This window comes from Hyla sarda, chromosome 2 (genome assembly GCF_029499605.1).
Source record: "Hyla sarda isolate aHylSar1 chromosome 2, aHylSar1.hap1, whole genome shotgun sequence".
NCBI lineage: Eukaryota > Metazoa > Chordata > Amphibia > Anura > Hylidae > Hyla > Hyla sarda.
In genome coordinates, this window is record NC_079190.1 from 363,250,243 (window position 1) to 363,322,331 (window position 72,089).

Genomic DNA, 72,089 nt, shown 5'->3' on the forward strand with positions numbered 1-72,089 from the left:
ATTCATCAATTTCCTTGTAGCTATTTCTCAATATAAACCAGTGTTTATTCAATATTTTTGCAATCTGTCCGCTCATGTCATGATAGGTAGAGGTAAATGGAATACGTTTGTTCTCAGTTCTTGGTTTTTTCAACAATACAGATTCTCTATCTAGAGTCTCCACCGTTTGTCTATGTTGATCCACCACCCTCTTCGGGTATCCTCTCACTAGAAAATTATTTGTCATGGTTTCAAGAGATTGTTTTAAAGCATCTTCATTATCCACCACCCTTCTAGCCCTCAGCATTTGGCTGTAGGGCAATGATTTTATCATGCTCCTGGGGTGGTGGCTATTGAAGTGTAGCAATGTGTTTTTATCTGTTGGTTTTGTATATAGTTGTGTTGTTAATTTGCCATTTACCTTCCTCACTAATACATCCAAAAAACTCACTTCAGAGGTAGAATGTGTCATCGTAAATTTAATATTTGGGTCCATATTATTCAAGAATTCGTAAAATAGCTGTAACTCATCCACTGACCCTTCCCATAGGAGGAAGATGTCGTCAATGAACCGCCACCATCCCAGACAGTGTCTGAAATGGTGGGATCCATAGACGACATCCTCCTCCAGGGTAGCCACAAATAGATTCGCATACATTGGCGCCACGTTCGTCCCCATGGCGGTTCCGGTTAACTGTAAATAATATTTGTTATCAAAAACAAAATAATTGTTATTCAAAATAAGGTTCAAAAGCTGTAAAAGAAAATCCTGAACCGCCATGGGGAAGTCTGAGGTCGCCAGTGTCTTTTTTACTGCCATCAAGCCCCTTTCATTACAAATTGAGGTGTATAAACTTGATATATCCAAAGAAACCAAAATTGTGTGATCTGTGATTTGTATAGGTTTAATTTTCGACAAAAAATCATTGGTATCCTGGATATATGAAGCTGACCGGAAAACAAAGGGTCTCAAGACCCTGTCCAAAAGAATGGATGCTTTACTCAATACAGCATCCCGACCCGATACTATCGGTCTTCCCGGGGGATCGCGCAGGGATTTATGGATCTTTGGTAAGATATATAACCTCGGTGTAATGGGGTATCTAATTATCAAAAATTCTTTCAGGTCTTTGTCAATGAGTCCATCTGCGAATGCCCCCTCTACTATATTGGTAAGTCTACCCATGATCTCTCTCATGGGATCCCCTCTCAACTCTCTGTATGTCTGTATGTCCGCCAGTTGTCTATAAATCTCTTTTTTGTAGTCAACAGTATTCATAACCACGACCCCACCACCTTTATCCGCTGGTTTGATGGTGAGGTCGTGGTTAGAAGCCAGTCCATCCAGTGCTTGCTTCTCTGCAAAGGATAAATTGTACTTTCTAATGCCGCTATCTTCGTCTTTTAATTTCTGAATATCTTGTTTAACTAAGGACATAAATGTCTCTAAAGGATGAGAAGCAATCACTGGATTGAATGTACTGGTATTGTATAATTCAAAATCTTTCAATTTCAACATTTGTCTCATAGAATCAATAGATGTGGTTAAGTTACCTCTATCTTGTGTGTTAAACCAAATTTTTAATTTCAATCTTCTAAAGAATGTTTGTAAATCACACTCTAAATTAAACCAATCCATTTTAGTAGTAGGACAATATGAGAGACCCTTTGATAATACAGACAATTCAGTATCTGACAGATCATGTGATGATATATTTACCACAGTTCTATTTATGTCTTTTTCTTGGGACCCTGGTTCCTGTTGTTTCCTTGTCTCTGGGGGCGGTGGCTTTGTGATCTTGTTTTTCCGGTTTCTTCTTCTGCCACCTCTTCTGGTTGGCTTCCTGTGGGGGTACTCCGGTTCCCCCCTTGACCTAAAAAACCTTTTTCAAAAAATGCAGAAGTGTTAGATCCATCTGTTGGCATTTTAGGTTTTACTCCTTTACGGTTTATATCCTGTCTTGTATAATTAAATGCATTTTGATTCCAATTATATACTCGATCCTTTGAATAGTCACTTAAATCTCTAAACCACTTCTTCTTTTTAGTTTCCATAATATCAGTCCTGAATTTATCAAGGAAGGTTTTTGTTTTCTCCTTGTATATCCCAAGATCATCTGAGGACAGCATAGAGGTTAAATCAGTCTCTAAAGATTCCAGTTTCCAGCTTCATGCACTGAAGATCTATGATATATACACAAGGGACGATATATGTATACACTGTTTACAAAATTTTAATGTTTTTATGTAATGAGCACTTAATTGAAATTTGTATGATGTTTGATGCACATGGGTATTTAAACCCCCTATTGATGTGTGACACTAAGCTTGAAAATGGCTCCATAGGAGCAGAAACGTTGCTTGTACTGATGTGACAGGAATAAACCAACACTTTTTTTCACCGTTCTTTGGAGTGCTGCGTTATTGTTGGATCCTATCTAAACTGAGGACTTTTGGTCAAGAAGTCTTTTGGACGCTGGCACCCACACACTGAGGCTGAGTAGTGCTGCAATACTTTTTTGGTTTTTGTATACTTTGATGCTATTGCTTGCACACACATAATGGATGAATATCTCGAAGCTTCACCTGTCTCATCATATGCTGAGGAGGAGGTGAACAGAATTCTGGGTGGACTGAATGGGGATGCAGCTTTTTTGGCCACACCAACTATCAATGATGTTAAGCGTAACTATGAAAATGAGTCTAGGAGATACATTGTCTTGGATTTACACCTTATTACATTGGGGGAATACTACAAATGTAAACGCATACCACGTGGGATGAGATCACGATTGAGACCTTCTGTACATACTGAGAATCCAATGTTTAAGAAGAGATTTGAGGAGATATCAGATAGATACGCCCTTGATATTATCTTATTGAACTTGGACTTTTTACAACAAGAACTGTTGGTAGTGAAAGGGAAACTGGAATCTTTAGAGACTGATTTAACCTCTATGCTGTCCTCAGATGATCTTGGGATATACAAGGAGAAAACAAAAACCTTCCTTGATAAATTCAGGACTGATATTATGGAAACTAAAAAGAAGAAGTGGTTTAGAGATTTAAGTGACTATTCAAAGGATCGAGTATATAATTGGAATCAAAATGCATTTAATTATACAAGACAGGATATAAACCGTAAAGGAGTAAAACCTAAAATGCCAACAGATGGATCTAACACTTCTGCATTTTTTGAAAAAGGTTTTTTAGGTCAAGGGGGGAACCGGAGTACCCCCACAGGAAGCCAACCAGAAGAGGTGGCAGAAGAAGAAACCGGAAAAACAAGATCACAAAGCCACCGCCCCCAGAGACAAGGAAACAACAGGAACCAGGGTCCCAAGAAAAAGACATAAATAGAACTGTGGTAAATATATCATCACATGATCTGTCAGATACTGAATTGTCTGTATTATCAAAGGGTCTCTCATATTGTCCTACTACTAAAATGGATTGGTTTAATTTAGAGTGTGATTTACAAACATTCTTTAGAAGATTGAAATTAAAAATTTGGTTTAACACACAAGATAGAGGTAACTTAACCACATCTATTGATTCTATGAGACAAATGTTGAAATTGAAAGATTTTGAATTATACAATACCAGTACATTCAATCCAGTGATTGCTTCTCATCCTTTAGAGACATTTATGTCCTTAGTTAAACAAGATATTCAGAAATTAAAAGACGAAGATAGCGGCATTAGAAAGTACAATTTATCCTTTGCAGAGAAGCAAGCACTGGATGGACTGGCTTCTAACCACGACCTCACCATCAAACCAGCGGATAAAGGTGGTGGGGTCGTGGTTATGAATACTGTTGACTACAAAAAAGAGATTTATAGACAACTGGCGGACATACAGACATACAGAGAGTTGAGAGGGGATCCCATGAGAGAGATCATGGGTAGACTTACCAATATAGTAGAGGGGGCATTCGCAGATGGACTCATTGACAAAGACCTGAAAGAATTTTTGATAATTAGATACCCCATTACACCGAGGTTATATATCTTACCAAAGATCCATAAATCCCTGCGCGATCCCCCGGGAAGACCGATAGTATCGGGTCGGGATGCTGTATTGAGTAAAGCATCCATTCTTTTGGACAGGGTCTTGAGACCCTTTGTTTTCCGGTCAGCTTCATATATCCAGGATACCAATGATTTTTTGTCGAAAATTAAACCTATACAAATCACAGATCACACAATTTTGGTTTCTTTGGATATATCAAGTTTATACACCTCAATTTGTAATGAAAGGGGCTTGATGGCAGTAAAAAAGACACTGGCGACCTCAGACTTCCCCATGGCGGTTCAGGATTTTCTTTTACAGCTTTTGAACCTTATTTTGAATAACAATTATTTTGTTTTTGATAACAAATATTATTTACAGTTAACCGGAACCGCCATGGGGACGAACGTGGCGCCAATGTATGCGAATCTATTTGTGGCTACCCTGGAGGAGGATGTCGTCTATGGATCCCACCATTTCAGACACTGTCTGGGATGGTGGCGGTTCATTGACGACATCTTCCTCCTATGGGAAGGGTCAGTGGATGAGTTACAGCTATTTTACGAATTCTTGAATAATATGGACCCAAATATTAAATTTACGATGACACATTCTACCTCTGAAGTGAGTTTTTTGGATGTATTAGTGAGGAAGGTAAATGGCAAATTAACAACACAACTATATACAAAACCAACAGATAAAAACACATTGCTACACTTCAATAGCCACCACCCCAGGAGCATGATAAAATCATTGCCCTACAGCCAAATGCTGAGGGCTAGAAGGGTGGTGGATAATGAAGATGCTTTAAAACAATCTCTTGAAACCATGACAAATAATTTTCTAGTGAGAGGATACCCGAAGAGGGTGGTGGATCAACATAGACAAACGGTGGAGACTCTAGATAGAGAATCTGTATTGTTGAAAAAACCAAGAACTGAGAACAAACGTATTCCATTTACCTCTACCTATCATGACATGAGCGGACAGATTGCAAAAATATTGAATAAACACTGGTTTATATTGAGAAATAGCTACAAGGAAATTGATGAATTTTCGGTTGGTCCACTCATGTCCTATAGGAGAGGCCAGAACATCAAGGACAAATTGGTTAAAACAGAAGTCATACCAGAGAAAAAAACAGGGCAGACATTCTTGACTCCTAGGAGGATGGGATCATATCCTTGCCTGTCCTGTATAAATTGCAATCAGATGATGAAAGGTTCTACATTCATACATCCAGTTACCCAACAAGTACATACATGTAGGTATTTCCTCACGTGTGACTCTACATGGGTCATATATATTCTTATGTGTCCATGTAAGAAGCTATACGTGGGACAGACCACATGGAGCTTAAAAGTTAGAATTAACAATCACAGGTATAGCATAAGGAAAGGCAAAGTTGATTTGCCAGTTTCTAAACATTTTATTGATTGTAAACATTCCGAGAAGGACTTAAGATTTATGGCGATTGATTTTGTACCAGCACCAACAAGAGGAGGTGATAGATTGGCATTATTGAAAAGGAGAGAAATGTGGTGGATTCATAAATTGGATTCACTAAGACCAAAGGGCCTAAATGTAGATTTTAACATTATTTAGAATATGGCAGAGAGTGCATAACCAGAAGTGCCACATGGAGTTTTGACTCTGAATCCTAAGGCAGTCACACACAGTTTTGGATAGGGTACTATGTATAATTGGATATTATTTTTACAATCTTTTTTCTGTTTATCTATTTTTATAGATCTAATACAAGATGAAACACCAAGGAGAAGACATTACCTGCTCTGTGTAGATCATCTGTATGGCGTTATTCTAGAGATCAATAAACTTCAAGAATTATGTTTAGAATATGTGCCTTCCTTGAATATAATATGGTATTATAGAATTTGAATTGATTCAGTGCGCATGCATGTCGGTTCCCCTCTCCAACAGTTCGATGTGTAATTGAGAAGGGGTCCCCCTATACAGCTAGTGGGTGACCCTGTCTCAACACACATTTATTTCATTTTTTAAAATTCTTTTTATTTTTAAAATTTTTTTCTTTTTTTATTTTTTTATATATACTTTGTTTTTTTTATTATTTTCTTTTTATTTATATACCATCAATGGATAACCGAGACCACATTGAGTATGACTGATGCTGCTATGATAACAGAGAAGCTCCAACCAAGATGTAGGTGGGTAGACGGAGACATGCTGGGACCCTACAATCCCAATGTCACTGTCCCCCGGTGACAGACATCCCTTTGGAGATCAGAGATGACTCTGAGGGATGAAAGTCCTACACAAGAGGAGCAATTCTGGGATGTAAATGCAAAGTATGTTTGGGTATAATATTGCCCCAAAAGAAGGGATCCTTATAAACAAGGAATGATATTTCTCTTTACATTTGTTTATTTATTTATCTTTTTTTATGTATTTTTTTTGGAATTATTTTTTATTTTTTAAAAAATTTTATTCATTTTCTTATTTTTATTTTTAACATTCTTTTATTTTTTTTATTTTTATTTTTTTGTACTTTTTTATTTTTCATATACATTTTTTATTATTTTATTTTATTATTTTCATCTTTCTATTTAATATCTTTGTTGGCTTATGAACCGACCTTCATGCACTATATAGATCTGGTTAATAATAAATATATATCACTAGTTTTTCTTATAGAATAACTTGTATTCAAGTCTGGCATGTACCTTCATAACATCCGTCATGCCTGTCTCCTGCTTTACACCAGCGCTGATCAGCGCAGTTGGTAACCAGGACAACGGGCGACGCTTTCAGTGCATTAGTATGCGGAAGTGATCACATGACCCGGGGCTAGTCATGTGACTTGTTCGCGCGACAGCTCTGGACTGGGACCGCTTCCTGCACAGGCGCAGTGGTGTTTTCACCCACGCCACTGGACGCCATTAAACAAGTACAGAGCGGGTAAGAGTCAAACTCCCCATTTCATTATATCATATATGTATAATTGTATTGTACAGCTGCTATGTATCAACATAATGTCAGTGGAGTATCCAATTTCGAGCGCAGCTATGTTTTAATACACTTGTATGCACTAATATGCACGAATTTGCACTTTAATATATAAAAGATGCACTGAAGATCTATGATATATACACAAGGGACGATATATGTATACACTGTTTACAAAATTTTAATGTTTTTATGTAATGAGCACTTAATTGAAATTTGTATGATGTTTGATGCACATGGGTATTTAAACCCCCTATTGATGTGTGACACTAAGCTTGAAAATGGCTCCATAGGAGCAGAAACGTTGCTTGTACTGATGTGACAGGAATAAACCAACACTTTTTTTCACCGTTCTTTGGAGTGCTGCGTTATTGTTGGATCCTATATATATATATATATATATCACACACCCTAATACAGCCCCTCCCCCTAAAAATTAAAAACGCCTTGTACTCACTGTTTCCTAAACGGAGCCTCCAGCTGTTGCAAAACAATAACTCCCAGCATTGCTGGAGAGCCAATGACTGTCCAGGCATGCTAGGAGTTTTGCAACAGCAGGAGGCACCTTGTTAGTGAAACACTACCGTAGGGTATTTTTTGTGCAGAATGCTCTCTCACTCAGGAGTCCTGTCTTATTTCAAGGCAACGGTTTTGCGCCACATATGGGGTATTTTCGTTCTCTGGAGAAATTGCGTTACAAATTTTGGGGGCTTTTTCTCCTTTTACCCCTTATGAAAAGAAAAAGTTTGGGGCTACACCAGCATGTTAGTGTAAAAAAAAATTTTTGTTTACACTACATGCTGGTGTTGCCCCCCATACAAGAAGAAAAAGACCCCCAAAATTTGTACAGAAATTAAATTTGCACAGCACATTTGTTATAAAGATCTGTCAAACACGAGTGGGGTGTAAATGCTCACTGTAACCCTTGTTATGTTCCATGAAGGTTCTAGTTTCCAAAATGGTGTCAAATGTGGAGGGGGGAGGGGGTTCTGCTGTTCTGGCACAGTGGGGGCTTTGTAAACGCGCATGGCCCCAACTTCAATTAACCTCTTTAGGACATAGGACGTTCTGGAACGTCCCTGCTACCTGGGCTTTAATGCCCAAAGACGTCAGAGAACGTCCTGTTGTATTTCCGGTCTCGGCCGCGTGCCGGGCAGAGATAGGAACGGCATGTCTGCTGAAATCTTTCAGCATGCATGCCGTGCAAATGCCGAGGGGGGTCCCGGGACCCCGGCATGTCGGCGATCGCAGAAAATCGCATGTCAATTCAGACATGCGATTTTCTCCTATTCCGGGCTGATCGGGTCTCTGGTGACCCAATCATCCGGAAAATAGGGATGCTCGGACCTATGAGTGACAGGCCCCAGCATCCTGCAGGGTAGGAGGGAGGTCGCAATGCTGCGATCTCCTCCCATCCCCTGCCATTGGTCAGAACTGATTCTGACCAATGGCAGAGCAGGACGGTGGGTTGCCATGGAAACCCCCCATTCTGCCCACCCCTGAATGTAAGGCAGAATGGGGGGAGAACATGGAGGCCGGTACCTGGAGGAGAAGACTCGTGGGGCCCAGCAATCATCGCAGATATTCGCCGGAGAACCCGGCTCAGGTAGGGAATTGACGGGGGGGGGGGGGGGCTAGAAATGAAACTGAAAGTAAAGTGATTTTTACTGTGGCAACCACTAGGAAGGCCAAACTGCAACTCCCAGCATGCCCAGACAGCCAAAGGTTGTCTGGGCATGCTGGGAGTTGTAGTTTTGCAACATCTGCAGGGTCACAGTTTGGGGACCACTGTTACAGTGGTGCCCAAACTGTAGCCCTCCAAATGTTGCCAAACTACAGCTCTCAGCATGCCTAGACTGCCCATGCTGGGAGTTGTAGTTCTGTAACATCTGTCCCTTCAGATTTAGCAATTTTCATGACATTTTTGAAAATTGCTGCTCTACTTTGAAGCCCTCTAATTTTTTCAAAAATAAAAATATGTCCATTTTATGATGCCAACATAAAGTTGACATATTTTATTTGTGAATAAAAATAAAATGTATTTGGAATATCCATTTTCCTTACAAGCAGAGAGCTTCAAAGTTAGAAAAATGCTAAATTTTCATGAAATTTTTGAATTTTTCACAAACAAAGGATGCAAGTAACGCCAAAATTTTACCACCAAAATAAAGTAGAATATGTCACAAAAAAACAATCTCAGAATCAGAATATTCGGTAAAAGCATCTTAGAGTTATTAATGCTTAAAGTGACGGTGGTCAGATGTGCAAAAAACGCTCTCCAAAAGCCAAATTCTCTCTCCAAAAGCCCAATGGGGCTCCTTCTCTACTGAGACCTGTAGAGTGCGCAACGAGTGGTGCACTGCAGGCCCCGGCTGCTATCAGTAGCAAGGGACCCGCTGGTAATGGCGGACATCAGCGATCATGCTGATGTGCACGATTAAACCCTCAGATTCCATGATTAATACAGATCATGGCATCTGCGGCAGTGCGGTCGGTCAAATGGATAATCGGATCGCCTGCGGCAGCGCTGCAGGGCTCCTCCATAATGGCGGACCCCTAACCTGCCTCCATCTGTCTTCAGGGGTCTTCTGCTCTGGTCTGAGATCGGGCAGACCAGATCAGAAGATCACGGATAACACTGATCAGTGCTATCCCCTATGCATCAAATGATTGCTGTAAATAGTCCTCTATGGGGACTACTAAAGTGTAGAAAAAAAAAAAGAAAGAAAAGAAAGTAATAAAATTTGAAAAATCTCCTCCCCCAATAAAAATGTAAATCGTCCTTTTTTCCCATTTTACCCCCAAAAAATATTTTAAAAAAATAAAAAATTAACAAACATGGGTATAAATGCCATGGGTATAAATGTCCGAACTATCAAAATATAATGTTATTGATCCTGTACGGAGAACGGCGTAAACGTAAAAAAAAAAAAAAAAAAGGCCAAAATTGCTGCTTTTTTGTCTCATAATATTTAACCCTTTAACGACGAGCACCGTAAATGTATGCCGCTGCATTTACGGTGCTGCATTTCTTGATCACCGTGTCTCCGGATGCGGTGATCGAAACGGGATGACTGCTGATATCTATCAGCAGCCATCCTGTCATACCGCCCAGGGGGGTCCTGAGACTCCCCCTTGTCGGTCAATTCTGACCAGCGAATCATGGCTTTTCCGGGCTGATCGGGTCTCTGGTGACCCGATAGCCCGTAAAATAAGAATAATCTGAGCTGAGCAGGGTGCCACCTCCTCCTATCCCCTGCGATTAGCCAATCAGCGGCAAATCGCAGGGCAGATGCGGGGGGGGGGGGAGAGGGGGTCAAAGTTGATATCCCCGCTCTGCCAGTCAGGGCAGAGAGGGGCAAAGATGGCGGCGGCGGTTACCGGCGGGACAGCGGGGGACCAGCGGCAGAGAGCAGCAGACAATGGGGGACCAGTGGCGGGAGGACCGGCAGCAGCAGGATGCAGCAGTTAAAATCTGGTAAGTGATCTTCACTGCTGTATTGCTACATAGTTTCACAACTACAACTCCCAGCATGCCCAGATAGCCAAAGGCTGTCTGGGCATGCTGGGAGTTGTAGTATTGCAACATCTGGAGGGCTACAGTTTGGAGACCACTGTATAGTTGTCTCCAAACTGTGCACATACAGATGTTGCAAAACTACAGCACCCAGCATGCCAAGACTGTCCAGGCATGCTGAGCGTTGTAGTTCGACAACATCTGAAGGGCCAAATGTTGCAAAACTCCAACTCCCAGCAAGCCCTTCGGCTGTCCGGGCATGCTGGGAGTTGTAGTTTTGCAACAACTGGAGGCACACTGGTTGGGAAACACTGTCTGTTTCCTAACTTAGTGTTTCCTAACCTGTGTGCCTTCAGCTGTTGCAAAACTACAACTCCCAGCATGCACGGTCTGTCAGTGCAAGCTGGTAGTTGTAGTTTTGCAACAGTTGAAGGTTAGCCCCCCCCCCCATGTGAATGTACAGGGTACATCCACACGGGCGGAGGTTTACAGTGAGTTTCCCTTTCAGTATGAGCTGCAGCTAATTTTCCGCTGCAGCTCAAACTCCCAGCGGGAAACTCGATGTGAACCCTTGCCCGTGTGAATGTACCCTAAAAACACTACACTACACTAACACAAAATAAAGGGTAAAACCCTACATATACACCCCCTTACACTGCCACCCTCAATAAAAATGTAATACGTCTCATACGAAAGTGTTTCCGGCTTCCGGAGCTTCCAGCTGTTGCAAAATAACTCCCAGTATTGCCAGACATCTATTGAATGTTCAGGCATGCTGGGAGTTTTGCAACCCTGTTTGGGGAACACTGCCGTGTCTGTCCCTATGCAAATCCCGAATTTAGGCCTCTGAGTCCTGACGTGTTTCAAGGCAACGTGTTTAGGCCTTCAGAGTCCTGACGTGTTTCAAGGCAACAGTTTAGGGCCACATATGGGGTATTTCCGTACTCAGAAGAAAATGCCTAACAAATTTTGAGGGGCTTTTTCTTCTTTTATCCTGTATGAAATGGCAAAGTTGGGGTCTACAGCAGCATATTAGTGTAGAAAAATAAAATATTTCACACTAATATGCTGATGTTGCCCCATACTTTTCATTTTTACAAGAGGAAAAAAGGAAAAAAAAAGACCTCCAAATTTTGAAGCGTAATTTCTCCTGTGTACGGAAATACCCCATATGTGGGTGTAAAGTGCTTTGCGGGGCGCACAACAAGGCTCAGGAGTGAGAGCGCACTATGTACATTTGAGGTCTAAATTGGTGATTTGCACAGGGATGGCTGATAGTTACAGCGGTTCTGACATAAACACAAAAAAAAATCACCCACATGTAACCCCATTTTGGAAACTTCACCCCTCACAGAACGTAGCAAAGGGTATAGTGAGCCTTAATACCCCACAGGTGTTTGACAAATATTCGTTAAAGTTGGACGTGAAAATGAAAAATCAGATTTTTTTTCACTAAAATGCTGGTGTTACCCCAAAGTTTTATTTTTTTCACAAGGGATAATAGAAAAAGCCCCCAAAAATTTGCAATACCATTTCTTTTGAGTGTATAAATACCCCATATGTGGATGTAAAGTGCTTTGTGGGCGAACTACAGGGCTCAGAAGAGAAGGGGCGCCATTGGGCTTTTTGACAGAGAACTAGGCTGGAATTGAAGGAATTGATGTGTGTTTACAAAGCCCAGCCAGAACAGCGGAATACCCCCCCCCCCACCACCACCACCACATGCGACCCCATTTTGGACACTACACCCCTCACGGAATGTAATAAGGGGTGCAGTGAGCATTTACATCCCACAGGTGTCTGACAGATTTTTGGAACAGTGGTCCGTGAAAATAAAAATTACATTTTTCAATTGCACAGCCCACTGTTCAAAAAATCTATCAAATGCCAGTGGGGTGTAAATGCTCACTGCAACCCTTATTACATTCTGTGAGGTGTGTAGTTTCCAAAATGGGGTCACATGTGGTGGTGGTCCACTGTTCTGGCACCATGGGGGCTTTGTAAACACACATGGCCCCGACTTCTATTCCAACCAAATTCTCTCTCCAAAAGGCCAATGGTGCTTCTTCTCTTCTGAGCATTGTATTTTGCCCGCAGAGCACTTTACATCCACATATGGTTTATTTCCATACTCAGAAGAAATTTTGTTAGAAATTTTGAGGGGCTTTTTCTCCTATTACCCCTTGTAAAAATGAATAATTTGGGATAACACCAGCATTTTTGTGAAAAAAATAAAATTTTTCATTCTCATGTCCAACTTTAGCGAAAATTCGGCAATCACCTGTGAAGTGTTAAGGCTCACTGTAGCCCTTGTTACGTTCCTTGAGGGTTGTAGTTTCCAAAATAGTGTGCCATGTGGGGTTTTTCTGCTGTTCTGGCACCATGGGGGCTTCCTAAATGTGACATGCCCCGCAAAAACCATTTCAGCAAAATTTGCTCTAAAAATCCCATTGTAGCTCCTTCCCTTCTGAGCCCTCTAGTGCACCCACAGAGCACTTTACATCCACATATGAGGTATTTCCTTACTCGAGGGAAATGGGGTTAAAAATTTTGGTGGACATTTCTACCTATTACTATTTTTAAAAATGAAAAATTTGGTGTTGCACCAGCATTTTTGTGAAAAAAATAAAATTTTTCATTTTCATGTCCAACTATAGTGAAAATTTTTCAAACACCTGTGGGATGTAAAGGCTCACTGTACCACTTGTTGCGTTCCTTGAGGGGTGTAGCTTCCGGGATAGTGTGCCATGTGTATTTTTTTTTCTTTTTTTTTTTTTTTTCTTTTTTGCTGTTCTGGCACCATGGAAGCTTCCTAAAGGAGACATACCGCCCAAAAACCATTTCAGCAAAATTCAACCTCCAAAATCCCATTGTCGCTGCTTCCCCTCAGAACCCTCTACTGTGCCCGCAGAACACTTTACATCCACATATGAGGTATTTCCTTAATCGAGAGACATAGGGTTACAAATTTTGGGAGACATTTTTACCTATTACCCCTTGTAAAATGAAGAAAAATGGGTTTACAAGAACATGTTAGTGTAAAAAAAAAAAGATTTAGAATTTTCTCCTCCATTTTGCTGTTCTTCCTGTGAAACACCTAAATGGTTAACAAACTTTCCGAATGTCATTTTGAATACTTTAAGGGGTGCAGTTTTCATAATGGGGTCCATTATAGGGTATTTCTAACATAAAGACCCTCAAATTCACTTCGAAACTGAACTGGTCCCTGAAAAAATCCGATTTTGAAATTTTCATGAAAAATTGGAAAATTGCTACTAAACTAAAAAGAAAAACAAAACAACGTAGTCTCAAGGTGATAACAGGTGCTCAACCCCAAGTGCAATTGTGCACTCATACAATGGGGTAGAGGACCCGCACCTATGGACAAAAGTGGGGTTTCAATCCTGTGGTAAATATATACAATGATATTAGCTAATCCTCAAAACTGATGTAAAAATGAGACATTAGCCAGTATATCCTTATATGAAGGACATACCTGAGCCCGCACACCACGCCAAGGTTTCTCATGTGATGTGGGACCTAACCACTAACTTTTTTGCCTGGCCAGATGCATAGAACCAGATATACAGCAGCCTAAGGTCCAACTTGCAGACTGCTCCCCAGTCGCCTCCAGTGTGAACTCAGCACACATACAATGGGAGGGGGGAGACAGGTTACAAGCCCCACCCTTGCTGGTTTATATATAGCAGGCCTCACAGGTGAAACCCCCAACGCTACCCAATAAGATAAAAGGGTGCATTGGTATAAGCCTTAAAAGACGCTTACCGGCTTATATTTGCATGGACATGGCTATAGCAGGAAACTCAACCCCAAGTGCAATTGTGCACCTTCGCTGGGGTGGAGGCCCTGCACTTGTCAACCGTTGCTAAGGGCGATGTCCCCAGCAAAAATTGCATACAATGGAGAATGCCTGCAGACGGTCACAAGTACCACAATCACATCCTGACACCTGATAAACGTGTATATGGATGCAAACAACATGACTAACTTTAAACAGAAAAACAAAACAACGTAGTCTCAAGGTGATAACAGGTGCTCAACCCCAAGTGCAATTGTGCACTCATACAATGGGGTAGAGGACCCGCACCTATGGACAAAAAAGGGGTTTCAATCCTGTGGTAAATATATACAATGATATTAGCTAATCCTCAAAACTGATGTAAAAATGAGACATTAGCCAGTATATCCTTATATGAAGGACATACCTGAGCCCGCACACCACGCCAAGGTTTCTCATGTGATGCGGGACCTAACCACTAATCTTTTTTGCCTGGCCAGATGCATAGAGCCAGGAACCAGATATAAACTAAAAAGCCCTATAATGTCTTCAAAAAGTAAAAACATGTCAACTTTATGATGCAAACACAAACTAGACATATTGTATATGTGAATCAACATATCATTTATTTGGAATGTCCACTTTCCTTACAAGCAGAGAACTTCCAAGTTGGAAAAATGCTACATTTTCAAATTTTTCATGAAATTTGGGACTTTTTCACCAAGTATCAACAAAAATTTTCCACTAACATAAAGTAGAATATGTCACGAAAAAACTATTTCAGAATCAATTCAGCCTATTGCCCATCTATCCCTAACCCCCTCCCTGCCTTTAATTTTTGTTTTACTATATTAAAAAGGCCTTTTTGTCTGCCTGGTAGTGTGCTCACTACCAGGCAGACTTCCCCAGCAGGCGCAACGTCACTGGTGCCTGCTGGGGCCGACACTTCTGATCTTAGTTCTTCTACACAGGGTGCCTCCAGCTGTTTCACCACTACAACTCCCAGCGTGCCCTGACATCTATTGGCTGTCAAGGCATGCTGGGAGTTGTAGTGGTGAAACAGCTGGAGGCACCCTGTGTTAAAAACAATATCTTTCCATGGCCGAGGTGCAACCCTAAAATCAAACGCCCCCACCCACGAACACCGCTACGCGAACCCCGCTGCGCAACCCTCTCTCCCCATACCAAAGTGCAGGACAGTCCAATGTGAGTTGGATACCGGCAGCAGCAACTGGATGCCGGGAGGCGGGGCTGGCATGTAAGGCCAGGGAGCAGGGGAGCCAATGCGTGCATCTGTTCTCAGCGCTCTCTCCCACCTGTCTGATTGACAGCCAGGGAGCGAGCGCAGCCTGACTGAATTCGGACCGATTGCCCGGCAGGCATCGGTTCAAATTCAGGCGTGACGTCATGCCAAGCTGCAACCGGCCACTAGGAGGGAGACCCCTAGTGGCTGGTTTTCAAATGTAAATTAAAACATTTTAATAAAAAAATAAACTATATTAGAGATATGTTGTGGAACATAAGTATTACAGCATATCAAAAAAACGTTGGTGACAGTGCCCATTTAAGGTCAAAATGGGCTGCATCCTTAAGGGGTTAAATAAATAAATAATTAAAAAATAAATTCATTAAAAGTTTCATATACTGTATTTATCGGCGTATAACACGCAGTTTTTAGGCTAAAATGTTTTGCCTAAAGTCTACCTGCATGTTATACGCCGATAAACCGCTGCAGTTCAATTATTTCAAGCGGACGCTTTAAATCAATGAACTGCAGCGGCTTTGGAGGTGCAGAGACCGCCACCGCTGCCGGCTTCTCTGCCCCTGCCTGTCCTCGGGTCTAGAGCCCTGCTGCCGGCCCTTCTCTCCCCCTGGCTATCGGTGCCGCTTCCCGTTCTCTCCCCCTGACTATCGGTGCCAGCGCCCCATTGCCGGCGCCGATAGCTAGGGGGAGAGAAGCGGTACCGGCAATGGGGCAGTGGCGCCGATAGCGAGGGGGAGAGAAGGGGCAGCGGCACCCATTGCCGGCTCCGCTGCCCCATTGCCTCCCCCATCCCCGGTTGTATAATTACCTGTTGCTGGGGTCGGGTCCGCGCTGCTTCAGGCCTCCTGTGTGCGTCCCCTGCATCGTTGCTATGCGCTGCGAGACGCAATGACGTCACTCGTCATTGCGCCACGCAGTGCATAGCAACGACGCATGGGACGCACACCAGAGGCCTGAAGCAGCGCGGACCCGACCCCGGCAACAGGTAATTATACAACCGGGGATGGGGGAGGCAACGGGGTAGCGGGGGTGCTTCTGCCCCTTCTCTTCCCCTGGCTATTGGCGCCGCTGCCCCATTGCTGGCACCGCTTCTCTCCCCCTAACTATCGGCGCCGGCAATGGGGCGCCATCACCGATAGTCAGGGGGAGAGAACGGGCAGCGGCGCAGATAGCCAGCGGGAGAGAAGCGGTGGCAGCAGGGCTCTAGACCCTAGGAAAAGCAGGGGGAGAGAAGCGGGCAGCGGCCCCTCTCCCCCTGCCTTTTCTGGGGGTGTATCGGGGTATATGCGTGCACCCTCATTTTACCAAGGATATTTGGGTAAAAAACTTTTTTTACCCAAATATCCTTGGTAAAATGAAGGTGCGTATTATAGGCCGGTGCATGGTATACCCCGATAAATACGGTATATACAAATGGGGTATACAAATATAAAGTACAGATCACAGAGGAAAAAATGAGACCTCATATCGACTCTTATACAGAAAAATGAAAAAGTTATAGGTCATTAAAATAGAGGGATTTTAAATGCTTAATTTGGTTAAAAAGTTTGAGATTTTTTTTAAGCGGTACAATAATAGAAAAGCATGTAATCATGGTTATCATTTTAATTGTATTGACCCACAGAATAAAGAAAGAATATCATTTTGACCATAAATTATACAGCGTGAAAACAAAACCTTCCAAAATTTGCTAAACTGCGGTTTTCTTTTTAATTTACCCACACAAATAGTATTTTTTAATTTCACCATACATTTTATGGTAAAATGAGTGATGTCATTACAAAGGACAACTGGTCATGCAAAAAACAAGCCCTCATACTGGATGAAAAAAGTGAGGAGGAAAAAAACCTAAATAAAATTGGCTGCGTCCTTAAGGCCAAAATGGGCTTTGTAATTAAGGGGTTAAGGCTCACAGGGTAAACCCTTGTTAATTTCCTTGAGGGGTGTAGTTTCCCAAATAGTGTGCCATGTGTTTTTTTTTCTTTGTTTTTTTTTTGCTGTTCTGGCATGCTGGAGACTTTCTAAATGCAACATGCCCCCCAAAAAAAAACTTTCAGCAAAATTCTCTTTCCAAAAGACAAATTTTACTCCTTCTCTTCTGAGCATTGTAGTGCGCCCTCAGAGCACTTTACGTCCACATATGGGGTATTTTCATACCCAGAACAAATGGGGTTTTACATTTTTAATTGTTAAGGCTCCCTGTACCCCTTGTTCTCCAAAATTAATTCTCCAAATTCCAAAATTTCTCTTTCCCTCCTGAGCTTTGTTGTGTGCTCGCATAGCACATAACATGCACGTATGAGGTATTGCCATAATTGAGATATTGGGTTACAAATTTTGGGGGGATTGTTCTCCTTTTACCCCTTGTTTCAATATAAAATAAATGGGCTACAAGAACATGTTAGTGTAAAAAATGGATATTTTGAGTTTCTCCTCCACTTTGCTGCTATTCCTGTGAAACACCTAAAGGGTTAACAAACTTTCTGAATGTTATTTTGAATACTTTCAGGGGTACATTTTTCCTTATGGGTTCATTATGTTGAATTTCTTACAGAAAGGCCCCTGAAATCCACTTTAAACTGAACTGGGCCCTGAAAAATGCAGATTTTGATTTTTTTTTTCATGAAAATTTGGAAAATTAATGCTTTTCTTTGAAGCCCTCTAATGTCTTAAAAAAATTAAAACATGTCTACTTTATGATGCCAACATAAAGTAGACATATTGTATGTGTGAATCAATATACAGTCATGACCGTAAATGTTGGCAACCCTGAAATTTTTCAAGTTACATGTTTTGCTATACGCATGTTTATTTCCTTTGTGTGTATTGGAACTAAACCAAAAAAAAGGGAGGAAAAAAAAGGCAAATTGGACATAATGTCACACCAAACTCTAAACTCCTTTAATCATCAATAAGCTTCTTACACCTCTCAGCCGGAATGTTGGACCACTTTTCCTTTGCAAACAGCTCCAGATCTCTCTTATTCCCAACAGCAACTCTTTACCCAACAGCAATTTTAAGATCTCTCGACAGGTGTTCAATGGGATTCAGATCTGGACTCATTGCTGTCCCTTTTAGAACTTTCCAGCGCTTTATTGCCATCCATTTCTGGGTGCTTTTTGACATATGTTTGGGGTTATTGTACTGCTGGAAGACCCAAGATCTTGGACTCAAACCCAGCTTTCTGACACTGGGCTGTACAGTGCGACCCAAAATCCATTGGCAATCCTCAGATTTCATGATGCTTTGCTCACATTCAAGACACCCAGTGCCAGAGGCAGCAAAACAACCCCAAAACATCATTGAACTTCAATCAAATTTCACTGTAGGTACTGTGTTCTTTTTTTTGTAGGCCTCATTCTGTTTTCAGCAAACAGTAGAATGATGTGCTTTACCAAAAAGCTCTATCTTGGTCTCCTCTGTCTACAAGACGTTTTCCCAGAAGGATTTTGGCTTACTCAAGTTCATTTTGGCAAAATGTAGTCTTTCTTTTTTATGTCTGTGACAGAAGTGGGGTCCTGCCATAGCGTTTCATTTCCTTTAAATGTCAACGGATAGCTTGTGCTGACACTAATGCTCCCTGAGCCTGCAGGACAGCTTGAATATCTTTGGAAATTGTTTGGCGCTGCTTATCCACAATCCGGACTATCCTATGTTGACACCTTTCATCAATTTTTCTCTTCCATCCACGCCCAAAGAGATTAGCTACAGTGCCATGGGTTGCAAACTTCCCGATAATGTTGCACACTGTGGACAAAGGCAAATCTAGATCTCTGGAGATGGACTTGTAACCTTGAGATTGTTGATATTTTTCCACAATTTTGGTTCTCAAGTCCTCAGACAGTTCTCTTCTCTTTCTGTTTTCCATGATTAGTGTGGCACACACAGACACACAATGCAAGGACTAAGTGAACTTCTTTCCTTTTTATCTGCTTTCAGGTGTCATTTTTATCTGCTTTCATGTGTGATTTTGTCATTTATGGTGTTTGGTGTGACATTATGTCAAATTTGCTTCCCCCCCCCCTGTTTTGGTTTAGTTCCAATACACACATGTTTTACTGCAATCCATTTCTGTGAGAAGTCCTTCATTTTCTTGAAAAATTTCAGGGGTGCCAACATTTATGGCCATGACTGTATAATTTATTTGGTATGACCATTTTCCAAGCAGAAAGTTTTGAATTTCAAAAATGCAAAATGTTCAAATTTGGGATTTTTTTCACCAAGAAATGATGCAAGTATCGACAAAAATTTACCATTAACATAAAGTACAATATGTCACAAAAACAATCTCAAATTCATAAGTAAAATCATCCCAGAGTTATTAATGCATAAAGTGACAGAGGTCAGAATTGCAAAAAATGCTCCTGTCCGTAGGATCAAAATGGGCTCTATCCCCAAGGGGTTAAAGGGGTGCTCCAGTGGAAAAGATAATTTTTTTAAATCAACTGGTGCCAGAAGTTAAACAGATTTGTAAATTACTTCTATTTAAAGGGTTACTCCGGTGAAAAACTTTTTTTTTTAAATCACCTGGTGCCAGAAAGTTAAACAGATTTGTAAATTAATTCTATTAAAAAATCTTAATCCTTCCTGTACTTAAAAGAATTTCCGCTGTAGTATACAGCAACTATTATTTTTTCAAACACAGAGCTGTCTGCTGACATCATGAGCACAGTGCTCTCTGCTGACATCTCTGTCCATTTTAGGAACTGTCCAGAACAGCATATGTTTGCTATGGAGATTTCCTTTTACCATGGACAATTCCTAACATGGACAGAGATGTCAGCAGAGAGCACTGTGCTCATGGTGTCAGCAGACAGCTCTGTGTTTCAAATGGAAAATAATTTCCACTATAGTATTCAGCAGCTAACTAGTACAGGAAGGATTACGATTTTTTTAATAGAAGTAATTTACAAGTCTGTTTAACTTTCTGGCACCAGTTGATTTAAAAAAAAAGTTTTTCACCGGAGTAGCCCTTTAACCTTGGGGATCGAGCCCATTTTGACCTTAAGAACCAGAGCATTTTTTGCAAATCTGATCACTGTTACTTTAAGCATTTATAACTCTGGAATGATTTTACTTATGAATTTGATTCAGAGATTGTTTTTTCGTGACATATTCTACTTTATGTTAGTGGTAAATTTTCGTCGATACTTGCATAATTTCTTCGTGAAAAATGTCAAGACAATTTAGAAAATTTAGCATTTTTCTAACTTTGAAGCTCTCTGCTTGTAAGGAAAATGCACATGCCAAATAAATTATATATTCATTCACATATACAATATTACAAATTTTGGGGGGCTTTTTCTCCTATTACCCCTTGTGAAAATGAATAATTTGGGATAACACTAGCATTTTTGTGAATATTATCTACTAAGAGCACAGCGAAATGTAAGACAATACACAGAAACGCTTCCATAGCCTACAATCTCAAAAAATTTTAACCCAAATTTTTTAAATTCACCAATTTTGTCAAATCAACATACATAATGTCTCAAGGAGTTATATGCTGTTGAAGTGAAGAAAAAATTTTTCAGTCTCGTGATTTTGGTTAAAAATCATGGACAATAATAAAAACAAACTATGATTTGGGTTAAAAAAAAAGGTACAAATAAGAATACAAAAAAATTATCACAATAGCGGGCAAAGTACAGCACACTATTGCTACAAATTTACACATAGCAAAACTACACATATCACATACAGATTTAAAAACAACAAGGTTCCTTCTTACTAGGCTTTTGTAATAATAAAAAAAAGTGCCACCTCCTGTCAAAAACACATAGCACAATGTTAAAAAGAGTTAAGATAGCTGGTAGAGATAAGCGAACTTACAGTAAATTAAATTCGTCACAAACTTCTCGGCTCGGCAGTTGATATCTTTTCCTGCATAAATTAGTTCAGCTTTCAGGTGCTCAAGTGGGCTGGAAAAGGTGGATACAGTCCTAGGAGACCCTTTCCTAGGAATGTATCCACCTTTTCCAGCCCACCGGAGCACCTGTAGGCTGAACTAATTTACGCAGGATAAGTCATCAACTGCCGAGCAGTTCGTGACGAATCCAATTTACTGTAAGTTCGCTCATCTCTAATCTCTATTAGGCTTTTGTAATAAAAAAAAAGTGCCACCTCCTGTCAAAAACAAATAGCACAATGTTAAACTGAGTTAAGATAGCTGGCTATTGGAACATTACTGTATTATCTATTAAGAGCACAGCAAAATGAAAGACACTGTGCCCTAATAGAGGCCTCCTCCTCCCCTTACAGCCTTCCTATCCATCTCCAAAATTGGTGCCTTACCAATTCTTTGCATTATTTTATGCAAATTACAGTACACAGAAACGCTTCCGTAGCCTACAATCTAAAAAATGTTTTACCAAACTTTAAAATTCACCAATTTTGTCAAATCAACAAACATAACGTCTCAAGGAGTTATATGCTGTTGAAGTGAAGAAAAAATGTTTTAGTCTCATAAATTTGATTAAAAATCATGGACAGTAAAAAAAACTATGATTTGGGTTAAAAAAAAAGGTACAAATAGGAATACAAAAAAATTATCACAAAAGCTGGCAAGTATAGCACACTATTGGTACAAATTTACACATAGCAAAACTACACATTTTACATACAGATTTAAAAACAACAAAGTTCCTTCTTACTAGGCTTTTGAAATAAAAAAAAGTGCCACCTCCTGTCAAAAACAAATAGCACAATGTTAAACTGAGTTAACATAGCTGGATATGAGAACATTACTGTATTATTTATTAAGAGCACAGCGAAATGTAAAACACTGTGCCCTAATAGAGGCCTCCTCCTCCCTTTACAGCCTTCCTATCCATCTCCAAAATTGGTGCCTTACCAATTCTTTGCATCATTTTATGCAAATGACAGTACACAGAAACGCTTCCATAGCCTACAATCTCAAAAAATTTTAACCCAAATTTTTAAAATTCACCAATTTTGTCAAATCAACATATATAACGTCTCAAGAAGTTATATGCTGTTGAATTGAAGAAAAAATGTTTCAGTCTCGTGATTTTGGTTAAAAATTCATGGACAATAATAAAGACAAACAATGATTTGTGTTAAAAAAAAAGGCACAGTCGTACCTCAACATACGATGGTAATTCGTTCCAAACGACCCATCGTTTGTCGAATCCATCGTATGTTGAGAGATTCGTGCAATGTAAAAGTGCATTAAATACTCTGTCCCCGCCGCTCCGGACCTCATCCTCACCGCTCCCGGTGGTCTCCCAGAGGCTGCCTATGGGGTCCCGCTGCTCCGGCGTTTTCTTCTGGGTCCTGCGGTGTCTTCCGGATCTTCACCAGTGTCCGAGCCTCGCTTTCTGGTGACGTTATTACGTTGTTGCGCCGGGGTGGAGTGCGCAGCTACGTAATAACGATACCGGAATGCGAGGCCCGGACACCGGACAGGACCCGGAGCAGCAAGGAAAGGTAAGTGAACCTGCTGGGGCACATAACGCTGCTATCTGACACCAGCTTAAGCTTTTTGCGCTGCCGGATAGCAGTTAATGCGATGGACCAGACATATTAAAGCATCGTATGTCGATGCTGACATCGACATGCCATGGCCTCTGAGAGGCCATTGTATGTCGATTTGATCATATGTCGGGGCCATCGCATGTCGGGAGGTTACTGTACAAATAGGAATACAAAAAATAATCACAATAGCTGGCAAAGTACAGCACACTATTGGTACAAATGTACACATAACAAAACTACACATTTTACATACAGATTTAAAAACAACAAAGATCCTTCTTAATAGGCTTTTGTAATAATAAAAAGTGCCACCTCCTGTCAAAAACAAATAGCACAATGTTAAACTAAGTTAAGAAAGCTGGTAGAGATGAGCGAACGTACAGTAAATTCGATTAGTCACAAATTTCTTGACTCGGCAGTTGATGACTTTTCCTGCATAAATTAGTGAAGCTTTCAGATAATCCTGTGGGCTGGAAAAGGTGGATACAGTCTTAGGAGACTCTTTCCTAGGACTGTATCCACCTTTTCCAGCCCTCCAGAGCACTAGGAAGCTGAACTAATTTATGCAGGAAAAGTCAGCAACCGCCAAGCCTAGAAGTTCATGACAAATCGAATTTACTGTAAGTTCGCTCATCTCTAATAGCTGGCTATGGGAACATTACTGTATTATCTATTAAGAGCACAGCGAAATGAAAGACACTGTACCCTAATAGAGGCCTCCTCCTCCCCTTACAGCCTTCCTATCCATCTCCAAAATTGGTGCCTTACCAATTCTTTGCGTCATTTTATGCAAATGACAGTACAAAGAAATGCTTCCATAGCCTACAATCTCAACATTTTTTAATCAAAATTTTTAAAATTCATCAACTTTGTCAAATCAACATACATAACGTCTCAAGAAGTTATATGCTGTTGAAATGAAGAAAAAATATTTCAGTCTCATGATTTTGGTTAAAAATCATGGACAGTAAGAAAAACCTATGATTTGGATTAAAAAAAAAGGTACAAATAGGAATACAAAAAAATTATCACAATAGCTGGCAAGTACAGCACACTATTGGTACAAATTTACACATAGCAAAACTACACATTTTATATAGAGATTTAAAAAGAACAAGATTCCTTCTTACTAGGCTTTTGTAATAAAAAAAAAAGTGCCACCTCCTGTCAAAAACAAATAGCACAATGTTAAACTTAGTTAAGATAGCTGGTAGGGATGAGCGAACTTACAGTAAATTCGATTGGTCACAAACTTCTCGGCTCGGCAGTTGATTACTTTTCCTGCATAAATTAGTTCAGCTTTCAGATGCTCCCGTGGGCTGGAAAAGGTGGATACAGTCCTAGGAGACTCTTTCCTAGGACTGTATCCACCTTTTCAAGCCCACCGGAACACCGGAAAGCTGAACTAATTTATGCAGGAAAAGTCAGCAACCGCCGAGCCTAGAAGTTCGTGACTAATCGAATTTACTGTAAGTTCGCTCATCTCTAATAGCTGGCTATGGGAACATTACTGTATTATCTCTTAAGGGCACAGTGACTTGAAAGACAGTGTACCCTAATAGAGGCCTCCTCCTCCCCTTACAGCCTTCCTATCCATCTCCAAAATTGGTGCCTTACCAATTCTTTGCATCATTTTATGCAAATGACAGTACACAAAATCACTTCCATAGCCTACAATCTCAAAAAAAATTTACCGAAATTTTTAAAATTCACCGATTTTGTCAAATCAACATACATAACGTCTCAAGAAGTTATATGCTGTTGAAGTGAAGAAAAAATGTTTCAGTCTCATGATTTTGGTTAAAAATCATGGACAGTAAAAAAAAAAACTATGATTTGGGTTAAAAAAAAGGTACAAATAGGAATACAAAAAAATTATCACAAAAGCTGGCAAGTACAGCACACTATTGGTACAAATTTACGCATAGCAAAACTACACATTTTACATACAGATTTAAAACAAGATTCTTACTTACTAGGCTTTTGTGATAAAAAAAGGGCCACTTCCTGTCAAAAACAAATAGCACAATGTTAAACTGAGTTACGATAGCTGGCTATGGGAACATTACTGTATTATCTATTAAGAACACAGTGAAATGAAAGACACTGTGCCCTAATAGAGGCCTCCTCCTCCCTTTACAGCCTCCCTACCCATCTCCAAAATTGGTGCCTTACCAATTCTTTGCATCATTTTATGCAAATGATAGTACACAGAAATGCTTCCATAGCCTACAATCTCAAAACATTTTTACCAAAATTTTTAAAATTCACCAATTTTGTCAAATCAACATACATAACGTCTCAAGGAGTTATATGCTGTTGAAGTGAAGAAAAAAAATTTCAGTCTCATGATTTTGGTTAAAAATCATGGACAGTAAAAAAAACCTATGATTTGGATAAAAAAAAAAGGTACAAATAGGAATACAAAAAATCATCACAATAGCTGGCAAGTACAGCACACTATTGGTACAAATTTACACATAGCAAAACTACACATTTTACATACAGATTTAAAAACAACAAGATTCCTTCTTACTGGGCTTTTGTGATTAAAAAAAAGTGCCACCTCCTGTCAAAAACAAATCGCACAATGTTAAACTGAGTTAAGATAGCTGGTAGAGATGAGCGAACTTACAGTAAATTCGATTTGTCACGAACTTCTCGGCTCGGCAGTTTATGACTTTTCCTGCATAAATTAGTGAAGCTTTCAGATAATCCCGTGGGCTGGAAAAGGTGGATACAGTCCTAGGAGACTCTTTCCTAGGACTGTATCCACCTCTTCCAGCCCACCGGAGCACCGGAAAGCTGAACTAATTTTTGCAGGAAAAGTCAGCAACCGCCGAGCCGAGAAGTTTGTGAAGAATCAATTTTACTGTAAGTTCGCTCATCTCTAATAGCTGGCTATGGGAACATTACTGTATTATCTATTAAGAGGAAAGCGAAATGTAAGACACTGTGCCCTAATAGAGGCCTCCTCCTCCCCTTACAGCCTTCCTATCAATCTCCAAAATTGGTGCCTTACCAATTCTTTGCATCATTTTATGCAAATGACAGTACGCAGAAACGCTTCCATAGCCTACAATCTCAAAAAAAAATTACCAAAATTTTTAAAATTCACCAATTTTGTCAAATCAACATACATAACGTCTCAAGGAGTTATATGCTGTTGAAGTGAAGAAAAAAAAATTCAGTCTCAAGATTTTGGTTAAAAATCATGGACAGTTAAAAAACTATGATTTGGGTTAAAAAAAAAGGTACAAATAGGAATACAAAAAAATGATCACAATAGCTGGCAAGTACAGCACACTATTGGTACAAATTTACACATAGCAAAACTACATATTCTACATACAGATTTAAAACAAAAAGATTCCTTCTTACTAGGCTTTTGTGATAAAAAAAAGTGCCACTTCCTGTCAAAAAAACAAATAGCACAATGTTAAACTGAGTTACAATAGCTGGCTATGGGAACATTACTGTATTATCTATTAAGAGCACAGCGAAATGAAAGACACTGTGCCCTAATAGAGGCCTCCTCCTCCCCTAAAGCCTTCCTATCCATCTCCAAAATTGGTGCCTTACCAATTCTTTGCATCATTTTATGCAAATGACAGTACACAGAAATGCTTCCATAGCCTACAATCTCAAAAAATTTTAACCAAAATTTTTAAAATTCACCAATTTTGTCAAATCAACATACATAACGTCTCAAGAAGTTATATGCTGTTGAAGTGAAGAAAAAAATTATCAGTCTCATGATTTTGGTTAAAAATCATGGACAGTAAAAAAAACTATGATTTGGGTTAAAAAAAAGGTACAAATAGGAATACAAAAAAATCATCACAATAGCTGGCAAGTACAGCACACTATTGGTACAAATTTACACATAGCTAAACTACACATTTTACATACAGATTTAAAACAACAAGATTCCTTCTTACTAGGCTTTTGTGATAAAAAAAAGTGCCACCTCCTGTCAAAAACAAATAGCACAGTGTTAAACTGAGTTAAGATAGCTGGTAGAGATGAGCAAACTTACAGTAAATTTCATTGTCACGAACTTCTCGGCTCGGCAGTTGATGACTTTTCCTGCATAAATTAGTTCAGCTAACAGGTGCTCCATTGGGCTGGAAAAGGTGGATACAGTCCTAGGAGACTCTTTCCTAGGACTGTATCCACCTTTTCCGGCCCACCTGAGCACCGGAAAGCTGAACTAATTCATGCAGGAAAACTCAGCAACCGCCGAGCCGAGAAGTTTGTGATGAATCAAATTTACTGTAAGTTCGCTCATCTCTAATTGCTGGCTATGGGAACATTACTGTATTATCTATTAAGAGCACAGCGAAATGAAAGACACTGTGCCCTAATAGAGGCCTCCTCCTCCCCTTACAGCCTTCCTTTCCATCTCCAAAATTGGTGCCTTACCAATTCTTTGCATTATTTTATGCAAATGACAGTACAAAGAAATGCTTCCATAGCCTACAATCTCAAAATTTTTTAATCGAAATTTTTAAAATTAACCAATTTTGTCAAATCAACATACATAACGTCTCAAGAAGTTATATGCTGTTGAAGTGAAGAAAAAATGTTTCAGACTCATGATTTTGGTTAAAAATCATGGACAGTAAAAAAAAAAAACTATGATTTGGGTTAAAAAAAAGGTACAAATAGGAATACAAAAAAATCATCACAATAGCTGGCAAGTACAGCACACTATTGGTACAAATTTACACATAGCAAAACTACACATTTTACATACAGATTTAAAATAACAATGTTCCTTCTTACTAGTTTTTTGTGATAAAAAAAAGTGCCACTTCCTGTCAAAAACAAATAGCACAATGTTAAACTGAGTTACAATAGCTGGCTATGGGAACATTACTGTATTATCTATTAAGAGCACAGCGAAATGTTAGACACTGTGACCTAATAGAGGCCTCCTCCTCCCCTACAGCCTTCCTATCCATCTCCAAAATTGGTGCCTTACCAATTCTTTGCATCATTTTATGCAAATGACAGTACACAGAAACGCTTCCATAGCCTACAATCTCTAAAAATTTTAACCCAAATTTTTAAAATTCACCAACTTTGTCAAATCAACATCCATAACATCTCAAGAAGTTATATGCTGTTGAAGTGAAGAAAAAATGTTTCAGTCTCGTGATTTTGGTTAAAAATCATTGACAATAATAAAAACAAACTATGATTTGGGTTAACAAAAGGTACAAATAGGAATACAAAAAATATCACAATAGCTGGTAAAGTACAGCACACTATTGGTACAAATTTACACATAGCAATACTACACATTTTACATACAGATTTAAAAACAACAATGTTCCTTCTTACTAGGCTTTTGTAATAAAATAATTGCCACCTCCTGTGAAAAACAAATAGCACAATGTTAAACTGAGTTTAGATAGCTGGCTATGGGAACATTATTGTATTATCTATTAAGAGCACAGCGAAATGAAAGACACTGTGCCCTAATAGAGGCCTCCTCCTCCCCTTAAAACCTTCCTATCCATCTCCAAAATTGGTGCCTTACCAATTCTTTGCATGATTTTATGCAAATGATAGTACGCAGAAATGCTTCCATAGCCTACAATCTCAAAAAAATTTACCAAAATTTTTAAAATTCACCAATTTTGTCAAATCAACATACATAACGTCTCAAGAAGTTATATGATGTTGAAGTGAAGAAAAAGTGTTTCAGTCTCATGATTTTGGTTAAAAATCATGGACAGTAAAAAAACAAACTATGATTTGGGTTCAAAAAAAGGTACAAATAGGTATACAAAAAAATTATCACAATAGCTGGCAAGTACAGCACACTATTGGTACAAATTTACACATAGCAAAACTACACATTTTATATAGAGTTTTAAAAAGAACAAGATTCCTTCTTACTAGGCTTTTGTAATTAAAAAAAAAAGTGCCACCTCCTGTCAAAAACAAATAGCACAATGTTAAACTGAGTTAAGATAGCTGGTAGGGATGAGCGAACTTACAGTAAATTCGATTAGTCACAAACTTCTCGGCTCGGCAGTTGATTACTTTTCCTGCATAAATTAGTTCAGCTTTCAGATGCTCCCGTGGGCTGGGAAAGGTGGATACAGTCCTAGGAGACTCTTTCCTAGGACTGTATCCACCTTTTCAAGCCCACCGGAACACCGGATAGCTGAACTAATTTATGCAGGAAAAGTCAGCAACCGCCGAGCCTAGAAGTTCGTGACTAATCGAATTTACTGTAAGTTCGCTCATCTCTAATAGCTGGCTATGGGAACATTACTGTATTATCTCTTAAGGGCACAGTGACTTGAAAGACACTGTACCCTAATAGAGGCCTCCTCCTCCCCTTACAGCCTTCCTATCCATCTCCAAAATTGGTGCCTTACCAATTCTTTGCATCATTTTATATAAATGACAGTACACAGAAACACTTCCATAGCCTACAATCTCAAAAAAATTTTACCGAAATTTTTAAAATTCACCAATTTTGTTAAATCAACATACATAACGTCTCAAGAAGTTATATGCTGTTGAAGTGAAGAAAAAATGTTTCAGTCTCATGATTTTGGTTAAAAATCATGGACAGTAAAAAAAACAAAACTATGATTTGGGTTAAAAAAAAGGTACAAATAGGAATACAAAAAAATTATCACAAAAGCTGGCAAGTACAGCACACTATTGGTACAAATTTACGCATAGCAAAACTACACATTTTACATACAGATTTAAAACAAGATTCTTTCTTAATAGGCTTTTGTGATAAAAAAAAAGGGCCACTTCCTGTCAAAAACAAATAGCACAATGTTAAACTGAGTTACGATAGCTGGCTATGGGAACATTACTGTATTATCTATTAGGAACACAGCGAAATGAAAGACACTGTGCCCTAATAGAGGCCTCCTCCTCCCCTTACAGCCTCCCTATCCATCTCCAAAATTGGTGCCTTACCAATTCTTTGCATCATTTTATGCAAATGACAGTACACAGAAATGCTTCCATAGCCTACAATCTCAAAACATTTTTACCAAAATTTTTACAATTCACCAATTTTGTCAAATCAACATAAATAACGACTCAAGGAGTTATATGCTGTTGAAGTGAAGAAAAAAAATTTCAGTCATGATTTTGGTTAAAAATCATGGACAGTAAAAAAAACCTATGATTTGGATAAAAAAAAAAAGGTACAAATAGGAATACAAAAAAATCATCACAATAGCTGGCAAGTACAGCACACTATTGGTACAAATTTACACATAGCAAAACTACACATTTTACATACAGATTTAAAAACAACAAGATTCCTTCTTACTGGGCTTTTGTGATAAAAAAAAAGTGCCACCTCCTGTCAAAAACAAATAGCACAATGTTAAACTGAGTTAAGATAGCTGGTAGAGATGAGCGAACTTACAGTAAATTTGATTCGTCACGAACTTCTCGGCTCGGCAGTTTATGACTTTTCCTGCATAAATTAGTTCAGCTTTCAGATAATCCCGTGGGCTGGAAAAGGTGGATACAGTCCTAGGAGACTCTTTCCTAGGACTGTATCCACCTCTTCCAGCCCACCGGAGCATCGGAAAGCTGAACTAATTTTTGCAGGAAAAGTCAGCAACCGCCGAGCCGAGAAGTTTGTGAAAAATCGAATTTACTGTAAGTTCGCTCATCTCTAATAGCTGGCTATGGGAACATTACTGTATTATCTATTAAGAGGAAAGCGAAATGTAAGACACTGTGCCCTAATAGAGGCCTCCTCCTCCCCTAAAGCCTTCCTATCCATCTCCAAAATTGGTGCCTTACCAATTCTTTGCATCATTTTATGCAAATGACAGTACACAGAAACGCTTCCATAGCCTACAATCTCAAAAAATTTTAACCCAAATTTTTTTAATTCTCCAACTCTGTCAAATCAACATACATATCGTCTCAAGGAGTTATATTCTGTTGAAGGGAAGAAAAACATTTTCAGTCTCATGATTTTGGTTAAAAATCATGGACAGTAAAAAAAACTATGATTTGGATTAAAAAAAAAGGTACAAATAGGAATACAAAAAAATCATCACTATAGCTGGCAAGTACAGCACACTATTGGTACAAATTTACACATAGCAAAACTACACATTTTACATACAGATTTAAAAACAACAAGATTCCTTCTTACTGGGCTTTTGTGATAAAAAAAAGTGCCACCTCCTGTCAAAAACAAATAGCACAATGTTAAACTGAGTTAGATAGCTGGTAGAGATGAGCGAACTTACAGTTAATTCGATTAGTCACAAACTTCTCGGCTCGGCAGTTTATGACTTTTCCTGCATAAATTAGTTCAGCTTTCAGATAATCCCGTGGGCTGGAAAAGGTGGATACAGTCCTAGGAGACTCTTTCCTAGGACTGTATCCACCTTTTCCAGCCCACCGGAACACCGGAAAGCTGAACTAATTTATGCAGGAAAATTCAGCAACCACCGAGCCTAGAAGTTCGTGTCTAATCGAATTATCACAATAGCTGGCAAGTACAGCACACTATTGGTACAAATTTACGCATAGCAAAACTACACATTTTATATACAGATTTAAAAACAACAAGATTCCTTCTTACTGGGCTTTTGTGATAAAAAAAAGTGCCACCTCCTGTCAAAAACAAATAGCACAATGTTAAACTGAGTTAGATAGCTGGTAGAGATGAGCGAACTTACAGTTAATTCGATTAGTCACAAACTTCTCGGCTCGGCAGTTTATGACTTTTCCTGCATAAATTAGTTCAGCTTTCAGATAATCCCGTGGGCTGGAAAAGGTGGATACAGTCCTAGGAGACTCTTTCCTAGGACTGTATCCACCTTTTCCAGCCCACCGGAACACCGGAAAGCTGAACTAATTTATGCAGGAAAATTCAGCAACCACCGAGCCTAGAAGTTCGTGTCTAATCGAATTATCACAATAGCTGGCAAGTACAGCACACTATTGGTACAAATTTACGCATAGCAAAACTACACATTTTATATACAGATTTAAAAACAACAAGATTCCTTCTTACTAGGCTTTTGTGATAAAAAAAAGGTGCCACCTCCTTTCAAAAACAAATAGCACAATGTTAAACTGAGTTAAGATAGCTGGTAGAGATTAGCGAACTTACAGTAAATTCGATTCGTCACAAACTTCTCGGCTCGGCAGTTGATGGCTTATCCTGCATAAATTAGTTCAGCTTTCAGATAATCCCGTGAGCTGGAAAAGGTGGATACAGCCCTAGGAGACTCTTTCCTAGGACTGTATCCACCTTTTCCAGCACACCGGAGCACCGGATAGCTGAACTAATTCATGCAGGAAAACTCAGCAACCGCCAAGAAGTTTGTGATGAATCAAATTTACTGTAAGTTCGCTCATCTCTAATAGCTGGCTATGGGAACATTACTGTATTATCTATTAAGAGCACAGTGAATTGAAAGACACTGTGCCCTAATAGAGGCCTCCTCCTCCCCTTACAGCCTTCCTATCCATCTCCAAAATTGGTGCCTTACCAATTCTTTGCATCATTTTATGCAAATGACAGTACGCAGAAGTGCTTCCATAGCCTACAATTACAAAAAATTTTAACCAAAATTTTAAAATTCACCAATTTTGTCAAATCAACATACATAACGTCTCAAGAAGTTATATGCTGTTGAAGTGAAGAAAAAATGTTTCAGTCTCATGATTTTGGTTAAAAATCATGGACAGTAAAAAAAAAAACATGATTTGGGTAAAAAAAAGGTACAAATAGAAATACATAAAAAATCATTACAATAGCTGGCAAGTACAGCACACTATTGGTACAAATTTACACATAGCAAAACTTCACATTTTACATGCAGATTTAAAAACAACAAGATTCCTTCTTACTAGGCTTTTGTGATTAAAAAAAAAAGTGACACCTCCTGTCAAAAACAAATAGCACAATGTTAAACTGAGTTAAGATAGCTGGTAGAGATGAGCAAACTTACAGTAAATTCGATTCGTCACAAACTTCTCGGCTCGGCAGCTGATGACTTTTCCTGCATAAATTAGTTCAGCTTACAGGTGCTCCCGTGGGCTGGGAAAGGTGGATACAGTCCTAGGAGACTCTTTCCTAGGACTGTATCCACCTTTTCAAGCCCACCGGAACACCGGAAAGCTGAACTAATTTATGCAGGAAAAGTCAGCAACCGCCGAGCCGAGAAGTTTGTGACGAATCGAATTTACTGTAAGTTCGCTCATCTCTAATAGCTGGTTATGGGAACATTACTGTATTATCTTTTAAGAGCACAGTAAATTGAAAGACACTGTGCCCTAATAGAGGCCTCCTCCTCCCCTTACAGCCTTCCTACCCATCTCCAAAATTGGTGCCTTACCAATTCTCTGCATCATTTTATGCAAATGACAGTACGCAGAAACGCTTCCATAGCCTACAATCACAAAAAATTTTAACCAAAATTTTAAAAATTCACCAATTTTGTCAAATCAACATACATAACGTCTCAAGAAGTTATATGCTATTGAAGTGAAGAAAAAATGTTTCAGTCTCATGATTTTGGTTAAAAATCATGGACAGTAAAAAAAAACATGATTTGGGTAGAAAAAAAGGTACAAATAGGAATACAAAAAAATCATCACAATAGCTGGTGTCACGATGCCGGCTGGCAGGTAGTGGATCCTCTGTGCCAGAGAGGGATTGGCGTGGACCGTGCTAGAGGATCGGTTCTAAGTCACTACTGGTTTTCACCAGAGCCCGCCGCAAAGCGGGATGGTCTTGCTGCGGCGGTAGTGACCAGGTCGTATCCCCTAGCAACGGCTCAACCTCTCTGGCTGCTGAAGATAGGCGCGGTACAAGGGAGTAGACAGAAGCAAGGTCGGACGTAGCAGAAGGTCGGGGCAGGCAGCAAGGATCGTAGTCAGGGGCAACGGCAGAAGGTCTGGAATCACAGGCAAGGAACACACAAGGAACGCTTTCACTGGCACTAGGGCAACAAGATCCGGCGAGGGAGTGAAGGGGAAGTGAGGTGATATAGGGAAGTGCACAGGTGTAAACACTAATTGGAACCACTGCACCAATCAGCGGTGCAGTGGCCCTTTAAATCGCAAAGACCCGGCGCGCGCGCGCCCTAGGGAGCGGGGCCGCGCGCGCCGGGACAGAACTGACGGGGAGCGAGTAAGGTACGGGAGCCGGGGTGCGCATCGCGAGCGGGCGCTACCCGCATCGCGAATCGCATCCCGGCCGGAGGTGGTAACGCAGCGCCCCGGGTCCGTGGAACCGACCGGGGCGCTGCAGTGAGGGAAGTGTAGCGAGCGCTCCGGGGAGGAGCGGGGACCCGGAGCGCTCGGCGTAACAGTACCCCCCCCCTTGGGTCTCCCCCTCTTCTTGGGGCCTGAGAACCTGAGGATCAGACTTTTGTCCAGGATATTGTCCTCAGGTTCCCAGGACCTCTCTTCTGGACCACAACCCTCCCAATCCACTAAAAAAAAAGTTCTTCCCCTGACCTTTTTAGAGGCCAAAATCTCTTTAACAGAGAAGATGTCCGAGGAGCCGGAAACAGGAGTGGGAGGAACAGATTTAGGAGAAAAACGGTTGAGGATGAGAGGTTTAAGAAGAGAGACGTGAAAGGCATTAGGGATACGAAGAGAAGGAGGAAGAAGAAGTTTGTAAGAGACAGGATTAATTTGACACAAAACTTTAAAAGGACCAAGATAGCGTGGTCCCAACTTATAGCTCGGGACACGGAAACGGACATATTTAGCGGAGAGCCATACCTTGTCTCCAGGGGAAAAAATGGGAGGAGCTCTTCTTTTCTTATCTGCGAATCTCTTCATGCGAGAAGAAGCCTGTAAGAGAGAATTTTGGGTCTCTTTCCATATGGTGGAAAGATCACGAGAAATTTCATCCACAGCGGGCAGACCAGAGGGCAAGGGGGTAGGGAGGGGGGGAAGAGGGTGACGGCCGTACACCACGAAAAACGGAGATTTGGAGGAAGATTCAGAGATTCTGAAATTATACGAGAATTCGGCCCAAGGTAGAAGATCTGCCCAGTCATCCTGGCGGGAGGAAACAAAATGTCGTAAATAGTCACCCAAGATCTGGTTAATTCTCTCTACTTGTCCATTGGATTGAGGATGGTATGCAGAAGAAAAATTTAATTTAATCTTGAGTTGTTTACAGAGAGCCCTCCAGAATTTAGACACAAATTGGACGCCTCTATCCGAGACGATCTGTGTAGGCAACCCGTGAAGACGAAAAATGTGTACAAAAAATTGTTTAGCCAACTGAGGCGCTGAAGGAAGACCAGGAAGAGGGATGAAATGTGCCATTTTGGAGAATCGATCAACGACCACCCAAATAACAGTGTTGCCATGGGATGGGGGTAAGTCAGTAATAAAATCCATACCAATCAGAGACCAAGGTTGTTCGGGGACAGGTAGAGGATGAAGAAAACCAGCGGGCTTCTGGCGAGGAGTCTTATCCCGGGCACAGATAGTGCAGGCTCGCACAAAGTCCACCACATCAGTCTCTAGAGTCGGCCACCAATAGAAGCGAGAGATGAGTTGCACAGATTTCTTGATGCCCGCATGACCTGCGAGATGGGAGGAGTGACCCCATTTGAGGATCCCAAGGCGTTGGCGTGGAGAAACAAAGGTTTTTCCTGGAGGAGTTTGCCTGATGGAGGCTGGAGAAGTGGAAATCAGGCAGTCAGGAGGAATGATGTGTTGAGGAGAGAGTTCAATTTCAGAGGCATCTGAGGAACGAGAGAGAGCATCGGCCCTAATGTTTTTATCAGCAGGCCGAAAGTGAATTTCAAAATTAAATCGGGCAAAGAACAGAGACCACCTGGCCTGACGAGGATTCAGCCGTTGGGCAGACTGGAGGTAGGAGAGGTTCTTGTGATCGGTGTAAATAATAACTGGAAATCTTGATCCCTCCAGCAGATGCCTCCATTCCTCAAGTGCTAATTTAATGGCTAGAAGCTCTCGATCCCCGATGGAGTAGTTCCTCTCCGCCGGAGAGAAGGTCCTGGAAAAAAAACCACAAGTAACAGCATGCCCGGAAGAGTTTTTTTGTAGAAGGACAGCTCCAGCTCCCACTGAGGAGGCATCAACCTCCAATAGGAAGGGTTTAGATGGGTCAGGTCTGGAGAGCACGGGAGCCGAAGAAAAGGCAGACTTGAGTCGTTTAAAGGCGTCTTCCGCTTGAGGAGGCCAAGACTTGGGATCGGCATTTTTTTTGTTAAAGCCACAATAGGAGCCACAATGGTAGAAAAATGTGGAATAAATTGCCTGTAATAATTGGCGAACCCCAAAAAACGTTGGATGGCACGGAGTCCGGAGGGGCGTGGCCAATCTAAGACGGCAGAGAGTTTATCTGGGTCCATTTGTAGTCCCTGGCCAGAGACCAAGTATCCTAGAAAAGGAAGAGATTGGCATTCAAACAGACATTTCTCTATTTTGGCATAGAGTTGATTATCACGAAGTCTCTGAAGAACCATACGGACATGCTGGCGGTGTTCTTCAAGATTGGCAGAAAAAATCAGGATATCGTCCAGATATACAACAACACAGGAGTATAGTAGATCACGAAAAATTTCATTAACAAAGTCTTGGAAGACGGCAGGGGCGTTGCATAGACCAAAGGGCATGACCAGATACTCAAAGTGTCCATCTCTGGTGTTAAATGCCGTTTTCCATTCATCCCCCTCTCTGATGCGGATGAGATTATAAGCACCTCTTAAGTCCAGTTTGGTAAAAATATGGGCACCTTGGAGACGATCAAAGAGTTCAGAGATGAGGGGTAGGGGGTAGCGGTTCTTAACCGTGATTTTATTAAGACCGCGGTAGTCAATGCAAGGACGTAGAGAGCCATCTTTTTTGGACACAAAGAAAAATCCGGCTCCGGCAGGAGAGGAGGATTTACGGATAAAGCCCTTTTTTAAATTTTCTTGGACGTATTCAGACATGGCAAGAGTCTCTGGGACGGACAGAGGATAGATTCTGCCCCGGGGTGGAGTAGTGCCCGGGAGGAGGTCAATGGGACAATCATAAGGCCTGTGAGGAGGTAGAGTCTCAGCTTGTTTTTTGCAAAAAACGTCCGCAAAGTCCATATAGGCCTTAGGGAGACCGGTTACATGAGGAAGCACAGGGACACGGCAAGGTTTACTGGGAACCGGTTTTAAGCAGTCCTTGGAACAAGAGGGCCCCCAACTCTTGATCTCCCCAGTGGACCAATCCAGGATTGGGGAATGGAGTTGAAGCCAGGGAAGTCCAAGAAGGATTTCAGAAGTGCAATTGGGGAGGACCAACAGTTCAATCCTCTCGTGATGAGATCCGATGCACATTAGAAGGGGCTCCGTGCGGAAACGTATAGTACAGTCCAATCTTTCATTGTTTACACAATTGATGTAGAGGGGTCTGGCGAGACTGGTCACCGGGATGTTGAACCTGTTGACGAGAGAGGCTAAGATGAAATTTCCTGCAGATCCAGAGTCCAAGAAGGCCACAGCAGAGAAGGAGAAGGCAGAGGCAGACATCCGCACAGGCACAGTAAGACGTGGAGAAGCAGAGTAGACATCAAGGACTGTCTCACCTTTGTGCGGAGTCAGCGGACGTCTTTCCAGGCGGGGAGGACGGATAGGACAATCCTTCAGGAAGTGTTCGGTACTAGCACAGTACAGGCAGAGATTCTCCATGCGGCGTCGTGTCCTCTCTTGGGGTGTCAGGCGAGACCGGTCGACCTGCATAGCCTCCACGGCGGGAGGCACAGGAACAGATTGCAGGGGACCAGAGGAGAGAGGAGCCGGGGAGAAGAAACGCCTCGTGCGAACAGAGTCCATATCCTGGCGGAGCTCCTGACGCCGTTCGGAAAAACGCATGTCAATGCGAGTGGCAAGATGGATGAGTTCATGTAGGTTAGCAGGGATTTCTCGTGCGGCCAGAACATCTTTAATGTTGCTGGATAGGCCTTTTTTAAAGGTCGCGCAGAGTGCCTCATTATTCCAGGATAATTCTGAAGCAAGGGTACGGAACTGTACGGCATACTCGCCAACGGAAGAATTACCCTGGACCAGGTTCAACAGGGCAGTCTCAGCAGAAGAGGCTCGGGCAGGTTCCTCAAAGACACTTCGAATTTCCGAGAAGAAGGAGTGTACAGAGGCAGTGACGGGGTCATTGCGGTCCCAGAGCGGTGTGGCCCAAGCCAGGGCTTTTCCAGACAGCAGGCTGACTACGAAAGCCACCTTAGACCTTTTAGTGGGGAACTGGTCCGACATCATCTCCAAGTGTAATGAACATTGGGAAAGAAAGCCACGGCAAAACTTAGAGTCCCCATCAAATTTATCCGGCAAGGATAGTCGTATTCCAGAAGCGGCCACTCGCTGCGGAGGAGGTACAGGAGCTGGCGGAGGAGATGATTGCTGGAGCTGTGGTAGTAACTGTTGTAGCATAACAGTCAGTTGAGACAGCTGTTGGCCTTGTTGCGCAATCTGTTGTGACTGCTGGGCGACCACCGTGGTGAGGTCAGCGACAACTGGCAGAGGAACTTCAGCGGGATCCATGGCCGGATCTACTGTCACGATGCCGGCTGGCAGGTAGTGGATCCTCTGTGCCAGAGAGGGATTGGCGTGGACCGTGCTAGAGGATCGGTTCTAAGTCACTACTGGTTTTCACCAGAGCCCGCCGCAAAGCGGGATGGTCTTGCTGCGGCGGTAGTGACCAGGTCGTATCCCCTAGCAACGGCTCAACCTCTCTGGCTGCTGAAGATAGGCGCGGTACAAGGGAGTAGACAGAAGCAAGGTCGGACGTAGCAGAAGGTCGGGGCAGGCAGCAAGGATCGTAGTCAGGGGCAACGGCAGAAGGTCTGGAATCACAGGCAAGGAACACACAAGGAACGCTTTCACTGGCACTAGGGCAACAAGATCCGGCGAGGGAGTGAAGGGGAAGTGAGGTGATATAGGGAAGTGCACAGGTGTAAACACTAATTGGAACCACTGCACCAATCAGCGGTGCAGTGGCCCTTTAAATCGCAAAGACCCGGCGCGCGCGCGCCCTAGGGAGCGGGGCCGCGCGCGCCGGGACAGAACTGACGGGGAGCGAGTAAGGTACGGGAGCCGGGGTGCGCATCGCGAGCGGGCGCTACCCGCATCGCGAATCGCATCCCGGCCGGAGGTGGTAACGCAGCGCCCCGGGTCCGTGGAACCGACCGGGGCGCTGCAGTGAGGGAAGTGTAGCGAGCGCTCCGGGGAGGAGCGGGGACCCGGAGCGCTCGGCGTAACAGCTGGCAAGTACAGCACACTATTGGTACAAATTTACACATAGCAAAACTACACATTTTACATGCAGATTTAAAAACAACAAGATTCCTTCTTACTAGGCTTTTGTGATAAAAAAAAAAAGTGTCATCCCCTGTCAAAAACAAATAGCACAATGTTAAACTGAGTTAAGATAGCTGGCTATGGGAACATTACTGTATTATCTATTAAGAGCACAGCGAAATGTAAGACACTGTGCCCTAATAGAGGCCTCCTCCTCCCCTTACAGCCTTCCTATCCATCTCCAAAATTGGTGCCTTACCAATTCTTTGCATCATTTTATGCAAATGACAGTACGCAGAAATGCTTCCATAGCCTACAATCACAAAAAATGTTAACCAAAATTTTAAAATTCACCAATTTTGTCAAATCAACATACATAACGTCTCAAGGAGTTATATGCTGTTGAAGTGAAGAAAACATTTTTCAGTCTCATGATTTTGGTTAAAAATCATGGACAGTAAAAAAAAACTATGATTTGGGTTAAAACAAAGGTACAAATAGGAATAAAAAAATTATCACAATAGCTGGCAAGTACAGCACACTATTGGTACAAATTTACACATAGCAAAACTACACATTTTACATGCAGATTTAAAAACAACAAGATTCCTTCTTACTAGGCTTTTGTGATAAAAAAAAAAGTGCCACCTCCTGTCAAAAACAAATAGCACAATGTTAAACTGAGTTAAGATAGCTGGTAGAGATGAGCAAACTTACAGTAAATTCGATTCGTCACGAACTTCTCGGCTCGGCAGTTGATGTCTTTTCCTGCATAAATTAGTTCAGCTTTCAGATGCTCCCGTGGGCTGGAAAAGGTGGATACAGTCCTAGGAGACTCTTTCCTAGGACTGTATCCACCTTTTCCAGCCCACCGGAAGACTGGAAAGCTGAACTAATTTATGCAGGAAAAGTCAGCAACCGCCGAGCCTAGAAGTTCGTGACAAATCGAATTTACTGTAAGTTGCTCATCTCTAATAGCTGACTATGGGAACATTACTGTATTATCTTTTAAGAGCACAGTGAATTGAAAGACACTGTGCCCTAATAGAGGCCTCCTCCTCCCCTTACAGCCTTCCTACCCATCTCCAAAATTGGTGCCATACCAATTCTTTGCATCATTTTATGCAAATGACAGTACGCAGAAACGCTTCCATAGCCTACAATCTCAAAAAATTTTAACCAAAATTTTTTTAATTCACCAATTTGTCAAATCAACATACATAACGTCTCAAGAAGTTATATGCTGTTGAAGTAAAGAAAAAAAATTTCAGTCTCATGATTTTGGTTAAAAATCATGGACAGTAAAAAAAAAACATAATTTGGGTAAAAAAAGGTACAAATAGGAATACAAAAAAATCATCACAATAGCTGGCAAGTACAGCACACTATTGGTACAAATTTACACATAGCAAAACTACACATTTACATACAGATTTAAAAACAACAAGATTCCTTCTTACTAGGCTTTTGTGATTAAAAAAAAGTGCCACCCCCTGTCAAAAACAAATAGCACAATGTTAAACTGAGTTAAGATAGCTGGCTATGGGAACATTACTGTATTATCTATTAAGAGCACAGCGAAATGTAAGACACTGTACCCTAATAGAGGCCTCCTCCTCCCCTTACAGCCTTTCTATCCATCTCCAAAATTGGTGCCTTACCAATTCTTTGCATCATTTTATACAAATGACAGTACGCAGAAATGCTTCCATAGCCTACAATCACAAAAAATTTGAACCAAAATTTTTAAAATTCACCAATTTTGTCAAAACAACATACATAACGTCTCAAGAAGTTATATGCTATTGAAGTGAAGAAAAAATGTTTCAGTCTCATGATTTTGGTTAAAAATCATGGACAGTAAAAAAAACATGATTTGGGTAAAAAAAAGGTACAAATAGGAATACAAAAAAATTATCACAATAGCTGGCAAGTACAGCACACTATTGGTACAAATTTACACATAGCAAAACTACACATTTTACATGCAGATTTAAAAACAAGAAGATTCCTTCTTACTAGGCTTCTGTGATATAAAAAAGTGCCACCTCCTGTCATAAACAAATAGCACAATGTTAAACTGAGTTAAGATAGCTGGTAGAGATGAGCAAACTTACAGTAAATTCGATTCGTCACGAACTTCTCGGCTCGGCAGTTGATGACTTTTCCTGCATAAATTAGTTCAGCTTTCAGATGCTCCCGTGGGCTGGAAAAGGTTGATACAGTCCTAGGAGACTCTTTCCTAGGACTGTATCCACCTTTTCCAGCCCACCGGAACACCAGAAAGCTGAACTAATTTATGCAGGAAAAGTCAGCAACCGCCGAGCCTAGAAGTTCTTGACAAATCGAATTTACTGTAAGTTCGCTCATCTCTAATAGCTGACTATGGGAACATTACTGTATTATCTTTTAAGAGCACAGTGAATTGAAAGACACTGTGCCCTAATAGAGGCCTCCTCTTCCCCTTACAGCCTTCCTATCCATCTCCAAAATTGGTGCCTTACCAATTCTTTGCATCATTTTATGCAAATGACAGTACGCAGAAACACTTCCATAGCCTACAATCTCAAAAAATTTGAACCAAAATTTTTTACATTCACCAATTTGTCAAATCAACATACATAACGTCTCAAGAAGTTATATGCTGTTGAAGTATAGAAAAAAAAGATTTCAGTCTCATGATTTTGGTTAAAAATCATGGACAGTAAAAAAAAAACATGATTTGGGTAAAAAAAAGGTACAAATAGGATTACAAAAAAATCATCACAATAGCTGGCAAGTACAGCACACTATTGGTACAAATTTACACATAGCAAAACTACACATTTTACATACAGATTTAAAAACAACAAGATTCCTTCTTACTAGGCTTATGTGATAAAAAAAAAAGTGCCACCCCCTATCAAAAACAAATAGCACAATGTTAAACTGAGTTAAGATAGCTGACTATGGGAACATTACTGTATTATCTATTAAGAGCACAGCGAAATGTAAGACACTGTGCCCTAACAGAAGTCTCCTCCTCCCCTTACAGCCTTCCTATCCATCTCCAAAATTGGTGCCTTACCAATTCTTTGCATCATTTTATGCAAATGACAGTACACAGAAACACTTCCATAGCCTACTATCTCAAAAAACATTTTACCCAAATTTTTTAAATTCACCAATTTTGTCAAATCAACATACATAACGTCTCAAGGAGTTATATGCTGTTGAAGTGAAGAAAACATTTTTCAGTCTCATGATTTTGGTTAAAAATCATGGACAGTAAAAAAAACATGATTTGGGTAAAAAAAGGTACAAATAGGAATACAAAAAAATTATCACAATAGCTGGCAAGTACAGCACACTATTGGTACAAATTTACAAATAGCAAAACTACACATTTTACATGCAGATTTAAAAACAACAAGATTCCTTCTTACTAGGCTTTTGTGATATAAAAAAGTGCCACCTCCTGTCAAAAACAAATAGCACAATGTTAAACTGAGTTAAGATAGCTGGTAGAGATGAGCAAACTTACAGTAAATTCGATTCGTCACGAACTTCTCGGCTCGGCAGTTGATGACTTTTCCTGCATAAATTAGTTCAGCTTACAGGTGCTCCAGTGGGCTGGAAAAGGTGGATACAGTCCTAGGAGACTCTTTCCTAGGACTGTATCCACCTTTTCCAGCACACCGGATTACCGGAAAGCTGAACTAATGCATGCAGGAAAACTCAGCAACCGCCGAGCCGAGAAGTTTGTGATGAATCAAATTTACTGTAAGTTCGCTCATCTCTAATAGCTGGCTATGGGAACATTACTGTATTATCTATTAAGAGCACAGTGAATTGAAAGACACTGTGCCCTAATAGAGGCCTCCTCCTCCCCTTACAGCCTTCCTATCCATCTCCAAAATTGGTGCCTTACCAATTCTTTGCATCATTTTATGCAAATGACAGTACGCAGAAATGCTTCCTTAGCCTATAATCACAAAAAATTTTAACCAAAATTTTAAAAATTCACCAATTTTGTCAAATCAACATACATAACGTCTCAAGAAGTTATATGCTGTTGAAGTGAAGAAAAAATGTTTCAGTCTCATGATTTTGGTTAAAAATCATGGACAGTAAAAAAAACATGATTTGGGTAAAAAAAAAGGTACAAATAGGAATACAAAAAAAAATCATCACAATAGCTGGCAAGTACAGCACACTATTGGTACAAATTTACACATAGCAAAACTACACATTTTACATGCAGATTTAAAAACAAGATTCCTTCTTACTAGGCTTTTGTGATAAAAAAAAAAGTGCAAACTCCTGTCAAAAACAAATACCACAATGTTAAACTGAGTTAAGATAGCTGGTAGAGATGAGCAAACTTACAGTAAATTCGATTCGTCATGAACTTCTCGGCTCGGCAGTTGATGACTTTTCCTGCATAAATTAGTTCAGCTTACAGGTGCTCCAGTGGGCTGGAAAAGGTGGATACAGTCCTAGGAGACTCTTTCCTAGGACTGTATGCACCTTTTCCAGCCCAATGGAGCACCGGAAAGCTGAACTAATTTATGCAGGAAAAGTCAGCAACCGCCGAGCCTAGAAGTTCGTGACGAATCGAATTTACTGTAAGTTCGCTCATCTCTAATAGCTGGCTATGGAAACATTACTGTATTATCTATTAAGGGCACGGTGAATTGAAAGACACTGTACCCTAATAGAGGCCTCCTCCTCCCTTACAGCTTTCCTATCCATCTCCAAAATTGGTGCCTTACCAATTCTTTGCATCATTTTATGCAAATGACAGTACACAGAAACGCTTCCATAGCCTACAATCTCAAAAAATTTTAACCCAAATTTTTAAAATTCACCAATTTTGTCAAATCAACATACATAACGTCTCAAGGAGTTATATGCTGTTGAAGTGAAGAAAACATTTTTCAGTCTCATGATTTTGGTTAAAAATCATGGACAGTTAAAAAACTATGATTTGGGTTAAAAAAAGGTACAAATAGGAATACAAAAAAATGATCACAATAGCTGGCAAGTAAAGCACACTATTGGTACAAATTTACGCATAGCAAAACTACACATTTTATATACAGATTTAAAAACAACAAGATTCCTTCTTACTAGGCTTTTGTGATAAAAAAAAAAAAAGTGCCACCTCCTGTCAAAAACAAATAGCAGAATGTTAAACTGAGTTAAGATAGCTGGTAGAGATGAGCAAACTTACAGTAAATTTGATTCGTCACGAACTTCTCGGCTCGGCAGTTGATGACTTATCCTGCATAAATTAGTTCAGCTTTCAGATAATCCCGTGAGCTGGAAAAGGTGGATACAGTCCTAGGAGACTCTTTCCTAGGACTGTATCCACCTTTTCCAGCACACCGGAGCACCGGAAAGCTGAACTAATTCATGCAGGAAAACTCAGCAACCGCCGAGAAGTTTGTGACAAATCAAATTTACTGTAAGTTCGCTCATCTCTAATAGCTGGCTATGGGAACATTACTGTATTATCTATTAAGAGCACAGTGAATTGAAAGACACTGTGCCCTAATAGAGGCCTCCTCCTCCCCTTACAGCCTTCCTATCCATCTCCAAAATTGGTGCCTTACCAATTCTTTGCATCATTTTATGCAAATGACAGTACACAGAAACACTTCCATAGCCTACAATCTCAAAAAACATTTTACCCAAATTTTTAAAATTCACCAATTTTGTCAAATCAACATACATAACGTCTCAAGGAGTTATATGCTGTTGAAGTGAAGAAAACATTTTTCAGTCTCATGATTTTGGTTAAAAATCATGGACAGTAAAAAAAACATGATTTGGGTAAAAAAAAGGTACAAATAGGAATACAAAAAAATTATCACAATAGCTGGCAAGTACAGCACACTATTGGTACAAATTTACACATAGCAAAACTACACATTTTACATGCAGATTTAAAAACAACAAGATTCCTTCTTACTAGGCTTTTGTGATATAAAAAAAGTGCCACCTCCTGTCAAAAACAAATAGCACAATGTTAAACTGAGTTAAGATAGCTGGTAGAGATGAGCAAACTTACAGTAAATTCGATTCGTCACGAACTTCTCGGCTCGGCAGTTGATGACTTTTCCTGCATAAATTAGTTCAGCTTACAGGTGCTCCAGTGGGCTGGAAAAGGTGGATACAGTCCTAGGAGACTCTTTCCTAGGACTGTATCCACCTTTTCCAGCACACCGGAGCACCGGAAAGCTGAACTAATTCATGCAGGAAAACTCAGCAACCGCCGAGCCGAGAAGTTTGTGATGAATCAAATTTACTGTAAGTTTGCTCATCTCTAATAGCTGGCTATGGGAACATTACTGTATTATCTATTAAGAGCACAGTGAATTGAAAGACACTGTGCCCTAATAGAGGCCTCCTCCTCCCCTTACAGCCTTCCTATCCATCTCCAAAATTGGTGCCTTACCAATTCTTTGCATCATTTTATGCAAATGACAGTACGCAGAAATGCTTCCTTAGCCTACAATCACAAAAAATTTTAACCAAAATTTTAAAAATTCACCAATTTTGTCAAATCAACATACATAACGTCTCAAGAAGTTATATGCTGTTGAAGTGAAGAAAAAATGTTTCAGTCTCATGATTTTGGTTAAAAATCATGGACAGTAAAAAAAAACATGATTTGGGTAAAAAAAAGGTACAAATAGGAATACAAAAAAAATCATCACAATAGCTGGCAAGTACAGCACACTATTGGTACAAATTTACACATAGCAAAACTACACATTTTACATGCAGATTTAAAAACAAGATTCCTTCTTACTAGGCTTTTGTGATAAAAAAAAAAGCGCAACCTCCTGTCAAAAACAAATACCACAATGTTAAACTGAGTTAAGATAGCTGGTAGAGATGAGCAAACTTACAGTAAATTCGAAACGTCATGAACTTCTCGGCTCGGCAGTTGATGACTTTTCCTTTATGAATTAGTTCAGCTTACAGGTGCTCCAGTGGGCTGGAAAAGGTGGATACAGTCCTAGGAGGCTCTTTCCTAGGACTGTATCCACCTTTTCCAGCCCACCGGAGCACCGGAAAGCTGAACTAATTTATGCAGGAAAAGTCAGCAACCGCCGAGCCGAGAAGTTTGTGACGAATCGAATTTACTGTAAGTTCGCTCATCTCTAATAACTGGCTATGGGAACATTACTGTATTATCTATTAAGAGCATAGCGAAATGTAAGACACTGTGCCCTAATAGAGGCCTCCTCCTCCCCTTAAAGCCTTCCTATCCATCTCCAAAATTGGTGCCTTACCAATTCTTTGCATCATTTTATGCAAATGACAGTACACAGAAACGCTTCCATAGCCTACAATCTCAAAAAATTTTAACCCAAATTTTTAAAATTCACCAATTTTGTCAAATCAACATACATAACGTCTCAAGGAGTTATATGCTGTTGAAGTGAAGAAAACATTTTTCAGTCTCATGATTTTGGTTAAAAATCATGGACAGTAAAAAAAAGAACATGATTTGGGTAAAAAAAGGTACAAATAGGAATACAAAAAAATCATCACAATAGCTGGCAAGTACAGCACACTATTGGTACAAATTTACACATAGCAAAACTACACTTTTTACATACAGATTTAAAAACAAAAAGATTCCTTCTTACTAGGCTTTTGTGATAAAAAAAAGTGCCACCCCCTGTCAAAAACAAATAGCACAATGTTAAACTGAGTTAAGATAGCTGGCTATGGGAACATTACTGTATTATCTATTAAGAGCACAGCGAAATGTAAGACACTGTGCCCTAATAGAGGCCTCCTCCTCCCCTTACAGCCTTCCTATCCATCTCCAAAATTGGTGCCTTACCAATTCTTTGCATCATTTTATGCAAATGACAGTACACAGAAATGCTTCCATAGCCTACAATCTCAAAAAATTTTAACCCAAATTTTTAAAATTCACCAATTTTGTCAAATCAACATACATAACGTCTCAAGGAGTTACATGTTGTTGAAGTGAAGAAAAAATTTCAGTCTCATGATTTTGGTTAAAAATCATGGACAGTAAAAAAAAACTATGATTTGGGTTAAAACAAAGGTACAAATAGGAATACAAAAAAATTATCACAATAGCTGGCAAGTACAGCACACTATTGGTACAAATTTACACATAGCAAAACTACACATTTTACATGCAGATTTAAAAACAACAAGATTCCTTCTTACTAGGCTTTTGTGATATAAAAAAGTGCCACCTCCTGTCAAAAACAAATAGCACAATGTTAAACTGAGTTAAGATAGCTGGTAGAGATGAGCAAACTTACAGTAAATTCGATTCGTCACGAACTTCTCTGCTCGGCAGTTGATGACTTTTCCTGCATAAATTAGTTCAGCTTACAGGTGCTCCAGTGGGCTGGAAAAGGTGGATACAGTCCTAGGAGACTCTTTCCTAGGACTGTATCCACCTTTTCCAGCACACTGGATTACCGGAAAGCTGAACTAATTCATGCAGGAAAACTCAGCAACCGCCGAGCCGAGAAGTTTGTGATGAATCAAATTTACTGTAAGTTCGCTCATCTCTAATAGCTGGCTATGGGAACATTACTGTATTATCTATTAAGAGCACAGTGAATTGAAAGACACTGTGCCCTAATAGAGGCCTCCTCCTCCCCTTACAGCCTTCCTATCCATCTCCAAAATTGGTGCCTTACCAATTCTTTGCATCATTTTATGCAAATGACAGTACGCAGAAACGCTTCCATAGCCTACAATCTCAAAAAAATGTAACCAAAATTTTAAAAATTCACCAATTTTGTCAAATCAACATACATAACGTCTCAAGAAGTTATATGCTGTTGAAGTAAAGAAAAAAAAGATTTCAGTCTCATGATTTTGGTTAAAAATCATGGACAGTAAAAAAAAAACTATGATTTGGGTTAAAACAAAGGTACAAATAGGAATACAAAAAAATTATCACAATAGCTGGCAAGTACAGCACACTATTGGTACAAATTTACACATAGCAAAACTACACATTTTACATGCAGATTTAAAAACAACAAGATTCCTTCTTACTAGGCTTTTGTGATATAAAAAAGTGCCACCTCCTGTCAAAAACAAATAGCACAATGTTAAACTGAGTTAAGATAGCTGGTAGAGATGAGCAAACTTACAGTAAATTCGATTCGTCACGAACTTCTCTGCTCGGCAGTTGATGACTTTTCCTGCATAAATTAGTTCAGCTTACAGGTGCTCCAGTGGGCTGGAAAAGGTGGATACAGTCCTAGGAGACTCTTTCCTAGGACTGTATCCACCTTTTCCAGCACACTGGATTACCGGAAAGCTGAACTAATTCATGCAGGAAAACTCAGCAACCGCCGAGCCGAGAAGTTTGTGATGAATCAAATTTACTGTAAGTTCGCTCATCTCTAATAGCTGGCTATGGGAACATTACTGTATTATCTATTAAGAGCACAGTGAATTGAAAGACACTGTGCCCTAATAGAGGCCTCCTCCTCCCCTTACAGCCTTCCTATCCATCTCCAAAATTGGTGCCTTACCAATTCTTTGCATCATTTTATGCAAATGACAGTACGCAGAAATGCTTCCTTAGCCTACAATCACAAAAAATTTTAACCAAAATTTTAAAAATTCACCAATTTTGTCAAATCAACATACATAACGTCTCAAGAAGTTATATGCTGTTGAAGTGAAGAAAAAGTGTTTCAGTCTCATGATTTTGGTTAAAAATCATGGACAGTAAAAAAAAAACATGATTTGGGTAAAAAAAAGATACAAATAGGAATACAAAAAAAATCATCACAATAGCTGGCAAGTACAGCACACTATTGGTACAAATTTACACATAGCAAAACTACACATTTTACATGCAGATTTAAAAACAAGATTCCTTCTTACTAGGCTTTTGTGATAAAAAAAAAAAAGCGCAACCTCCTGTCAAAAACAAATACCACAATGTTAAACTGAGTTAAGATAGCTGGTAGAGATGAGCAAACTTACAGTAAATTCGATACGTCATGAACTTCTCGGCTCGGCAGTTGATGACTTTTCCTTTATAAATTAGTTCAGCTTACAGGTGCTCCAGTGGGCTGGAAAAGGTGGATACAGTCCTAGGAGGCTCTTTACTAGGACTGTATCCACCTTTTCCAGCCCACCGGAGCACCGGAAAGCTGAACTAATTTATGCAGGAAAAGTCAGCAACCGCCAAGCCGAGAAGTTTGTGACGAATCGAATTTACTGTAAGTTCGCTCATCTCTAATAACTGGCTATGGGAACATTACTGTATTATCTATTAAGAGCATAGCGAAATGTAAGACACTGTGCCCTAATAGAGGCCTCCTCCTCCCCTTACAGCCTTCCTATCCATCTCCAAAATTGGTGCCTTACCAATTCTTTGCATCATTTTATGCAAATGACAGTACACAGAAACGCTTCCATAGCCTACAATCTCAAAAAATTTTAACCCAAATTTTTAAAATTCACCAATTTTGTCAAATCAACATACATAACGTCTCAAGGAGTTATATGCTGTTGAAGTGAAGAAAACATTTTTCAGTCTCATGATTTTGGTTAAAAATCATGGACAGTAAAAAAAAAGAACATGATTTGGGTAAAAAAAGGTACAAATGGAATACAAAAAAATCATCACAATAGCTGGCAAGTACAGCACACTATTGGTACAAATTTACACATAGCAAAACTACACTTTTTACATACAGATTTAAAAACAAAAAGATTCCTTCTTACTAGGCTTTTGTGATAAAAAAAAGTGCCACCCCCTGTCAAAAACAAATAGCACAATGTTAAACTGAGTTAAGATAGCTGGCTATGGGAACATTACTGTATTATCTATTAAGAGCACAGCGAAATGTAAGACACTGTGCCCTAATAGAGGCCTCCTCCTCCCCTTACAGCCTTCCTATCCATCTCCAAAATTGGTGCCTTACCAATTCTTTGCATCATTTTATGCAAATGACAGTACACAGAAATGCTTCCATAGCCTACAATCTCAAAAAATTTTAACCCAAATTTTTAAAATTCACCAATTTTGTCAAATCAACATACATAACGTCTCAAGGAGTTACATGCTGTTGAAGTGAAGAAAAAATTTCAGTCTCATGATTTTGGTTAAAAATCATGGACAGTAAAAAAAAACTATGATTTGGGTTAAAACAAAGGTACAAATAGGAATACAAAAAAATTATCACAATAGCTGGCAAGTACAGCACACTATTGGTACAAATTTACACATAGCAAAACTACACATTTTACATGCAGATTTAAAAACAACAAGATTCCTTCTTACTAGGCTTTTGTGATATAAAAAAGTGCCACCTCCTGTCAAAAACAAATAGCACAATGTTAAACTGAGTTAAGATAGCTGGTAGAGATGAGCAAACTTACAGTAAATTCGATTCGTCACGAACTTCTCTGCTCGGCAGTTGATGACTTTTCCTGCATAAATTAGTTCAGCTTACAGGTGCTCCAGTGGGCTGGAAAAGGTGGATACAGTCCTAGGAGACTCTTTCCTAGGACTGTATCCACCTTTTCCAGCACACTGGATTACCGGAAAGCTGAACTAATTCATGCAGGAAAACTCAGCAACCGCCGAGCCGAGAAGTTTGTGATGAATCAAATTTACTGTAAGTTCGCTCATCTCTAATAGCTGGCTATGGGAACATTACTGTATTATCTATTAAGAGCACAGTGAATTGAAAGACACTGTGCCCTAATAGAGGCCTCCTCCTCCCCTTACAGCCTTCCTATCCATCTCCAAAATTGGTGCCTTACCAATTCTTTGCATCATTTTATGCAAATGACAGTACGCAGAAACGCTTCCATAGCCTACAATCTCAAAAAAATTTAACCCAAATTTTTAAAATTCACCAATTTTGTCAAATCAACATACATAACGTCTCAAAGAGTTATATGCTGTTGAAGTGAAGAAAACATTTTTCAGTCATGATTTTGGTTAAAAATCATGGACAGTAAAAAAAAAACTATGATTTGGGTTAAAACAAAGGTACAAATAGGAATAAAAAAAATTATCACAATAGCTGGCAAGTACAGCACACTATTGGTACAAATTTACACATAGCAAAACTACACATTTTACATGCAGATTTAAAAACAACAAGATTCCTTCTTACTAGGCTTTTGTGATAAAAAAAAAGTGCCACCTCCTGTCAAAAACAAATAGCACAATGTTAAACTGAGTTAAGATAGCTGGTAGAGATGAGCAAACTTACAGTAAATTCGATTTGTCACGAACTTCTCGGCTCGGCAGTTGATGACTTTTCCTGCATAAATTAGTTCAGCTTTCAGATGCTCCCGTGGGCTGGAAAAGGTGGATACAGTCCTGGGAGACTCTTTCCTAGGACTGTATCCACCTTTTCCAGCCCACCAGAACACCGGAAAGCTGAACTAATTTATGCAGGAAAAGTCAGCAACCGCCGAGCCTAGAAGTTCGTGACAAATCGAATTTACTGTAAGTTCGCTCATCTCTAATAGCTGACTATGGGAACATTACTGTATTATCTTTTAAGAGCACAGTGAATTGAAAGACACTGTGCCCTAATAGAGGCCTCCTCCTCCCCTTACAGCCTTCCTATCCATCTCCAAAATTGGTGCCTTACCAATTCTTTGCATCATTTTATGCAAATGACAGTACGCAGAAACGCTTCCATAGCCTACAATCTCAAAAAATTTTAACCAAAATTTTTTAAATTCACCAATTTGTCAAATCAACATACATAACGTCTCAAGAAGTTATATGCTGTTGAAGTAAAGAAAAAAAATTTCAGTCTCATGATTTTGGTTAAAAATCATGGACAGTAAAAAAAAAAAACATAATTTGGGTAAAAAAAAGGTACAAATAGGAATACAAAAAAATCATCACAATAGCTGGCAAGTACAAAACACACTTTTGGTACAAATTTACACATAGCAAAACTACACATTTTACATACAGATTTAAAAACAACAAGATTCCTTCTTACTAGGCTTTTGTGATAAAAAAAAAAGTGCCACCCCCTGTCAAAAACAAATAGCACAATGTTAAACTGAGTTAAGATAGCTGGCTATGGGAACATTACTGTATTATCTATTAAGAGCACAGCGAATTATAAGACACTGTGCCCTAATAGAGGCCTCCTCCTCCCCTTACAGCCTTCCTATCCATCTCCAAAATTGGTGCCTTACCAATTCTTTGCATCATTTTATGCAAATGACAGTACGCAGAAATGCTTCCATAGCCTACAATCACAAAAAATTTTAATCAAAATTTTTAAAATTCACCAATTTTGTCAAATCAACATACATAACGACTCAAGAAGTTATATGCTGTTGAAGTGAAGAAAAAATGTTTCAGTCTCATGATTTTGGTTAAAAATCATGGACAGTAAAAAAAAAACATGATTTGGGTAAAAAAAAAGGTAGAAATAGGAATACATAAAAAATCATCACAATAGCTGGCAAGTACAGCACACTATTGGTACAAATTTACACATAGCAAAACTACACATTTTACATACAGATTTTAAAACAACAAGATTCCTTCTTACTAGGCTTTTGTGATAAAAAAAAAGTGCCACCCCCTGTCAAAAACAAATAGCACAATGTTAAACTGAGTTAAGATAGCTGGCTATGGGAACATTACTGTATTATCTATTAAGAGCACAGCGAAATGTAAGACACTGTGCCCTAATAGAGGCCTCCTCCTCCCCTTACAGCCTTCCTATCCATCTCCAAAATTGGTGCCTTACCAATTCTTTGCATCATTTTATGCAAATGACAGTACACAGAAACGCTTCCATAGCCTACAATCTCAAAAAATTTTAACCCAAATTTTTAAAATTCACCAATTTTGTCAAATCAACATACATAACGTCTCAAAGAGTTATATGCTGTTGAAGTGAAGAAAACATTTTTCAGTCTCATGATTTTGGTTAAAAATCATGGACAGTAAAAAAAAGAACATGATTTCGGTAAAAAAAAAGGTACAAATAGGAATACAAAAAAATCATCACAATAGCTGGCAAGTACAGCACACTATTGGTACAAATTTACACATAGCAAAACTACACTTTTTACATGCAGATTTAAAAACAACAAGATTCCTTCTTACTAGGCTTTTGTGATAAAAAAAAAGTGCCACCTCCTGTCAAAAACAAATAGCACAATGTTAAACTCAGTTAAGATAGCTGGTAGAGATGAGCAAACGTACAGTAAATTCGATTTGTCACGAACTTCTCGGCTCGGCAGTTGATGACTTTTCCTGCATAAATTAGTTCAGCTTTCAGATGCTCCCGTGGGCTGGAAAAGGTGGATACAGTCCTGGGAGACTCTTTCCTAGGACTGTATCCACCTTTTCCAGCCCACCGGAACACCGGAAAGCTGAACTAATTTATGCAGGAAAAGTCAGCAACCGCCGAGCCTAGAAGTTCGTGACAAATCGAATTTACTGTAAGTTCGCTCATCTCTAATAGCTGACTATGGGAACATTACTGTATTATCTTTTAAGAGCACAGTGAATTGAAAGACACTGTGCCCTAATAGAGGCCTCCTCCTCCCCTTACAGCCTTCCTACCCATCTCCAAAATTGGTGCCTTACCAATTCTTTGCATCATTTTATGCAAATGACAGTACGCAGAAACGCTTCCATAGCCTACAATCTCAAAAAATTTTTACCAAAATTTTTTAAATTCACCAATTTGTCAAATCAACATACATAACGTCTCAAGAAGTTATATGCTGTTGAAGTAAAGAAAAAAAATTTCAGTCTCATGATTTTGGTTAAAAATCATGGACAGTAAAAAAAAAAACCATAATTTGGGTAAAAAAAGGTACAAATAGGAATACAAAAAAATCATCACAATAGCTGGCAAGTACAAAACACACTTTTGGTACAAATTTACACATAGCAAAACTACACATTTTACATACAGATTTAAAAACAACAAGATTCCTTCTTACTAGGCTTTTGTGATAAAAAAAAAAGTGCCACCCCCTGTCAAAAACAAATAGCACAATGTTAAACTGAGTTAAGATAGCTGGCTATGGGAACATTACTGTATTATCTATTAAGAGCACAGCGAATTATAAGACACTGTGCCCTAATAGAGGCCTCCTCCTCCCCTTACAGCCTTCCTATCCATCTCCAAAATTGGTGCCTTACCAATTCTTTGCATCATTTTATGCAAATGACAGTACGCAGAAATGCTTCCATAGCTTACAATCACAAAAAATTTTAACCAAAATTTTTAAAATTCACCAATTTTGTCAAATCAACATACATAACGACTCAAGAAGTTATATGCTGTTGAAGTGAAGAAAAAATGTTTCAGTCTCATGATTTTGGTTAAAAATCATGGACAGTAAAAAAAAAACATGATTTGGGTAAAAAAAAGGTAGAAATAGGAATACATAAAAAATCATCACAATAGCTGGCAAGTACAGCACACTATTGGTACAAATTTACACATAGCAAAACTACACATTTTACATACAGATTTAAAAACAACAAGATTCCTTCTTACTAGGCTTTTGTGATAAAAAAAAGTGCCACCCCCTGTCAAAAACAAATAGCACAATGTTAAACTGAGTTAAGATAGCTGGCTATGGGAACATTACTGTATTATCTATTAAGAGCACAGCGAAATGTAAGACACTGTGCCCTAATAGAGGCCTCCTCCTCCCCTTACAGCTTTACTATCCATCTCCAAAATTGGTGCCTTACCAATTCTTTGCATCATTTTATGCAAATGACAGTACACAGAAACGCTTCCATAGCCTACAATCTCAAAAAATTTTAACCCAAATTTTTAAAATTCACCAATTTTGTCAAATCAACATACATAACGTCTCAAGGAGTTATATGCTGTTGAAGTGAAGAAAACATTTTTCAGTCTCATGATTTTGGTTAAAAATCATGGACAGTAAAAAAAAACATGATTTGGGTAAAAAAAAAGTACAAATAGGAATACAAAAAAATCATCACAATAGCTGGCAAGTACAGCACACTATTGGTACAAATTTACACATAGCAAAACTACACATTTTACATGCAGATTTAAAAACAACAAGATTCCTTCTTACTAGGCTTTTGTGATATAAAAAAGTGCCACCTCCTGTCAAAAACAAATAGCACAATGTTAAACTGAGTTAAGATAGCTGGTAGAGATGAGCAAACTTACAGTAAATTCGATTCGTCACGAACTTCTCTGCTCGGCAGTTGATGACTTTTCCTGCATAAATTAGTTCAGCTTACAGGTGCTCCAGTGGGCTGGAAAAGGTGGATACAGTCCTAGGAGACTCTTTCCTAGGACTGTATCCACCTTTTCCAGCACACTGGATTACCGGAAAGCTGAACTAATTCATGCAGGAAAACTCAGCAACCGCCGAGCCGAGAAGTTTGTGATGAATCAAATTTACTGTAAGTTCGCTCATCTCTAATAGCTGGCTATGGGAACATTACTGTATTATCTATTAAGAGCACAGTGAATTGAAAGACACTGTGCCCTAATAGAGGCCTCCTCCTCCCCTTACAGCCTTCCTATCCATCTCCAAAATTGGTGCCTTACCAATTCTTTGCATCATTTTATGCAAATGACAGTACGCAGAAACGCTTCCATAGCCTACAATCTCAAAAAAATTTAACCCAAATTTTTAAAATTCACCAATTTTGTCAAATCAACATACATAACGTCTCAAAGAGTTATATGCTGTTGAAGTGAAGAAAACATTTTTCAGTCATGATTTTGGTTAAAAATCATGGACAGTAAAAAAAAAACTATGATTTGGGTTAAAACAAAGGTACAAATAGGAATAAAAAAAATTATCACAATAGCTGGCAAGTACAGCACACTATTGGTACAAATTTACACATAGCAAAACTACACATTTTACATGCAGATTTAAAAACAACAAGATTCCTTCTTACTAGGCTTTTGTGATAAAAAAAAAAGTGCCACCTCCTGTCAAAAACAAATAGCACAATGTTAAACTGAGTTAAGATAGCTGGTAGAGATGAGCAAACTTACAGTAAATTCGATTTGTCACGAACTTCTCGGCTCGGCAGTTGATGACTTTTCCTGCATAAATTAGTTCAGCTTTCAGATGCTCCCGTGGGCTGGAAAAGGTGGATACAGTCCTGGGAGACTCTTTCCTAGGACTGTATCCACCTTTTCCAGCCCACCAGAACACCGGAAAGCTGAACTAATTTATGCAGGAAAAGTCAGCAACCGCCGAGCCTAGAAGTTCGTGACAAATCGAATTTACTGTAAGTTCGCTCATCTCTAATAGCTGACTATGGGAACATTACTGTATTATCTTTTAAGAGCACAGTGAATTGAAAGACACTGTGCCCTAATAGAGGCCTCCTCCTCCCCTTACAGCCTTCCTATCCATCTCCAAAATTGGTGCCTTACCAATTCTTTGCATCATTTTATGCAAATGACAGTACGCAGAAACGCTTCCATAGCCTACAATCTCAAAAAATTTTAACCAAAATTTTTTAAATTCACCAATTTGTCAAATCAACATACATAACGTCTCAAGAAGTTATATGCTGTTGAAGTAAAGAAAAAAAATTTCAGTCTCATGATTTTGGTTAAAAATCATGGACAGTAAAAAAAAAAAACATAATTTGGGTAAAAAAAAGGTACAAATAGGAATACAAAAAAATCATCACAATAGCTGGCAAGTACAAAACACACTTTTGGTACAAATTTACACATAGCAAAACTACACATTTTACATACAGATTTAAAAACAACAAGATTCCTTCTTACTAGGCTTTTGTGATAAAAAAAAAGTGCCACCCCCTGTCAAAAACAAATAGCACAATGTTAAACTGAGTTAAGATAGCTGGCTATGGGAACATTACTGTATTATCTATTAAGAGCACAGCGAATTATAAGACACTGTGCCCTAATAGAGGCCTCCTCCTCCCCTTACAGCCTTCCTATCCATCTCCAAAATTGGTGCCTTACCAATTCTTTGCATCATTTTATGCAAATGACAGTACGCAGAAATGCTTCCATAGCCTACAATCACAAAAAATTTTAATCAAAATTTTTAAAATTCACCAATTTTGTCAAATCAACATACATAACGACTCAAGAAGTTATATGCTGTTGAAGTGAAGAAAAAATGTTTCAGTCTCATGATTTTGGTTAAAAATCATGGACAGTAAAAAAAAAACATGATTTGGGTAAAAAAAAAGGTAGAAATAGGAATACATAAAAAATCATCACAATAGCTGGCAAGTACAGCACACTATTGGTACAAATTTACACATAGCAAAACTACACATTTTACATACAGATTTTAAAACAACAAGATTCCTTCTTACTAGGCTTTTGTGATAAAAAAAAAGTGCCACCCCCTGTCAAAAACAAATAGCACAATGTTAAACTGAGTTAAGATAGCTGGCTATGGGAACATTACTGTATTATCTATTAAGAGCACAGCGAAATGTAAGACACTGTGCCCTAATAGAGGCCTCCTCCTCCCCTTACAGCCTTCCTATACATCTCCAAAATTGGTGCCTTACCAATTCTTTGCATCATTTTATGCAAATGACAGTACACAGAAACGCTTCCATAGCCTACAATCTCAAAAAATTTTAACCCAAATTTTTAAAATTCACCAATTTTGTCAAATCAACATACATAACGTCTCAAGGAGTTATATGCTGTTGAAGTGAAGAAAACATTTTTCAGTCTCATGATTTTGGTTAAAAATCATGGACAGTAAAAAAAAACATGATTTGGGTAAAAAAAAAGGTACAAATAGGAATACAAAAAAATCATCACAATAGCTGGCAAGTACAGCACACTATTGGTACAAATTTGCACATAGCAAAACTACACATTTTACATACAGATTTAAAAACAACAAGATTCCTTCTTACTAGGCTTTTGTGATAAAAAAAAAAAAGTGCCACCCCCTGTCAAAAACAAATAGCACAATGTTAAACTGAGTTAAGATAGCTGGCTATGGGAACATTACTGTATTATCTATTAAGAGCACAGCGAAATGTAAGACACTGTGCCCTAATAGAGGCCTCCTCCTCCCCTTACAGCCTTCCTATCCATCTCCAAAATTGGTGCCTTACCAATTCTTTGCATCATTTTATGCAAATGACAGTACACAGAAACGCTTCCATAGCCTACAATCTCAAAAAATTTTAACCCAAATTTTTAAAATTCACCAATTTTGTCAAATCAACATACATAACGTCTCAAAGAGTTATATGCTGTTGAAGTGAAGAAAACATTTTTCAGTCTCATGATTTTGGTTAAAAATCATGGACAGTAAAAAAAAGAACATGATTTCGGTAAAAAAAAAGGTACAAATAGGAATACAAAAAAATCATCACAATAGCTGGCAAGTACAGCACACTATTGGTACAAATTTACACATAGCAAAACTACACTTTTTACATGCAGATTTAAAAACAACAAGATTCCTTCTTACTAGGCTTTTGTGATAAAAAAAAAGTGCCACCTCCTGTCAAAAACAAATAGCACAATGTTAAACTCAGTTAAGATAGCTGGTAGAGATGAGCAAACGTACAGTAAATTCGATTTGTCACGAACTTCTCGGCTCGGCAGTTGATGACTTTTCCTGCATAAATTAGTTCAGCTTTCAGATGCTCCCGTGGGCTGGAAAAGGTGGATACAGTCCTGGGAGACTCTTTCCTAGGACTGTATCCACCTTTTCCAGCCCACCGGAACACCGGAAAGCTGAACTAATTTATGCAGGAAAAGTCAGCAACCGCCGAGCCTAGAAGTTCGTGACAAATCGAATTTACTGTAAGTTCGCTCATCTCTAATAGCTGACTATGGGAACATTACTGTATTATCTTTTAAGAGCACAGTGAATTGAAAGACACTGTGCCCTAATAGAGGCCTCCTCCTCCCCTTACAGCCTTCCTACCCATCTCCAAAATTGGTGCCTTACCAATTCTTTGCATCATTTTATGCAAATGACAGTACGCAGAAACGCTTCCATAGCCTACAATCTCAAAAAATTTTTACCAAAATTTTTTAAATTCACCAATTTGTCAAATCAACATACATAACGTCTCAAGAAGTTATATGCTGTTGAAGTAAAGAAAAAAAATTTCAGTCTCATGATTTTGGTTAAAAATCATGGACAGTAAAAAAAAAAACCATAATTTGGGTAAAAAAAGGTACAAATAGGAATACAAAAAAATCATCACAATAGCTGGCAAGTACAGCACACTATTGGTACAAATTTACACATAGCAAAACTACACTTTTTACATGCAGATTTAAAAACAACAAGATTCCTTCTTACTAGGCTTTTGTGATAAAAAAAAAGTGCCACCTCCTGTCAAAAACAAATAGCACAATGTTAAACTCAGTTAAGATAGCTGGTAGAGATGAGCAAACGTACAGTAAATTCGATTTGTCACGAACTTCTCGGCTCGGCAGTTGATGACTTTTCCTGCATAAATTAGTTCAGCTTTCAGATGCTCCCGTGGGCTGGAAAAGGTGGATACAGTCCTGGGAGACTCTTTCCTAGGACTGTATCCACCTTTTCCAGCCCACCGGAACACCGGAAAGCTGAACTAATTTATGCAGGAAAAGTCAGCAACCGCCGAGCCTAGAAGTTCGTGACAAATCGAATTTACTGTAAGTTCGCTCATCTCTAATAGCTGACTATGGGAACATTACTGTATTATCTTTTAAGAGCACAGTGAATTGAAAGACACTGTGCCCTAATAGAGGCCTCCTCCTCCCCTTACAGCCTTCCTACCCATCTCCAAAATTGGTGCCTTACCAATTCTTTGCATCATTTTATGCAAATGACAGTACGCAGAAACGCTTCCATAGCCTACAATCTCAAAAAATTTTTACCAAAATTTTTTAAATTCACCAATTTGTCAAATCAACATACATAACGTCTCAAGAAGTTATATGCTGTTGAAGTAAAGAAAAAAAATTTCAGTCTCATGATTTTGGTTAAAAATCATGGACAGTAAAAAAAAAAACCATAATTTGGGTAAAAAAAGGTACAAATAGGAATACAAAAAAATCATCACAATAGCTGGCAAGTACAAAACACACTTTTGGTACAAATTTACACATAGCAAAACTACACATTTTACATACAGATTTAAAAACAACAAGATTCCTTCTTACTAGGCTTTTGTGATAAAAAAAAAAGTGCCACCCCCTGTCAAAAACAAATAGCACAATGTTAAACTGAGTTAAGATAGCTGGCTATGGGAACATTACTGTATTATCTATTAAGAGCACAGCGAATTATAAGACACTGTGCCCTAATAGAGGCCTCCTCCTCCCCTTACAGCCTTCCTATCCATCTCCAAAATTGGTGCCTTACCAATTCTTTGCATCATTTTATGCAAATGACAGTACGCAGAAATGCTTCCATAGCTTACAATCACAAAAAATTTTAACCAAAATTTTTAAAATTCACCAATTTTGTCAAATCAACATACATAACGACTCAAGAAGTTATATGCTGTTGAAGTGAAGAAAAAATGTTTCAGTCTCATGATTTTGGTTAAAAATCATGGACAGTAAAAAAAAAACATGATTTGGGTAAAAAAAAGGTAGAAATAGGAATACATAAAAAATCATCACAATAGCTGGCAAGTACAGCACACTATTGGTACAAATTTACACATAGCAAAACTACACATTTTACATACAGATTTAAAAACAACAAGATTCCTTCTTACTAGGCTTTTGTGATAAAAAAAAAGTGCCACCCCCTGTCAAAAACAAATAGCACAATGTTAAACTGAGTTAAGATAGCTGGCTATGGGAACATTACTGTATTATCTATTAAGAGCACAGCGAAATGTAAGACACTGTGCCCTAATAGAGGCCTCCTCCTCCCCTTACAGCTTTACTATCCATCTCCAAAATTGGTGCCTTACCAATTCTTTGCATCATTTTATGCAAATGACAGTACACAGAAACGCTTCCATAGCCTACAATCTCAAAAAATTTTAACCCAAATTTTTAAAATTCACCAATTTTGTCAAATCAACATACATAACGTCTCAAGGAGTTATATGCTGTTGAAGTGAAGAAAACATTTTTCAGTCTCATGATTTTGGTTAAAAATCATGGACAGTAAAAAAAAACATGATTTGGGTAAAAAAAAAGTACAAATAGGAATACAAAAAAATCATCACAATAGCTGGCAAGTACAGCACACTATTGGTACAAATTTACACATAGCAAAACTACACATTTTACATGCAGATTTAAAAACAACAAAATTCCTTCTTACTAGGCTTTTGTGATTTAAAAAAAAAAAAAAGTGCCACCTCCTGTCAAAAACAAATAGCACAATGTTAAACTGAGTTAAGATAGCTGGTAGAGATGAGCAAACTTACAGTAAATTCGATTCATCACGAACTTCTCGGCTCGGCAGTTAATGACTTTTCCTGCAAAAATTAGTTCAGCTTACAGGTGCTCCAGTGGGCTGGAAAAGGTGGATACAGTCCTAGGAGACTCTTTCCTAGGACTGTATGCACCTTTTCCAGCCCACTGGAGCACCGGAAAGCTGAACTAATTTATGCAGGAAAAGTCAGCAACCGCCGAGCCTAGAAGTTCGTGACGAATCGAATTTACTGAAAGTTCGCTCATCTCTAATAGCTGGCTATGGGAACATTACTGTATTATCTATTAAGGGCACAGTGAATTGAAAGACACTGTACCCTAATAGAGGCCTCCTCCTCCCTTACAACCTTCCTATCCATCTCCAAAATTGGTGCCTTACCAATTCTTTGCATCATTTTATGCAAATGACAGTACACAGAAACGCTTCCATAGCCTACAATCTCAAAGAATTTTAACCCAAATTTTTAAAATTCACCAATTTTGTCAAATCAACATACATAACGTCTCAAGAAGTTATATGCTGTTGAAGTAAAGAAAAAAACGTTTTCAGTCTCATGATTTTGGTTAAAAATCATGGACAGTAAAAAAAAACCATGATTTGGGTAAAAAAAGGTACAAATAGGAATACAAAAAAATCATCACAATAGCTGGCAAGTACAGCACACTATTGGTACAAATTTACACATAGCAAAATTACACATTTTACATACAGATTTAAAAACAACAAGATTCCTTCTTACTAGGCTTTTGTGATAAAAAAAAGTGTGCCACCCCCTGTCAAAAACAAATAGCACAATGTTAAACTGAGTTAAGATAGCTGGCTATGGGAACATTACTGTATTATCTATTAAGAGCACAGCGAAATGTAAGACACTGTGCCCTAATAGAGGCCTCCTCCTCCCCTTACAGCCTTCCTATCCATCTCCAAAATTGGTGCCTTACCAATTCTTTGCATCATTTTATGCAAATGACAGTACACAGAAACGCTTCCATAGCCTACAATCTCAAAAAATTTTAACCCAAATTTTAAAAATTCACCAATTTTGTCAAATCAACAAACATAACGTCTCAAGGAGTTATATGCTGTTGAAGTGAAGAAAACATTTTTCAGTCTCATGATTTTGGTTAAAAATCATGGACAGTAAAAAAAAAGAACATGATTTGGGTAAAAAAAGGTACAAATAGGAATACAAAAAAATAATCACAATAGCTGGCAAGTACAGCACACTATTGGTACAAATTTACACATAGCAAAACTACACTTTTTACATACAGATTTAAAAACAAAAAGATTTCTTCTTACTAGGCTTTTGTGATAAAAAAAGTGCCACCCCCTGGCAAAAACAAATAGCACCATGTTAAACTGAGTTAAGATAGCTGGCTATGGGAACATTACTGTATTATCTATTAAGAGCACAGCGAAATGTAAGACACTGTGCCCTAATAGAGGCCTCCTCCTCCCCTTACAGCCTTCCTATCCATCTCCAAAATTGGTGCCTTACCAATTCTTTGCATCATTTTATGCAAATGACAGTACACAGAAACGCTTCCATAGCCTACAATCTCAAAAAATTTTAACCCAAATTTTTAAAATTCACCAATTTTGTCAAATCAACATACATAACGTCTCAAGGAGTTATATGCTGTTGAAGTGAAGAAAAAATTTCAGTCTCATGATTTTGGTTAAAAATCATGGACAGTAAAAAAAAAACTATGATTTGGGTTAAAACAAAGGTACAAATAGGAATAAAAAAAATTATCACAATAGCTGGCAAGTACAGCACACTATTGGTACAAATTTACACATAGCAAAACTACACATTTTACATGCAGATTTAAAAACAACAAGATTCCTTCTTACTAGGCTTTTGTGATAAAAAAAAAGTGCCACCTCCTGTCAAAAACAAATAGCACAATGTTAAACTCAGTTAAGATAGCTGGTAGAGATGAGCAAACGTACAGTAAATTCGATTTGTCACGAACTTCTCGGCTCGGCAGTTGATGACTTTTCCTGCATAAATTAGTTCAGCTTTCAGATGCTCCCGTGGGCTGGAAAAGGTGGATACAGTCCTGGGAGACTCTTTCCTAGGACTGTATCCACCTTTTCCAGCCCACCGGAACACCGGAAAGCTGAACTAATTTATGCAGGAAAAGTCAGCAACCGCCGAGCCTAGAAGTTCGTGACAAATCGAATTTACTGTAAGTTCGCTCATCTCTAATAGCTGACTATGGGAACATTACTGTATTATCTTTTAAGAGCACAGTGAATTGAAAGACACTGTGCCCTAATAGAGGCCTCCTCCTCCCCTTACAGCCTTCCTACCCATCTCCAAAATTGGTGCCTTACCAATTCTTTGCATCATTTTATGCAAATGACAGTACGCAGAAACGCTTCCATAGCCTACAATCTCAAAAAATTTTAACCAAAATTTTTTTAATTCACCAATTTGTCAAATCAACATACATAACGTCTCAAGAAGTTATATGCTGTTGAAGTAAAGAAAAAAAATTTCAGTCTCATGATTTTGGTTAAAAATCATGGACAGTAAAAAAAAAACCATAATTTGGGTAAAAAAAGGTACAAATAGGAATACAAAAAAATCATCACAATAGCTGGCAAGTACAAAACACACTTTTGGTACAAATTTACACATAGCAAAACTACACATTTTACATACAGATTTAAAAACAACAAGATTCCTTCTTACTAGGCTTTTGTGATAAAAAAAAAAGTGCCACCCCCTGTCAAAAACAAATAGCACAATGTTAAACTGAGTTAAGATAGCTGGCTATGGGAACATTACTGTATTATCTATTAAGAGCACAGCGAATTATAAGACACTGTGCCCTAATAGAGGCCTCCTCCTCCCCTTACAGCCTTCCTATCCATCTCCAAAATTGGTGCCTTACCAATTCTTTGCATCATTTTATGCAAATGACAGTACGCAGAAATGCTTCCATAGCCTACAATCACAAAAAATTTTAACCAAAATTTTTAAAATTCACCAATTTTGTCAAATCAACATACATAACGACTCAAGAAGTTATATGCTGTTGAAGTGAAGAAAAAATGTTTCAGTCTCATGATTTTGGTTAAAAATCATGGACAGTAAAAAAAAACATGATTTGGGTAAAAAAAGGTAGAAATAGGAATACATAAAAAATCATCACAATAGCTGGCAAGTACAGCACACTATTGGTACAAATTTACACATAGCAAAACTACACATTTTACATACAGATTTAAAAACAACAAGATTCCTTCTTACTAGGCTTTTGTGATAAAAAAAAAGTGCCACCCCCTGTCAAAAACAAATAGCACAATGTTAAACTGAGTTAAGATAGCTGGCTATGGGAACATTACTGTATTATCTATTAAGAGCACAGCGAAATGTAAGACACTGTGCCCTAATAGAGGCCTCCTCCTCCCCTTACAGCCTTCCTATCCATCTCCAAAATTGGTGCCTTACCAATTCTTTGCATCATTTTATGCAAATGACAGTACACAGAAACGCTTCCATAGCCTACAATCTCAAAAAATTTTAACCCAAATTTTTAAAATTCACCAATTTTGTCAAATCAACATACATAACGTCTCAAGGAGTTATATGCTGTTGAAGTGAAGAAAACATTTTTCAGTCTCATGATTTTGGTTAAAAATCATGGACAGTAAAAAAAAACATGATTTGGGTAAAAAAAAAGTACAAATAGGAATACAAAAAAATCATCACAATAGCTGGCAAGTACAGCACACTATTGGTACAAATTTACACATAGCAAAACTACACATTTTACATGCAGATTTAAAAACAACAAAATTCCTTCTTACTAGGCTTTTGTGATTTAAAAAAAAAAAAAAAAGTGCCACCTCCTGTCAAAAACAAATAGCACAATGTTAAACTGAGTTAAGATAGCTGGTAGAGATGAGCAAACTTACAGTAAATTCGATTCATCACGAACTTCTCGGCTCGGCAGTTAATGACTTTTCCTGCAAAAATTAGTTCAGCTTACAGGTGCTCCAGTGGGCTGGAAAAGGTGGATACAGTCCTAGGAGACTCTTTCCTAGGACTGTATGCACCTTTTCCAGCCCACTGGAGCACCGGAAAGCTGAACTAATTTATGCAGGAAAAGTCAGCAACCGCCGAGCCTAGAAGTTCGTGACGAATCGAATTTACTGTAAGTTCGCTCATCTCTAATAGCTGGCTATGGGAACATTACTGTATTATCTATTAAGGGCACAGTGAATTGAAAGACACTGTACCCTAATAGAGGCCTCCTCCTCCCTTACAGCCTTCCTATCCATCTCCAAAATTGGTGCCTTACCAATTCTTTGCATCATTTTATGCAAATGACAGTACACAGAAACGCTTCCATAGCCTACAATCTCAAAGAATTTTAACCCAAATTTTTAAAATTCACCAATTTTGTCAAATCAACATACATAACGTCTCAAGAAGTTATATGCTGTTGAAGTAAAGAAAAAAAAGTTTTCAGTCTCATGATTTTGGTTAAAAATCATGGACAGTAAAAAAAAACCATGATTTGGGTAAAAAAAGGTACAAATAGGAATACAAAAAAATCATCACAATAGCTGGCAAGTACAGCACACTATTGGTACAAATTTACACATAGCAAAATTACACATTTTACATACAGATTTAAAAACAACAAGATTCCTTCTTACTAGGCTTTTGTGATAAAAAAAAAAGTGCCACCCCCTGTCAAAAACAAATAGCACAATGTTAAACTGAGTTAAGATAGCTGGCTATGGGAACATTACTGTATTATCTATTAAGAGCACAGCGAAATGTAAGACACTGTGCCCTAATAGAGGCCTCCTCCTCCCCTTACAGCCTTCCTATCCATCTCCAAAATTGGTGCCTTACCAATTCTTTGCATCATTTTATGCAAATGACAGTACACAGAAACGCTTCCATAGCCTACAATCTCAAAAAATTTTAACCCAAATTTTAAAAATTCACCAATTTTGTCAAATCAACAAACATAACGTCTCAAGGAGTTATATGCTGTTGAAGTGAAGAAAACATTTTTCAGTCTCATGATTTTGGTTAAAAATCATGGACAGTAAAAAAAAGAACATGATTTGGGTAAAAAAAGGTACAAATAGGAATACAAAAAAATAATCACAATAGCTGGCAAGTACAGCACACTATTGGTACAAATTTACACATAGCAAAACTACACTTTTTACATACAGATTTAAAAACAAAAAGATTTCTTCTTACTAGGCTTTTGTGATAAAAAAAAGTGCCACCCCCTGTCAAAAACAAATAGCACCATGTTAAACTGAGTTAAGATAGCTGGCTATGGGAACATTACTGTATTATCTATTAAGAGCACAGCGAAATGTAAGACACTGTGCCCTAATAGAGGCCTCCTCCTCCCCTTACAGCCTTCCTATCCATCTCCAAAATTGGTGCCTTACCAATTCTTTGCATCATTTTATGCAAATGACAGTACACAGAAACGCTTCCATAGCCTACAATCTCAAAAAATTTTAACCCAAATTTTTAAAATTCACCAATTTTGTCAAATCAACATACATAACGTCTCAAGGAGTTATATGCTGTTGAAGTGAAGAAAAAATTTCAGTCTCATGATTTTGGTTAAAAATCATGGACAGTAAAAAAAAAACTATGATTTGGGTTAAAACAAAGGTACAAATAGGAATAAAAAAAATTATCACAATAGCTGGCAAGTACAGCACACTATTGGTACAAATTTACACATAGCAAAACTACACATTTTACATGCAGATTTAAAAACAACAAGATTCCTTCTTACTAGGCTTTTGTGATAAAAAAAAAGTGCCACCTCCTGTCAAAAACAAATAGCACAATGTTAAACTCAGTTAAGATAGCTGGTAGAGATGAGCAAACGTACAGTAAATTCGATTTGTCACGAACTTCTCGGCTCGGCAGTTGATGACTTTTCCTGCATAAATTAGTTCAGCTTTCAGATGCTCCCGTGGGCTGGAAAAGGTGGATACAGTCCTGGGAGACTCTTTCCTAGGACTGTATCCACCTTTTCCAGCCCACCGGAACACCGGAAAGCTGAACTAATTTATGCAGGAAAAGTCAGCAACCGCCGAGCCTAGAAGTTCGTGACAAATCGAATTTACTGTAAGTTCGCTCATCTCTAATAGCTGACTATGGGAACATTACTGTATTATCTTTTAAGAGCACAGTGAATTGAAAGACACTGTGCCCTAATAGAGGCCTCCTCCTCCCCTTACAGCCTTCCTACCCATCTCCAAAATTGGTGCCTTACCAATTCTTTGCATCATTTTATGCAAATGACAGTACGCAGAAACGCTTCCATAGCCTACAATCTCAAAAAATTTTAACCAAAATTTTTTTAATTCACCAATTTGTCAAATCAACATACATAACGTCTCAAGAAGTTATATGCTGTTGAAGTAAAGAAAAAAAATTTCAGTCTCATGATTTTGGTTAAAAATCATGGACAGTAAAAAAAAAACCATAATTTGGGTAAAAAAAGGTACAAATAGGAATACAAAAAAATCATCACAATAGCTGGCAAGTACAAAACACACTTTTGGTACAAATTTACACATAGCAAAACTACACATTTTACATACAGATTTAAAAACAACAAGATTCCTTCTTACTAGGCTTTTGTGATAAAAAAAAAAGTGCCACCCCCTGTCAAAAACAAATAGCACAATGTTAAACTGAGTTAAGATAGCTGGCTATGGGAACATTACTGTATTATCTATTAAGAGCACAGCGAATTATAAGACACTGTGCCCTAATAGAGGCCTCCTCCTCCCCTTACAGCCTTCCTATCCATCTCCAAAATTGGTGCCTTACCAATTCTTTGCATCATTTTATGCAAATGACAGTACGCAGAAATGCTTCCATAGCCTACAATCACAAAAAATTTTAACCAAAATTTTTAAAATTCACCAATTTTGTCAAATCAACATACATAACGACTCAAGAAGTTATATGCTGTTGAAGTGAAGAAAAAATGTTTCAGTCTCATGATTTTGGTTAAAAATCATGGACAGTAAAAAAAAACATGATTTGGGTAAAAAAAGGTAGAAATAGGAATACATAAAAAATCATCACAATAGCTGGCAAGTACAGCACACTATTGGTACAAATTTACACATAGCAAAACTACACATTTTACATACAGATTTAAAAACAACAAGATTCCTTCTTACTAGGCTTTTGTGATAAAAAAAAGTGCCACCCCCTGTCAAAAACAAATAGCACAATGTTAAACTGAGTTAAGATAGCTGGCTATGGGAACATTACTGTATTATCTATTAAGAGCACAGCGAAATGTAAGACACTGTGCCCTAATAGAGGCCTCCTCCTCCCCTTACAGCCTTCCTATCCATCTCCAAAATTGGTGCCTTACCAATTCTTTGCATCATTTTATGCAAATGACAGTACACAGAAACGCTTCCATAGCCTACAATCTCAAAAAATTTTAACCCAAATTTTTAAAATTCACCAATTTTGTCAAATCAACATACATAACGTCTCAAGGAGTTATATGCTGTTGAAGTGAAGAAAACATTTTTCAGTCTCATGATTTTGGTTAAAAATCATGGACAGTAAAAAAAAAACATGATTTGGGTAAAAAAAAAGGTACAAATAGGAATACAAAAAAATCATCACAATAGCTGGCAAGTACAGCACACTATTGGTACAAATTTACACATAGCAAAACTACACATTTTACATACAGATTTAAAAACAACAAGATTCCTTCTTACTAGGCTTTTGTGATAAAAAAAAAAAAAGTGCCACCCCCTGTCAAAAACAAATAGCACAATGTTAAACTGAGTTAAGATAGCTGGCTATGGGAACATTACTGTATTATCTATTAAGAGCACAGCAAAATGTAAGACACTGTGCCCTAATAGAGGCCTCCTCCTCCCCTTACAGCTTTCCTATCCATCTCCAAAATTGGTGCCTTACCAATTCTTTGCATCATTTTATGCAAATGACAGTACACAGAAACGCTTCCATAGCCTACAATCTCAAAAAATTTTAACCCAAATTTTTTAAATTCACCAATTTTGTCAAATCAACATACATAACGTCTCAAGGAGTTATATGCTGTTGAAGTGAAGAAAACATTTTTCAGTCTCATGATTTTGGTTAAAAATCATGGACAGTAAAAAAAAACATGATTTGGGTAAAAAAAAAGTACAAATAGGAATACAAAAAAATCATCACAATAGCTGGCAAGTACAGCACACTATTGGTACAAATTTACACATAGCAAAACTACACATTTTACATGCAGATTTAAAAACAACAAAATTCCTTCTTACTAGGCTTTTGTGATTTAAAAAAAAAAAAAAAAGTGCCACCTCCTGTCAAAAACAAATAGCACAATGTTAAACTGAGTTAAGATAGCTGGTAGAGATGAGCAAACTTACAGTAAATTCGATTCATCACGAACTTCTCGGCTCGGCAGTTAATGACTTTTCCTGCAAAAATTAGTTCAGCTTACAGGTGTTCCAGTGGGCTGGAAAAGGTGGATACAGTCCTAGGAGACTCTTTCCTAGGACTGTATGCACCTTTTCCAGCCCACTGGAGCACCGGAAAGCTGAACTAATTTATGCAGGAAAAGTCAGCAACCGCCGAGCCTAGAAGTTCGTGACGAATCGAATTTACTGTAAGTTCGCTCATCTCTAATAGCTGGCTATGGGAACATTACTGTATTATCTATTAAGGGCACAGTGAATTGAAAGACACTGTACCCTAATAGAGGCCTCCTCCTCCCTTACAGCCTTCCTATCCATCTCCAAAATTGGTGCCTTACCAATTCTTTGCATCATTTTATGCAAATGACAGTACACAGAAACGCTTCCATAGCCTACAATCTCAAAGAATTTTAACCCAAATTTTTAAAATTCACCAATTTTGTCAAATCAACATACATAACGTCTCAAGAAGTTATATGCTGTTGAAGTAAAGAAAAAAAAGTTTTCAGTCTCATGATTTTGGTTAAAAATCATGGACAGTAAAAAAAAACCATGATTTGGGTAAAAAAAGGTACAAATAGGAATACAAAAAAATCATCACAATAGCTGGCAAGTACAGCACACTATTGGTACAAATTTACACATAGCAAAATTACACATTTTACATACAGATTTAAAAACAACAAGATTCCTTCTTACTAGGCTTTTGTGATAAAAAAAAAGTGCCACCCCCTGTCAAAAACAAATAGCACAATGTTAAACTGAGTTAAGATAGCTGGCTATGGGAACATTACTGTATTATCTATTAAGAGCACAGCGAAATGTAAGACACTGTGCCCTAATAGAGGCCTCCTCCTCCCCTTACAGCCTTCCTATCCATCTCCAAAATTGGTGCCTTACCAATTCTTTGCATCATTTTATGCAAATGACAGTACACAGAAACGCTTCCATAGCCTACAATCTCAAAAAATTTTAACCCAAATTTTAAAAATTCACCAATTTTGTCAAATCAACAAACATAACGTCTCAAGGAGTTATATGCTGTTGAAGTGAAGAAAACATTTTTCAGTCTCATGATTTTGGTTAAAAATCATGGACAGTAAAAAAAAGAACATGATTTGGGTAAAAAAAGGTACAAATAGGAATACAAAAAAATAATCACAATAGCTGGCAAGTACAGCACACTATTGGTACAAATTTACACATAGCAAAACTACACTTTTTACATACAGATTTAAAAACAAAAAGATTTCTTCTTACTAGGCTTTTGTGATAAAAAAAAGTGCCACCCCCTGTCAAAAACAAATAGCACCATGTTAAACTGAGTTAAGATAGCTGGCTATGGGAACATTACTGTATTATCTATTAAGAGCACAGCGAAATGTAAGACACTGTGCCCTAATAGAGGCCTCCTCCTCCCCTTACAGCCTTCCTATCCATCTCCAAAATTGGTGCCTTACCAATTCTTTGCATCATTTTATGCAAATGACAGTACACAGAAACGCTTCCATAGCCTACAATCTCAAAAAATTTTAACCCAAATTTTTAAAATTCACCAATTTTGTCAAATCAACATACATAACGTCTCAACGAGTTATATGCTGTTGAAGTGAAGAAAAAATTTCAGTCTCATGATTTTGGTTAAAAATCATGGACAGTAAAAAAAAAACTATGATTTGGGTTAAAACAAAGGTACAAATAGGAATAAAAAAAATTATCACAATAGCTGGCAAGTACAGCACACTATTGGTACAAATTTACACATAGCAAAACTACACATTTTACATGCAGATTTAAAAACAACAAGATTCCTTCTTACTAGGCTT